Source organism: Eutrigla gurnardus, assembly GCF_963514095.1.
Source record: "Eutrigla gurnardus genome assembly, chromosome: 5".
In the NCBI taxonomy this organism is placed as follows: Eukaryota; Metazoa; Chordata; class Actinopteri; order Perciformes; family Triglidae; genus Eutrigla; species Eutrigla gurnardus.
Genome location: NC_139919.1, coordinates 29,297,809 through 29,369,897, shown reverse-complemented (window position 1 = coordinate 29,369,897; position 72,089 = coordinate 29,297,809). Strand labels below are relative to the sequence as shown.

General features: G+C 42.6%; 3 protein-coding genes across 3 annotated transcripts; 2 read left to right on the top strand and 1 right to left on the bottom strand.

The window, feature by feature from the left end:
* Positions 1-23,485: 23,485 nt before the first annotated feature.
* hdac3 (histone deacetylase 3) lies at positions 23,486-28,628 on the bottom strand. Its single transcript, XM_084009449.1, is given in 16 exon segments — positions 23,486-23,602; positions 24,149-24,306; positions 24,396-24,475; positions 24,561-24,619; positions 24,702-24,791; positions 25,311-25,375; positions 25,630-25,703; positions 25,854-25,934; positions 26,342-26,462; positions 26,465-26,477; positions 26,554-26,609; positions 26,693-26,749; positions 26,894-26,975; positions 27,252-27,394; positions 27,487-27,569; positions 28,450-28,628. Coding segments are annotated over 16 exon segments (1,287 nt in total). The 5' UTR covers positions 28,505-28,628; the 3' UTR covers positions 23,486-23,532.
* Positions 28,629-38,289: 9,661 nt separating this feature from the next.
* LOC311013096 (matrix-remodeling-associated protein 5) lies at positions 38,290-61,258 on the top strand. Its single transcript, XM_084009009.1, has 17 exons — positions 38,290-38,490; positions 44,957-45,077; positions 45,419-45,555; positions 49,109-49,238; positions 49,960-50,198; positions 50,578-50,729; positions 51,531-54,695; positions 54,934-55,205; positions 55,517-55,775; positions 55,861-56,061; positions 56,150-56,668; positions 56,778-56,949; positions 57,087-57,353; positions 57,467-57,593; positions 57,871-57,951; positions 58,216-59,362; positions 59,959-61,258. The coding sequence occupies exons 2-17, from the start codon at positions 44,991-44,993 to the stop codon at positions 60,510-60,512; spliced, it is 7,509 nt and encodes a 2,502-aa protein (XP_083865135.1). The 5' UTR covers positions 38,290-38,490; positions 44,957-44,990; the 3' UTR covers positions 60,513-61,258.
* A 948-nt stretch (positions 61,259-62,206) lies between these two features.
* On the top strand, positions 62,207-71,123 carry rab33a (RAB33A, member RAS oncogene family). The gene is made up of 5 exons (XM_084009452.1): positions 62,207-62,365; positions 64,231-64,831; positions 67,291-67,431; positions 68,511-68,591; positions 69,138-71,123. The coding sequence occupies exons 2-5, from the start codon at positions 64,406-64,408 to the stop codon at positions 69,360-69,362; spliced, it is 873 nt and encodes a 290-aa protein (XP_083865578.1). The 5' UTR covers positions 62,207-62,365; positions 64,231-64,405; the 3' UTR covers positions 69,363-71,123.
* Positions 71,124-72,089: the final 966 nt, after the last annotated feature.

Here is a 72,089-nt window from a genome sequence, read left to right as displayed (position 1 = left end):
TCAGTATTCGGGTCAGGTGTTCCAGCCAATGCCAAGCCTGTTCCCAGTTCTCTGTCTGCGGTCCGGCCGACTGGACTTTGTACTTTTAATTTTGTATAACTCAACCTAAGGCTGAAAAGTTAGGCCGACGTCGCCGCCCACTTTGAGCTTCACAACAGCCTACGGGTGATGTCACAGAGATGAACGTCCATATTTTAAACAGTCTATGATCTTATTCATGATGCCATGAAATTAATATACGCGCATACAGCTCAGAAGATGAATACAGACTTAATTAAATATATATATGGAATACATATCAGAGAAATCAGATTGGAACCACGCACACACGCACACGTGTACTTACACTTGAAAGTCATGCTGCAGAATGAAAAATATATACCAAGACCCGCAGCTATCAGAGAGCCAAATCAAATCAGCATCGACTGAACACAGGTGGTGGCGGTGGAATAGCATCAGGTGAACGTGTGTGTGTGTGTGTGTGTGTGTGTGTGTGTGTGTGTGTGTGTGTGTTTGTGTGTGTGGCCTTGAAAGGCAAAGATGAGCACTGAACCAACAAATGTTTAATTGGATGCACCTCGGCTCGCAGTGCCGGCCCGGATCCTTTTCAGAAATGTATAAGCATCAGTAAGAATCGATACCCAGGGGCGCCCGCTCGTTGGGATGCAGACAGATATGCTCGCCGTGCATGCAGAAGCACCCATCGGTGGCTCTCTAGATGTTAACAATGGTAGTCCTCAATCAGACACATAACCCTGCAGCGCTACGACAGCTGGCACCTTTTTTTTACTGACTAATGATGCCAGTTAAAAAGACGTGGACGGCATAACGTGAGCGTTCAGTGCTAAAACTATCCTCCGTGGTAATAATAGAAGCTGCAGTATGTCTCACCCAGCACACACGGTGTCTAATGTAACACATTCATTGTTACTGGCTGTGAAAACGTCTTTCTATTGCAACGTATTGCATGTGAAGTTGTGAGAATCACAGGACTCTTAAAGCAGCGGATTGGTAGGAGCAGCTTGTTCTGATACCCAACGCTATTGATTTAAGCATTTTCAAGCGATATTGAATCTCCACCTCACACCTGAGCTGACTTGGAAATATTCAACACGATTCCTCGACTCATTACACGCAGCGGTTCTGTGGCTCCCAGTGATGTTTTTTAATCCTCCGGTGTAAAAAAAGTGCACATCTCAGACGTTGCGTCTCCGAAGGTTTGATAAATGGAATGAGCAACCTTGTGATGTGAAGTTGACCCGCTCGCTCCTGAAACAGTGGCGGCGCCGGGTAATTGGATGGAACGCTGTCAGCAGGAAAAGATTCTTTGAGATATATATCGCTGTAACGCAGCTATTAGGAGACGTGTTGGCTTTACAAAGCTACACCTAACAGCTCCACTGTTGCTTTTCAGCTCATTATTCTTTTCTTTTCTTTTTATCAGAAATGTATAAAACTTCTAATCGCCCAAAATAAGAGAGAATACTGAGAATGTTGTGACTGTTCCCCAACAAGGGAGGATGGATTTCCTAATGGTGGATATTAATAGAAGGGGCTAGAAGTAGATTATTTGTTGGCCAGTGACTTTCTGGTATCAGGGCATTTTTCAAAAAATGATTCCAGATCCACCTGTCGCTCCTCTGCAGTCCAAATATGGTCTTATACAGTCTATGAGGCATCTATTCATTTCAGAGAAACATTCTCAATAAACACTAAAGTTCAAGAATCAAATACAAATTAAATTCTACAGATGAGACTTGCTTGTTTTGCAGTCGCCTCCCTTCACAGGTTCAGTTATTGTTGAAGTCTCAGCTCGTTAAATCAGACAGAGATCTCACCATGTCAGCAGCTTTTTACAAGCCACCCGTTGCCTGTAATTGCAGGATAAAAACGCTCAGACCCAACTTTTGCAACAACAACCAATGTGTTGGTGTTGGACTCACAGACCGAAGGAAACTCGCTTTCTAACGGAGCTTCACTAATTTCCTCGGGCGATTGCTTCCTGCAGTCTGACTCGCAATGAAGGCCTGATTATGTTTGTTTGTGTGCAGGACACTCAGGAGGACACCGCCCGAGGAGAAATACTGGGTTTCTGGGAGGAAGTGCTGCAGGCAACGAGGAGATCCGATCAAAAACATCAGCATGACGGGTATTGTTAATACATCAAGGCTCTGTTCCTCCTCTTAGAACTAAAAACATCTCAAGTCGTGGATATTTGCTTCCACCTCAGTCTGGAACAAACTTTCTATGCGATTACGTCAGAAATACACTCTTTTAGACTTTTTCACTTTTAATTGGTATTCCTATAATTTGCATAGAATTATAATAATCCATGGACAGTATTGACCCAGACATTACAAATCTGTGAGGCAACATTTAATTTTACAAACCTAAAAAGGGACGACGTTGAAGTGTTTTTCTACCCACAAAACATGTTTTATTAAAGAACATGGTGGTATTAGAATGATTTAACCAGTTACCAGCTCCTCCCCTTTTGGGGCTCTGGTTGTCATCGTCTCATTTACTCAGATGAGTCCAGTCAGCCTGATTGAGGGAAGGCTACAAAGAGAAGAAACCAGCAGCTTTTCACAGCTGAGCGAGTTCAGGCACTGAGGACTGAGCGTGACCGTGTTCAGTATGGTGTCATTTTGTTTTACTCTCTCTCTAAACTGGATTGAGACGTTGGCAGCCGTCTGAATAAACACACTTCTCTCTCTTCACGTTTGCACAAATTTGAAATTCACACCTTTTCCTCCGTCAGCACACATCGACTGCCAAGAGATCGTCCAATCAGCTGAACTGCCAACTCTCCTCTTCCCTCTTCCTCTTCCCATCCCGTGGTTTCAGATTCTCTCTTTAAATGGGATTTTCTTCTTTTTAGCTTCTCTGCTATTTTGCTGCATCTTTCCCTCCTTTCATCCGTCTGTTTATCCCTCCGTCGTTCCTCTGCTCCTTTACAGCCTCACCTGCAAATCCCTTTTGTCCTCCTCTGCTTTCCATCCATTATCCTCCGACCGGACCGGTCTACCGACCCCAGCTGGATCCTTGTGTGTGTGTGTGTGTGTGTGTGTGTGTGTGTGTGTGTGTGTGTGTGTGTGTGTGTGTGTGTGTGTGTGTTCTAACCTCTACCTGTTGGGCAGTGATGCGAGGTAACAACAAGAGGACACAGCAGAGCTTTTCTCCATTACACTCTGTCACCACAAGTCTCCTCAGAGAGAGGGGGGGGGGGCACAGAGCTTAGTTCTGGTTTTTGGGAGGTGTGCCATTGCCCCCTACGGAGGGAACACAAGATGCATGAAAATAAAATCTTCTAAAAGTAAGCATTTATAATGTTTCAAATTATAAAAATAGCAGATAAAATGTTCTCAAAAATGCAAGATATTAAATCATCCCAACATTCAATACGAGGCGTTTACAGATGAGAGCCTCTTAATTCTGCCTAAATGTATTTATGTGGTCCCACTTATAAAGTATTTAACTTTTCAATAACTCGTGCATGAAACAAACTTCTGATTTATCAAACACGTGTTTCTAAATGGCCGGTTTACCCATTCAAAGATAAGACGATGTGAAGCAGAGATGCAGTAAAAAAGGCTCAGGAACAATGAATTTATGCACAAATTGGCTCTTCTGAGGATTTATAGAGGCCTGCTGTGAGTCGGGTCGGGCGGTTTGTCATTTTTAAGTGACAAACGGGGATTTAAGTGGGTCCACAGAAAAAACACACATCCGGGAGACACTGAGTGAACGAGGGTTTTTATGCTTTTTGAGTTCCTTTAAAACGTTGCAATGTGCACATTTCAGAACAAAGTGACGTTTATTGTCTTTTTTATTGCGGTGGCCATGTTGTCTTCGTCTCACGATATTCCTGCAGACCCGGATAGACACACGGATTCAGATTTTTAGGAGAGTTTAATTTATTGCTTGAGATGGAGGGATGATGACAGAGGTTGGAGGAGCACAGCTGGACTGGAGTGAAGCTGAGGAGGAGGAGGAGGAGGAGGAGGAGGAGGAGGAGGAGGAGGAGGAGGAGACAGTGGCTGAACACTGTTATACATTTGTAAGAAAACCATCTGACAGCGAGGTGAGATGCTGCCGGGGTGATGAGATGATGGACGGCAGGTGTGGAGGCTCAGCAGAGGGAGGCAAGCAGTTCAGTGTAATGGCTTTATCAAGCCTTTAGAGCAGGAACATGAATTATACCTGCAGTACACCTTTGAGCCACACGAGGGAGCCTGAGAATATATATAACTGATAACATTGAATCTAATATGAAAAGTTCGGCGTACATTAGGCTTCTTTGAACTGAATGCATCGATGTGGTTATTTTCTTAAGTATTTAACGTCTGAATATGTTTTCAATAACACACAAAGTTGTGATTTATCAAACATATATGTCCTTCCAACGGCTGTTTTTACCTGTTCAAGATTATAGAAGGCGATACAGGTCTGGACTACTACACACAGGTACTACTACACACAGGTACAACTACACACAGGTCTTGACTACTACACACAGGTACTTATACACACAGGTACTACTACACACAGGTACAACTACACACAGGTCTTGACTACTACACACAGGTCTGGACTACTACACGCAGGTACTACTACACACAAGTCTGGACTACTACACACAGGTACTACTACACACAAGTCTGGACTACTACACGCAGGTACTACTACACACAAGTCTGGACTACTACACACAGGTACTACTACACACAAGTCTGGACTACTACACGCAGGTACTACTACACACAAGTCTGGACTACTACACGCAGGTACTACTACACACAAGTCTGGACTACTACACACAGGTACTACTACACACAAGTCTGGACTACTACACGCAGGTACTACTACACACAAGTCTGGACTACTACACGCAGGTACTACTACACACAAGTCTGGACTACTACACACAGGTACTACTACACACAAGTCTGGACTACTACACGCAGGTACTACTACACACAAGTCTGGACTACTACACACAGGTACTACTACACACAAGTCTGGACTACTACACGCAGGTACTACTACACACAAGTCTGGACTACTACACACAGGTACTACTACACACAAGTCTGGACTACTACACACAGGTACTACTACACACAAGTCTGGACTACTACACGCAGGTACTACTACACACAAGTCTGGACTACTACACACAGGTACTACTACACACAAGTCTGGACTACTACACACAGGTACTACTACACACAAGTCTGGACTACTACACGCAGGTACTACTACACACAAGTCTGGACTACTACACGCAGGTACTACTACACACAAGTCTGGACTACTACACACAGGTACTACTACACACAAGTCTGGACTACTACACGCAGGTACTACTACACACAAGTCTGGACTACTACACACAGGTACTACTACACACAAGTCTGGACTACTACACGCAGGTACTACTACACACAAGTCTGGACTACTACACGCAGGTACTACTACACACAAGTCTGGACTACTACACACAGGTACTACTACACACAAGTCTGGACTACTACACGCAGGTACTACTACACACAAGTCTGGACTACTACACACAGGTACTACTACACACAGGTCTTGACTACTACACACAGGTACTAATACACACAGGTCTGGACTACTACACACAGGTACAACTACACACAGGTCTTGACTACTACACACAGGTACTAATACACACAGGTCTGGACTACTACACACAAGTCTGGACTACTACACACAGGTACAACTACACACAGGTCTTGACTACTACACACAGGTACAACTACACACAGGTACTACTACACACAGGTACTAATACACACAGGTCTGGACTACTACACACAAGTCTGGACTACTACACACAGCTACAACTACACACAGGTCTTGACTACTACACACAGGTACTAATACACACAAGTCTGGACTACTACACACAAGTCTGGACTACTACACACAGGTACAACTACACACAGGTCTTGACTACTACACACAGGTACTACTACACACAGGTCTGGACTACTACACACAGGTACTACTACACACAGGTCTTGACTACTACACACAGGTACTACTACACACAGGTACTACTACACACAGGTCTGGACTACTACACACAGGTACAACTACACACAGGTCTTGACTACTACACACAGGTACTAATACACACAGGTCTGGACTACTACACACAAGTCTGGACTACTACACACAGGTACAACTACACACAGGTCTTGACTACTACACACAGGTACTACTACACACAGGTACTAATACACACAGGTCTGGACTACTACACACAAGTCTGGACTACTACACACAGCTACAACTACACACAGGTCTTGACTACTACACACAGGTACTAATACACACAAGTCTGGACTACTACACACAAGTCTGGACTACTACACACAGGTACAACTACACACAGGTCTTGACTACTACACACAGGTACTACTACACACAGGTCTGGACTACTACACACAGGTACTACTACACACAGGTCTTGACTACTACACACAGGTACTACTACACACAGGTACTACTACACACAGGTCTTGACTACTACACACAGGTACTACTACACACAGGTCTTGACTACTACACACAGGTACTAATACACACAAGTCTGGACTACTACACACAGGTACTACTACACACAGGTCTGGACTACTACACACAGGTACAACTACACACACGTGTAGCTCCATCAGCAGTGGGAGTAAAGAAACACGGCGCCATGGCGACAACTTAGCGAGCCATTTAAGGCGTCCGGCTCGTGTCTGTTCATTTACAGGGAAGGAACAGAACCAATCAGGTGCACAGTGATTGACTTGTGCACGAATGTGTGTTTGTGTTGTTGATCCTCTGGCGCCGCGGCACTCTGGGGACTGTAGGCTACGACAGGGGGGGGCAAGGCAATCAAGGAGGGGAGATAAATGATTAATAGCTTTGACTCTGGTTGTGGAGACAGTTATGCAGAGAGCCAGATAGAAATGGTAAATAGCTGTTGTTGGTCTCCCCCGGAGGGAAACACGGAGGAAACGCAGAAACATCAAGTAGCCGGCGGTAATGGAGCTTCCATTTCTACTGTCATTAATTCATGCCCCCTTGTTTGTGACTCACCACTTCGCTCTCGTCGGCCTATTTTAGTGGCTTTGGTCTCGGTTCCCTGTGATAAAAAAAAAACGTTTAAAAAAAGACAGGAAATAAGTTTTTTTCTTTTAAATCCAGCAGCATGATGACGAAGGGGAACACTTGTATCAACAAATTGTTTATGAGAGCGACAGCGAGTCGTCTGCCACTCATCTCCGCTCTCAAGCAAGAAATAGGTTTCCATTTCTGCAGCAGCCAATTAAAACGTGCCTTCAGGCCAAAGTGGTGAGTTTGTGTGTACGTGGAGTACTTCCACCTTTCCTTTTTTTGTCTTGTCCTTCAACTGTGCATCGAAAAACCAGATAACCATGTTTCAGTTTTATCTGATGAAACACTTTTAAGAAAGTGAGTGATCAAAAACGTCATTCTTATTTTCCTTCCTTTCCTCAAGCTTAAAAACACAAGACACATTTTACAAACTAATGCATTTATGTGAAAAACCGCCAGAATTACTTTGCTCCTTATGTTATTATTAGGGGTGAGTATTGGCAAGAACCTCACGATACGATACACATCACGATACTTTGGTCACGATACGATACATATCATGATATCACGATATTGTGATATAAATAAAGATGAAAACACAAGTACCTGTATATGTACATCAGATGATATTGATCAGAGGACAAATTGAGTCAAAACTATTTCATTCAAAACAGCCTCTCCATTTTATTAATTCCCATGAAATTCACTGGAATAAATATTTAAAATAAAATTAAAAAGGATTACCTGAGTGTACCCTGAGTGACGATGCACTAAATAATAAATAATAAAACAATAATAATAAATAATGTTTTTCCTTTTGTGCCACTGTTTGAACACTGAAGTGAAGAATCAAAATAATGTAAAGGTATATGTGTAAACATGAATCTTTTTTTTTAAATGTATCTTTGGAGTTGAAAAAGCGATATTGTATTGGGCGGCAAAGTATCACAATATATTGCCGTATCGATATTTTTACCCACCCCTAGTTTGTCCATGATTCTATCTTTATATTAAGTTTTTTATTTTTGTACAGACTTCTGTCTCTGTGGCGCAATTGGTTAGCGCGTTCGGCTGTTAACCGAAAGGATGGTGCTTCAAGCCCACCCAGGGACGATTTCTCAGCCCTGTGATAGACTGGCGTCCTGTCCAAGGTGAACCCTGCCTTCGCCCAATGACAGCTGGGATCGGCTCCAGCCCCCCCGCGACCCTGAATACAGGATAAGCGGTAGACAATGGATGGATGGATGGATGGATGGATTTTTGTACAGTTATTTTATTAATTGTTTTCTTATTTATTTATATTTGTTCTGTCCTGTTCAGGCACTTAACTGCTGTAATACTGTAAATATCTCTTCCGTGGGACTAATAAAGGTTTAACTAAATACAGACAGATTAAAGTCTCGTAGTTAAAAGCACTTCAAAAGTCCTGAATCAAGAGAGGTCCTCGCTCCAAAGCCACTACCCCAAAATGATCATAATGAAAATTTGACTTATTGAATGCTTTAATTAGAATTTTATTAAATATAACAAAAAAAAACTCAGTTGAAGAAGCTTAGAGCCCCAGCTATAATAGAAGCATGATTTCAGGGTTTTTTTCAGCAACTAAAATTGTCTTAATGTGATTTCTGGGTTTCTGTCGGATCGCCAGCTAACAAAGACAGGTGGTGTTATTGTCATATTATTAATATTTAATCTGTTTGCACACTTTTCACCCATTCCACACATCCAACTGTTGGGCTGGCACAAAGTTTGTCCTCACTAATGAGTTTTTGTAAAAGAGCTGAAAATGATTAATAATGTTTGCTGAATCCATCGCTGAACATTACGGCCGTTATTGAGCGACCGGGATTAAGAGCTGTGCAAATAAAGATTTGACTTATGTCGCCCGCTAGTCTGCTACGGAGACCGTTGTTAAAGTTATATGAGGAGGGAAGAAGGAATGAAAATGCATTACCGAGGGGAGAAACACGAGCTCACAAGCAGCAAAACAATCTGATAAAATCCAATAAAAGCTCTGGAAAGATGTTACGTCAATAGAGCTCAATACTTCAGCCAACAGCCATAAGAACAACACTGATTGTAGAACCAGACCTGCGATACTTTCCCTCCTTGGAGTTCTGGTGGGATTTCATTTATTTACCATTGAATTGTTCTTCACTAACTAGTGTTACTAGTTTTATGGTTAAGAGACAGAAATGCTCTTCATCCATCCATTTCCCCCCAACTAGCAGCCTAGGAGGGCGTTCCAGACTTCCCAAGGCGTATATATCCATGATATGGGGTATATATATATATAATCCCTCCAGGGTCTGTGGGTCTACCCCGGAGCCTCTTTCCAGTTGGACCTGCCCAGGAAAAACCTCTAAAGAGAGGTATCCTGATCATACCCGAACCACCTCGACAGCAGCTCTGGACCTCTGAGTCCAGCCTCCCCATGAAGGGAACTCATTAGCCCCTCCAACACATAACGAGGTGGAGGGGGCTCATCTGACCCTGGGAGCTGTGTTGTGGGGGGCTATCGCTCCTGGTTGGTTCTCCCCTTATGAATTGGCAAAAAAAAATGCTATCAGAACAAATCCAGCTGCTATGAATGAAACGTCAATCACAAACTGCAGGATGAGTCATCAAACCTCTTTGTGTGAGAGGGGGGAGGAGCCTGAGACACTGAGTCGTGAGGAGAATTGAGTTTTAATGGGAAGACATAAAAGAAAAGTGGGAGATGGAGAGAAGTGCATGGTGGAAACGAGTCCATGTATCCCTGTTAATGTGATCAGAGTCAGAGTGGAGGTTTAGTCATGGTGGGTGAGACTGTGGGGAAGCATCGGTGCAGCAACAAGCCGTGGTCTGGGTCTTGTTCCTGTTCGGCTGTAACCACAAACACGCCGTCGTGGTTAACCGGCCCGGAGATAATTAATGTATGATTTAAACGGGACTATACAGCAGGAGACGACCTGTTGACTCCAGGAAAAGTTGCTGATCAGATACGAGATTTTATTGTAAAAGTCTGCTGAAATTTACGACAGTGGTGGGCAATATCCCGAGAAAAATTTGGACCCTTTAAAAATATCTATAGCCGATATAAACAAGTTGCTTGGTTCCGTCTCACCGGATGTTTGCCGTTGCTATGACAACAAGTGAAAACTACCGCTAGAATCTTAGCCCAACCACCACGATCGATCGCCCATAAAATGACGGTTTGGCCTCAAATAAAATAATAATAAAAGCAACAATAAGCATCAACATCATCACCCTAAGGACCTTAATGAGGTGTTGTCACACGTTGGGATGATTCATTACAAACATAAATACGTACATTCATGGGACGATAGCTAGCATAAATGCTGGTGGTTAGCATCATAATAAACTTGCCAATTTGCCACTTTTTTTCTTGGAATATTAAACTTTTTTACATTGGCTTAAAAACGGCATCATAGAAAAAAGCAGAAGCAGTCTTTTAATGAGACGCATGTTCAAACCAACAGGATCCTTAAAGGCTGTCGGTGGTGTTGAATAGGAAGCGGTGGGATCTGTGTACGTGTCCTCTGCAGCCTCCAGGTCTGAGTAATAAAGCAATAAGGGATCCGACCAGAACCGGTCTCACCTTTTACAGCACCCTGAGGTGTGAGACTCCTGCAGAGCGTGACCTCAGCTGGCCGTGATGGAGACGGGAATATCAACCATTAGTGCTGGTGACGTCTCCCAGAGGTGAGGCTCCCTGGGGACCAACCGTCTGCTTTATTGCTTTATTTATCTGCTTTATTTATTTTTATTATTCCTATTATCTTAAATATGTGCTAATGGAGTGAATGGATGCATACCATTTTAGTTCTACAACTAAACGTTACTGTTGGAACACGTCCCGATGCCTCTGCACTAAACACAACTAGAAAGAGTAAAACCGTCATCGGGAAACTGTCTCCAAACTTTTCTAATCCGACCAGCGAGCTTTAAACCAGTGAAGTCTTCACACATTCACTGGGCTGATGAAGTCGGGGATCTGGGAACAGAATAAAAGAAAACTTTGGAGGGTTGAGTGTCTGAGCTGCAGCACTTTCTGGGGAACGTCGAGCACACAACAGCCTTTGGTCCATTCGGAGACAGTAAACTGTTCAAGCTGAGCATCTTAAACCAGCGCGGATGCCTTCAAGAAGAGAGCTGCACTCTTTTAAAGAGTTTGTCATCACTGTTTCCATCAGAGACCAGAGCCAGCGGGGTCGACTGCAGCAACCGAGGCCAGAAGTAAATGTTTATGTAGAGGCGATAACAAAGAGAAAGATGATCCCTGAGAGTATCGGACGTTCATTCACAGATTAATTTCTCTGTCTGAGACACCGTGACCTGATCAAAGTTTGAGTTATTTCTGCAAAGATTTTTGGTTGTGATTGATCTGGTCGTTTTGTGGCTTCTCATAACAGGTAAGCCCCGTCTAGAGTTACTTATCGGCAGAGAAAAGTCCTTTCCTGCATGAGGACGGTGGATAAAAGGTCAGCATGTGTCTCACTGTCATTTCTGTCCAGTTCTGACCAATTTTCTTGGTCCCCTGATTGATATTTATCGTCTTTCCTTTTCTTTCATGATTATTACCCACCCAGACATCAACCGTTCTCCAGAGATCTAGTTAAGTATATGCATATGTGAAAGACCTTTATGTATCAACATCCAGAGACGATGCAGGATCACCTCACAGCTATAACTCAAGCTGCGTCTCCGTGGCCGGCGGGTCGAAGCTGCTTCTAATGGATGGTTTGCTGTTCTGTGGAAAGGCTTTCTAAATATAAATGGTGCTCGCTGCTCGTATGTAAGTATAAAACAGAATGTTGTATGTTTAATGAGGGTTGCATCGGCGATGAGTCATGGGAGAGACTCAGCATCGTATCGTCTCTGTGTGAAGGTGTTGATGATGTCTGGGGCCACTGCTCCATGGAAACCGCCTTTTGTTTAACTGTTAACCATAAAAAAAACTGTCTTTTTATGGTGATATTGATACACAACATTATATCACACGACTTTAGGCTATAGCACAACTTTTAAAGTCAAACAATGAATACAGAAAGTGTCTTACAGAAAATAAAATATTACTGGAAAGCGTAGAGATGTATGAATAACATTTTGTTGACACACTTAAAAATCAGATGAGATATTGACACATTATGCACTGATTTAACAATAAATGCCACATTTTTATATCAAAATCTAATATCCTTTTCTTCCTGGAAAACAAAATATGAAGTTCACTGTTGCAGTCGTTCATCAAGAAAACCTCACAACAAATAACTTACAAAAGAGAAAAGGAAAGACAAAGACGGAGATGAATATGCAGAGAGAGGGAACGAGGAAGGGAGTGGAAAAGTGACAACAAAAGTAAATGACAAAAGGACAATGTGAGTGAAAGATAAAAGAAGAAATTGGAAAGCAATTTAAAAAAAGAAAGTAAGGACACGGGAGAAAGAGGCTGAAACAAAGAGGAAATAAAAGCAAAGGTGAATAGACAAACTGTAAGCGAGGTAATACAATACGAAGAAGAGGAGCAGGACAAAGAGGAGGACACGAGGGGAGAAGGTCGAGACAGGAAATGAGAAGGGACAGGTGGGGAAAGGGAAAACAGGTAAGTGTGACAGAAGAAGACAGGAAAGAGAGGGAACGAGAAGACGGAGGTGAAGTCAGATTAGTGGATGCAAAGTGGAAAACAAGCGTCAATCCAAACCCCGAAACGCTCCCGAAGGCCATCCAACCAGCAGGGGGCGCTTCGCATGGCGGCCTCCACCATCACTTACATCATTCTTGGATTCTGACCAATCATATCACCATCTCCAGGTTCCTGAGCTTTATTATTAAAAAAATAGATATTATAATAATATTGCCCGACCCGTAACTAAACCTGTGAAAGTATTTGTGGTCGTGATCTATAACAAGTCATTCAAACAGCTGATGAGGTAGGATACTTATATATAATTATAATTCATAATTATATCATAATATTTATATTAATAATCTGACCTGAAAGCTTTCCCTCTACTATAAGTGATTATTAACGGGAAAAACAAAGTGTCGTGTCATGAATCACTTCCTTAAGAGATCAGTGTTGCGTTTGTTTGACCCATCCGTCGACCCCGACCTCGCCGCCGCCATGGCAACGGAGCCGTTTACGTTTTATGTGCCGGTATCAGATCCTGATTGACAAAAACGTTGGTCTCTGATGAGCGGAGACTGAGACCAGGTCTGTGTTCCACAGGAAAGAGAAGAGAAGATACAGCTGATTGTGTGTTTGGTTTGAATTCCTTTCAAATGAAATGACAGGGGGGCATCTGAGGCAGCCAATCAGATTGTCTGGATTCCACCCTTTAAAACTTGCATGCTTTGCAGGTCCTGTGTCCTGTGTCCTGTCTCCTGTGTTGGCTTTACTTCCTGTTGCAGTTTTCCCTCCTTTTTTTCCTGCGTATCACCTGTTTGGTGTCGGTCTCGTCAGCCTTGCCCCGCTCCTCTTGTGTCTTGCTCCAATCAGGGTTCAGCCTGCTCACCTGTGTCTTGTTACCCAATTAGTCCCTTTGTGTATTTAGTCAGTTCGTCCAGCATGTGTTCTTCTTCTGGTCTTTTTCTTGTTTTATGGACATCCTTCAGTCGTCGGTATATCAGTGTTCTGCTCTTTGTCTGTATCTGTATTTGGGTTCCAACCTGTATTCTGAAGTTGCGACAGCACAAACTGACCATTATGGCCCAGCAGACTTTAAAGAACTGTAGATTTACCCTCCTGTGTGTTTATGGAGAGAATAAAGGAGCTCCTAGTCTGAAGGTTGGCGTGGAGGGAGGGGTCTTCCATGTCACGGCTGAGGAGTTTTTTCCTGTAAAACGATTTCCTCACTCCCCCCTGATTCCCATCCACCTCCCTGATCATAAAATCACAGGAGATTAACAACAGCCCGCTACTTATTATAAGCTCTATTAACATTATATGTTTTGAGTTGATGTTTAAAACTTTCCACTGAGTCAGCAACTCTGATGTTTAAAAGCAGAGTGTTTCATATTTTGGGGGCGTAGTGGCTTCCTGTAGTGTTTTATACTGAGCTCGGGGACAGTTAATAGGGAAGCAGGAGCATCTTCGGGTTCGTGGTGGATCATAAACTGCAGGACGTTTTCACAAGCAGCTCTGAGTGGAGGGTGACTCTGGAGCGGTTACAGCTCTCCAGCACACTTTAACTGCAGCGGTGTCGCATTTCAGAGCAGAGTTTTATATATATATATATACCTCCAAATATACCTCCAAATCAAACTGCATGTCGCAGGTTTTAAGGACAGCCCATCATGCATCTGGGTAAAAATGTATCTGGACATGGAGGAATTATCAAAAGGCACATTTCACTCCCCACATGTACAATAGGAGATGCCTGTTTGTTTAAATGTTATGCAAGTTACTCTCACTTTCAGAAAAAGTGTGTGTTCTCTCTGCTGGCCACCAGGGGGCGACTCCTCTCTGGTTGTATAGAAGTCTATGAGAAAATGGTCCTACTTCTCTCTGCTGGCCACCAGGAGGCGACTCCTCTCTGGTTGTATAGAAGTCTATGAGAAAATGGTCCTACTTCTCTCTGCTGGCCACCAGGGGGCGACTCCTCTCTGGTTGTATAGAAGTCTATGAGAAAATGGTCCTACTTCTCTCTGCTGGCCACCAGGGGGCGACTCCTCTCTGGTTGTATAGAAGTCTATGAGAAAATGGTCCTACTTCTCTCTGCTGGCCACCAGGGGGCGACTCCTCTCTGCTTGTATAGAAGTCTATGAGAAAATGGTCCTACTTCTCCCTGCTGGCCACCAGGGGGCGACTCCTCTCTGGTTGTATAGAAGTCTATGAGAAAATGGTCCTACTTCTCTCTGCTGGCCACCAGGGGGCGACTCCTCTCTGGTCGTATAGAAGTCTATGAGAAAATGGTCCTACTTCTCTCTTGATGTATTATCTCAGTAAACATTGTAAACATGAGTTTATGGTCTCAATCTCTAGTTTCAAGTCTTCTTCAATCCAGCATGATGTTCATTTAGTACATTATGGTCCATTTAGAGTCCACCAGACCAGAAAGCAGGGGATGCTTTAGGGGGCGGGGCTTACCTGCTGATTGACAGGTCGCTAACAATGCTAGTTAGCTACTAAGACAGAGAGATTCCTTCTGTTTTCCTTCAGACCGCTCAGAGATACAAAGTCTACAGAGCTTTTCCAAACTCATCAGGTTTAACGTTCCTCTGCTGAGAATGGGAGGAAACGTTGACAGAAGTGGAGACGGATCGAGGCGACCGGGGTCACAGATCTCCGTCAGGTACTCAATAATGAGACAAGCGCTTATTTGAAACTTTCCTCTCCCTCCTTTATCGTCATGGAGACGGGCCACGTAGGAATTATTCTGGAACGCAGGCGGAGAAAAGATACGAATCCCGGGGACTCCCCTCCTAAAACATGCAGCACCCGACAACACGCTTCCCACGGGACTCCACTTCCCAGACTGCCTTTGTTCAAGACTTTCAGAACGTCGTCAAAGAGGAAACTTTCTTGTTTTCGGATGTCTCAGTCGGCTCCACATTTATTTTGCCTCAATCCCAATTCAAGTCCTTAAATAATGATCTGCTCGTTGAGTCCAAATCCCATATTTATGATTTATTAAATAAAACAGTTGTGCAGTGCATGTTTTGAACTTTTTTACATTTATCCATCCATTTTATTTGTACATGTACGGTGTCCTTGAGTATCCCGATAGATGCCCATAAATAAAATGTATTATTATTATTATTATTATTATTATATTGGGCTTTCAGACACACATACAACGTTTAATTAGCAGGATACATTCGTAGTCTGCTTTAATTGCTTTTTTAATAACATAATTGGATACTTATGGAACTGTGTGCTCATGTGATTCTGCATTCGTTCATTTAACACGATCAATCTTGAAATTCTTCCACAATAACGGCTTTTATTTGGCATCCGTCCCGCCTCCAAAGCTCCCCTTTCATTACTGACACCAGTTAAACACTTAAACGTTGCAACTTTCCCTTCCTGCTTCCTCTCACTGAACGCCCTCCCTAAGTGTGTTGTTATTGTCCATTTCAATTAAACCTCATTCAAACTAAATAAGCAGTTGGACTTGACTCATTAAACAGAGCCGTATTTTTTACCGCGCCCAAAACAGAGGAAATTGTTCAAAAGCTCTGATTGGATTTCAAAAAATGTAATTTAATCCAGATTTTGAATTACTTTATTTTGTAAGCATTCTCTGCTGTTATTATTCGCCGGGAGGGAAAAAAGGAATTTGTTTGAATCTCTAATTGAGGCGTCCGTTTGCAAATTTAATTAGTGTAGAAACTGACTTGCTCTCTCAAGAGCTAATCAACACCAAATGCCTTAAAAGGAGATCCTTCTGAAATGTACAACAACATATTAAAAAAAAAAAACGGAGCTGAGAAAGGTGGGCAATTCTGAGAAAAGGTTTATCGCAAATTTGCGACTTTTTTCTTGGAATTGGATTTTCACTTGTCATAGCTGATATAAACAAGTTGCTTGGTTCCGTTAAGACCGGATGTTTGCCGTTGCTATGAAAACTCCCGCTAGCATCTTAGCCCAACTGCCTCTGATCAATAAACACCCATTAGAGGACAATTTGTTGTCAAATAAATAAAACAATTAACATCAACATCATCACCCTAAGAACCTTAACGAGGTGTTGTCACACGTTGGGATGATTCATTACAAACATCACATTCATGGGAAGTTAGCTAGCATAGATGCCGGTCATTGTAATAAACTCTCGTAATAAAAAATAGACTTCTCTCGGCTCAGGTTTTTTTTGTCTTTTCCCCTACAGTGGTCGGAATACGCCGTCGTAGAATTTAATTTCATTGTGATGTTTGTTAAAAACAGAAGGAGGAAGCAGCAGTTCAGTGTGGATTATAGACATAAACCCCCATTTCAACAACAATAACGTAGAATCAATGCAACGGCAAAGGGGGTATAAAGCCCCTCTACGATGCGATCCAGTGAAGCCCGAGGTACTAAAGCTCTTCTCTCTTAGGAAGCACGTTAACGCGGTGATTGATTCCTACAGAATCACCTGCTCCCGCGTCGCCTCACATCTGGCGGCGAGCCGGGCAGCCATCCATCCGGAGCGTGGAGCGCCGCCAACACGCTCTCCTCACGCAAAATGTCAAAAGGCTTCGGAGGCGTTTGAATTATTCGGGAGCTTCCCAGCGGTGTGTATCTTAAACCTGAACACATGTTTTAGTGTCAACACGCTATTTTACTGAAGCCTTTGTGAAATGTTTCCCTCCATAATACTTTTTTTTAAATGTGGGTCTAAAGGTTGCCTTTGGGTTTCCGTTTGGCGCCCAGTAAAGCCAACAGGTTTTGATTGGAGGACCTAAGTGGACATTGTGTTGTGTAATAGAGCGTTACCTCGGAGATGTAGGCAGGAAGGAGGCCATGAAGGACCTTATAAGGGAATAAAAGAGAGGCTACGAGATTCTACAGTTCGCCAGTCTGGGAGTTGTTTTTGTCTTGGAGCTTAAATTAAAGTTAATTTTCGACTAAAACATGTCCTCCACCGCCGACCTGGAGGCTTCAAAACAGTAACTGTGATACGTCCACTTCTATATATATAAATATATATGTATATATACAGTATATATATATATATATACACACACACATACACACAGAAAGGAGGCACATATGGGTCGCTCATACAACATGCATTAGGATCACAGCGGGAATCCTGGAAATCACTAAACTTGTCTGCTGCTACAGAGAGAGAGAGACAGTAAACAGAAAACATGACCACGGGCGGTCGATGGAGTCATCGGCATCATCCAACGGCCGAAATAATGATCCTCGTCGTCTCGGGGGCTTAAAGTCAACGTCGGGCTTCTCTCGACCACCTCATCCATTTCTTTACGTTTTGGCCTTTCATCATATGTGACCCTGTTAGCAGGAAGGCTTAGCAGGACGTTTGACAGTTATATTCTTCTGCCCTGCACACACACACACACACACAAACAAACACACACACACACACACACACACGAGTGCTGGCACCAGCCTCCATAACAGATGGCCAGGCTAATTGGCTGCTCTCTCAGCTTGGTCGCCCCGATGCCTGTGTGCTGCTTTGTTTGGCGTGTGTTGCTTTGGTTAGCATGTCCATAAAGAGTGTGTGTGTGTGTGTGTGTGTGTGTGTGTGTGTGTGTGTGTGTGTGTGTGTGTGTGTGTGTGTGTGTGTATGTGTATGTGTGTGTGTAACGATGGTAAGAAACATTGGACTCTGTTCCACTTGATGTCTGTTAAAGTGTCAGGAGAACAGCATGTGTGTGTGTGTGTGTGTGTGTGTGTGTGTGTGTGTGTGATACAGAGGGATCAACTAGAGGGTGGTTGTTGTCACCAGGTGCATGAGAGACAGGTGCTGTGTTGATACGACATTAACAATATGCACACACACACACACACACACACACACAGACACACACACACACACACACACACACACACACACAGACACACACACACTGGTGGAAATGTCCCTTAACGGGCTAACCCCAGTCTGTATATTAGAATTTATGGTCGTCATGGTGACGTCACCTGTTGGTTGGTGGAATACGGTTTCGAAGCCTCAAGTTCAGCATTTTAGCCACCTAAGTATTAAAGTCATCTTAGTAGCTAACTAGCATTGGTAGCGACCTGTCAATCAGCAGGTAAGCCCCGCCCCCTAAAGCATCCCCTGCTTTCTGGTCTGGTGGACTCTAAATGGACCATAATGTACTAAATGAACATCATGCTGGATTGAAGAAGACTTGAAACTAGAGATTGAGACATAAACTCATGTTTACAATGTTAACTGAGATAATACATCAAGAGAGAAGGAGGACCATTTTCTCATAGACTTCTATACAACCAGAGAGGAGTCGCCCCCTGGTGGCCAGCAGAGAGAAGTAGGACCATTTTCTCATAGACTTCTATACAACCAGAGAGGAGTCGCCCCCTGGTGGCCAGCAGAGAGAAGTAGGACCATTTTCTCATAGACTTCTATACAACCAGAGAGGAGTCGCCCCCTGGTGGCCAGCAGAGAGACTTCCAGATCTCTTCCTGTCTGTCAAAGAATTGATTTCAAAGTACTCCTGCTGGTTTACAAATCACTGAATGGTTTCAGGCCAAAACACATTTCTGATCTTCTGTTTAGCTACGGACCATCCAGACCTCTCAGATGGTCTGGGTCAGGTCTGCTCGGTGTCCCCAGAGTCAGAACCAAACATGGAGGCAGCCTTCAGTTTTTATGCACCACATAAAAAGGTCTGCTGCAAATCTCAGCTCTTTTACATCAAGTCTGAAGACTTTCCTGTTTTTCCGCTGCCTTTCAGTAAACAATACTATCTATGAACTTCTTATACTGCACTGTCATTTCTATCCCTTTGATATTCTTGTTTATTTATTTATTTGTTTATTCATTTTTTGAATGTTTTTATTTAATTGGCTTGTTTTGATGCTTTTTCTCCAATACGTTTAAGGTTTTATTTATGTTGAAAAATGCTAAAATTGCCTCACCTTCTATACTATCAGAGAGGAGTCGCCCCCTGGTGGCCAGCAGAGGTTTCTGCCTCGGGCCACACACACAAGTTTTTTCATTGTTGAGATATTATTTTAATGCGGCATTAAAAATGCAGTCAAATAAATTAAGTTATTAAAAAGTAATTATTGTCATTTGATTCAGTAAATTAATAAGTAATTAACAAATAATGTGAATGATTTGATTTTGACCTTCCACACAGACTGCAGAGGGAGACGTGAACACAGAGGGGGGGTTAATAAATGAAATAATAAAGTGTACTTCACATGCATCTTGTAAAGAAGGACTTTTGATTGAAACGAGCAATCTTTGACTCGTATGTCTTTGTTTCCTGGGAAGCATCGGCAGCCGAGAACCTTATCTTTAGAGAAAGCCCTCGAAAAACTACAACAATCAATCACAACCAGGGAGGGAGGGGGGGGAGAGGGCAGGGGGGAGATTATTTTAAGGAGGGAGAGTGTGCCAGAAAGCAGAAGATGAAAGCTGCAGACATTAAATGAGAGAGAGAGAGGGAGAGAGGGAGAGAGGGAGGGAGAGAGAGAGAGGGAGAGAGGGAGAGAGGGAGGGAGAGAGAGAGAGAGAGAGAGAGAGAGAGAGAGAGAGAGAGAGAGAGAAGGTGGCAGACAACACGGCTTACTGGACTCATACTTACTGGAGCTGTGACATCCATTCATCAGCCATCCATCCATCCATCATCCATCCATTCATCATCCATCCATTCATCATCCATCCATCCATCCATCCATCATCCATGCATCCATCCATCATCCATGCATCCATCTATCATCCATGCATCCATTCATCATCCATCCATCATCCATCCATCATCCATCCATCCATCATCCATTAATTCATCCATCCATCCATACATTCATCCATCCATCCATCTATCATCCATGCATCCATTCATCATCCATCCATCATCCATCCATTCATCATCCATCCATCCATTCATTCATCATTCCATCCATCCATCCATTCATCATCCATCCATCCATCCATCCATCATTCCATTCATCCATTCACTCATTCATCCATCCATCATCCATCCATCCATTCATCATCCATCCATCCATTCATTCATCATCGATCCATCATCCATCCATTCATCATCCATCCATCCATTCATTCATCATCCATCCATCATCCATCCATTCATCATCCATTCATCATCCATCCATCCATTCATTCATTCATCATTCATCATCCATCCATCCATCCATCCATCCATCCATCCATCCATTCATTCATCATCGATCCATCATCCATCCATTCATCATCCATCCATCCATTCATTCATTCATCATTCATCATCCATCCATCCATCCATCCATCATTCCATCCATCCATCCATTCATCATCCATCCATCCATCCATCCATCCATCATTCCATTCATTCATCATCGATCCATCATCCATCCATTCATCATCCATCCATCCATTCATTCATCATCCATCCATCATCCATCCATTCATCATCCATTCATCATCCATCCATCCATTCATTCATTCATCATCCATCCATCATCCATCCATTCATCATCCATTCATCATCCATCCATCCATTCATTCATTCATCATTCATCATCCATCCATCCATCCATCCATCCACTCATCATTCCATCCATCATCCATCCGTCCATCATCCATCCATCCATTCATCCATCATCTCTGCCTGAAACTTTTCCATCTACACTTTGACATTAATGCACTCTATTCTCCACCCTCGCTGTCATCTACCCCCCCCCCCCCCCCCCTCGAATCCCCTCAAGTCCTGCCAGAACCCCCCCCCCCCCCCCCCCCCGAGAGAAACCGTGTGGAGGAAAAAGGTGAAGCAGAGTTCCTCCTATCAGCTCCTGCAATCTCCTTATTCCCGTGAGGAAATCCTGTTTGCCATGTGAGTCATAGTCGTATGTATGTATTCCTTGTGTGTGTGTGTGTGTGGGTGTGTGTCTGTGTGTCTGTGTGTGTCTGTGTGTGTGTGTGTGTGTGTCTGTGTGTGTGTGTGTGTGTGTGTGTCTGTGTGTGTGTCTGTGTGTGTGTGTGTGTGTGTGTGTGTGTGTGTGTGTGTGTGTGTGTGTGTGTGTCTGTGTGTGTGTGTGTGTGTGTGTGTGTCTGTGTGTGTGTGTGTGTCTGTGTGTGTGTGTGTGTGTGTGTGTCTGTGTGTGTGTGTGTGTCTGTGTGTGTGTGTGTGTGTGTGTGTGTGTGGGTGTGTGTGAGGGAAAAGGTCAGGTGATGCGGTTTTGGAGAAGGTAGTGAAGTGAAGTAGGATTCCTGATGGACAAGATGGGGGGGGGGGGGTCACATCTTCTTCAGTGTTGGTGCAGTGTGTTTTAACATTTTGACCGCGGGGAAACACTGCCACCATGTGTCTGAAAGGGGATTTGCATGAGATTTATTTTTTCAGATGGGGAAAAAGGTATTCCTGCTCTGTGCTGCATGGAAGTGAAGGATGTATTGATCCTGTGGAGATTATGTATTAAAGTGGGAAATAAAATAATAAAATAAATATATAAAATACCCAGAGTGTGATTTGATCAAAAAATGCATCAGATCAGCAACCAGGAAAAAGAAGGCAACTGTGGCTGATCAATATTCCCTGGATTGCACACAAAAACTATTCTATGAAAATGCATAAAATTAGTTTTTGCAAATAAATCCTTCAAAATGTTTCAGTCGCTGCTGAATTTTGCTTCTTAACATCATGTTTTTCCTCATGTTGCCCTCTGGTGGCGGCTTTCACCACCTGCTGATGAAGATCCGACTTTTAAATCCTTTTTCATATTACAAGCATTGATTTTTTTTTTATTAAAAAGTAGACAACAATATAAAAAAAAAAAACATCACATAAAAGCTGTTTGTGGCTGAAAAAGAAGGCCGGATGGCAGAACTGCAATGAGATCACTGAACCAAACTACCCGCTTCAGTACAACACGTTTCACAACCTCATCGCCACGGTTACCCTCGTCTACATCACGACCACACTCACAGTTCATACATTTAGACGAGTGTATGTGTGTGTTTATATACACAGTAATAAGCAGAGAATCCAGGAGGAGAAAAAAAAGGAGAAAGGAATGAAAACCCGGGAGAATAATTCCTGTTTCTCTTGAATAATTGACATTTTAAACACATGATCGGCTTCTCGTGTGTCTTGTAAGAGGAAATAACTCCTTGTCTTGTCACCTGATAGTTAAGTGTTTTTGTTTTCCTTCACTGCATCCTGTCACCGAGCTCCAAGCTAACTCTTTAAATCTCAAAAAACATTGTTTTTAGACCATTTTACAGTTTCACTTCATTAAAAACGGTTTAATTTACTGTTTTAACTCGTTAAAATGGTTGCTGATGACGTTCTCCTCCTTTCAAAAGTCAGATATATTTAATAACTAAGATAACATGAACAAGTTTAAGTGGAAAAAGAACATAGAAATGTGAAACATCTTCATACAACGTTTGAGTCCTGATAACAGTTGTAAAAAAAGGAACATAATATCATAATAACATTACAACGTATGTTTGTTTCAGTGTCCAGCATTATTGTGTGTGTGTGTGTGTGTGTGTGACCTCTGACATTATATACAAGGCGCTGGTGCAGACATGATGAGTTCCTACGAGTTCAGGAGTCTTTTCAGTCAGAAACGTTCGACTTTCTCTTCAATCTGCAGCGTTGTCGTGATGTCTGGAGACGATGAAAGAACGCTGCGGGGAAAAGCTCCGCTCCTCCTCCTCCTCCTCCTCCTCCTCCTCCTCCTCCTCCTCCTCCTCCTCCTCCTCCTCCTCCTCCTCCTCCTCCTCCTCCTCACGGGGGTCAAATCTCCACGTCGCTCTCTTTGTCGTTGTCGTGGTCGCCGTCGTAGAACTCGTTGGCGGCCTCCGGCCTGAGGAGGAGACGGCAACGGGTTATACACAGGGTTCCTACACACCTTCTCCAAAGTCACATTCAAGCACTTTTCAAGCACTTCAAAGTGCATTTCCATGCTTTTCCAGCCCCTTCCAGCTGTGGTAAACTCCATATTTGTATCAATCCAATGGTCAGTATTCAGTCTACTTATGATGTCACTTGTTCATCACATTAAATGAGATGTTATTGTCCTCTAAACAACCAACATGATGTTTGGAGACAGCTTTTTACAGAAGGACCACAAATGAAAGGAAAACTAATTCCACTAACAGATCCACAGAAATATAATCACCAACTATTTTCATCATCTGTTCATCATCAAAAGTCATTTTTCATAAAGAAATGTCAGAAAATGCTGTTTTCAGTCCCTCAGATATGGAGATCTTCTTTCCTCTGTTCTATCATAGATGTCATCACATACAACACACATTTCAAGACCTTTAGTCTAAATCCAAGCACTTTCCAGCACCGTACCAACCCTGCATACATATATGATTAAACCGGCTGCCCTCGTCTGACTGACCGGGTGTAGTTTTCCTCGCCGCCCCTCTCGTCGGGGTCGGGCTCGTCGGTGCGTTCGTAGCTCAGCATGTCGGAGGGGACGTCGTGGATCTGGACGCTGGGCGCGTGGTTCAGCATCTTCAGGTTCTCGAAGACCGTCTGACGGATCTGCTCCAGGTACTGAAACCACATGAGAGAGGGTGCAGAGTTATGATCCTCCACAGACTGACTGGTTAAAGTCCCAACATGAGAGCGGGATGAGGGCTCACCTGTCTGGAGTTCTGGTTCTCGATCCTGGTGCTGACATCCGGGTGCAGCGTGAAGTCCGGAGCAAAGTACTCGAAATACTCTGCAGACATGGGAGGGAAGGAGGAGACGTCACACCGCTGCTCCTCCAACAGGGGGCGCTGGATAATTCACGCATTTAAACTCACCGCTGTACGGCAGCTCATCGCTGATGGACTCATCCAGTAACAGAGACGTCTCAAAGGTCCTGCAACAGAACAAAACACACGTTATTAATTATTATTATTTAAACGAGGAATCATCACCTCTGTAACGCCTCCATCACATACCAGCAGCGAGCCACGTTCCTCACGGTGTAGCCGCCTCCTCCCAGCACCAGCAGAGGGATCTTAAAGCTCTTCACAAACTCCACACAGTCCCTGAAAAACACGTGAGACGACGTTAAACTCCAAACGTGACCCGACTGTAGCATGTTGGTGATGTGTGCGTGAACGAAAGAGTCGGAAGATGAGGTTTGTAATAAATATGCTGTCGATCAGAGAGAAGAGAGACTATAAAACAGGCGATGTTGTCAAAGTAAAAGGCAGATCATCTTTATGCCCATGGAGGTGTCAATAAATTAATACAAAATAATCAGTTTTTTCATTTCAAAATTCTGATCTGATTTACGGACTGCGTGGTCTGTCGTCTTTCTGAACCCATTAAAACATGCAGTGATTAGGATCTGTGTATGTGATGGTTTGGTGGCATTAGAGGAACCACATTTGGGATTTAATGGACTCCAGATCCTCATGGGAACCTCTCGTATACAGTGCTGCTATATTTCAACACTTTCTGCTGTTGCTTAATCTAATTATTGATACAACCTATGATCAAATCCAGCTGAAATGTTCTAATACTAGACATTTTTACTTTCCCCAGGTTTGTTTCAGTCTCACCCGTGTCCACGTATACTGAGGTTGAAGCAGCCGAGTCTGTCGCAGCCCAGAGAATCTGCTCCACACTGGAAGGAGACACACGGACACATGCAGCCTGATCATCTGATAATACATGTTTTTACACAGAACGAACCCCCATCATTAAGCTGCAATCACACCGTTTATACCGACAGGAAAAAGGAGATGATTCCACAACCAAAAGGCAGCGTGAAAGTGAAACGTTTGCTTCATCTGGTCCTCTGACCCACAAACTAAACACCACCATCCGTTCACTGACGAGTGTTAATGAAACTCATCAGAGATTCAGCCACAGACTGACCTGGAGAACGATGCAGGTCGGCTGGTAGAAATCCACCACCTGTTTGATAACCGGCTGGAACAGCTGCCTGTAGCCTGACACACACACACACACACACACACACACACACACACACACACACACACACACACACACACACACACACACACACACACACACAGATGTTTTAAACAGAAGGTGTTACAAGTGGTCAATAATGAAGAGTGAACAGGAAGTGAACTCACTCTGGTCATCGATGCCGTCTCGGAGAGGAACGTTGAGGCAGTAGTACCGGCCGCTCTCCGCTCCCACCTCGTACATGTCACCTACACACACACGCACGCGCACGCACACACACACACACACACACACACACACACACACACACACACACACACACACACACACACACACACACACACACCATTATTATTAAAGTTATTAAAGAGTTATTAAACATCAGGATTCCTGCATAGAGAAGCAGAGCAGGTTAGGTGTGCAGCATCCGTTACCATGGTGATCTACCTGGTAAGAAGTGAACCCAGAGTTAAACCTGAAGTTACCTCACGACCCCAAATCCTGCTTCCTAGTTCGGGCCTCAGTTTGGAGTCAAGAGCAAAACGTGCACAGCAAATACTTCCCTATTGTATTATTTTCTATTAATTTTCATATTTGTCTTAATAACGATTATGCAGATAAATGTGTAGAAAACTCTATTCGAAGCAGCTCGTACCGGTTCCTGGGAAGAAGTAGTTCCCGTATTTGTGGAAGGACACGGTCATGACGCGGTCCGTCAGGTAGAAGGCTTCCTGCACGCCGTCGCCATGGTGAATGTCTATGTCGATGTACAGCACCCCCGAGGGTGGTACCTGGAACACACGGGCCGGTGTGAACAAAGAGAAACAGATACAGCAGAACACGTGATTCAGAGGAGCGACCTCTTACTTCAGCAGCTCCAGGATACTGATGACGATGTCGTTGACGTAACAGAACCCAGACGCCTGCAGAGACACAAACATCGTTTTTAACGTTTCTACTTATTCACAGCTAAATGTAACAAACATGCAGCACTTCTTATTCTGACCTCAAATTTCTTGGCGTGATGCAAACCTCCGGCCCAGTTGATGGCGATGTCACAGATCTGGAAAACGAGGACACAACTCTGTTTAAAAACTACAAACTCACCAGGACTCTGTAGTCCTGACGTCAAGTGTGTGTGTGTGTGTGTGTGTGTGTGTGTGTGTGTGTGTGTGTGTGTGTGTGTGTGTCTGTGTGTGTGTGTTACCTTGTGGTTGAGCTGCGTTGCTCCCTGTAAGGAGGCTCCCGTGTATCTTGAGCAAAACTCGAAAAGGCCCGGAAACACAGGACTGAAAGAAAAACACCAGGAACAGTTAAATTCAGTCAGTCCTCTAATAAACGGGAGAGTCCATCCGGCAATCAGGGGGAGAATTGGGTATTTAAGCTGTGAGCTAATGTTTCAGAAGAGGAAGATACCATTGTTTTAAAATGTTGAGATATTAAAATGTTCTTGTTATGAAGGAAACCAGACAAAAAACTATGAAATTGTTGGGATTTCGAAATCTTTAACAATTCATTTTCTTTTTAAAGAACAAACCATTTGAAGGAAAAAGAGTCAAACTCACCAGTCGTCTCCGACGTTGAAGGTGTTGAGGCTCTTGGTGAAGCCCTGCATGTTATTGGGGCTGACCTTCTGCAGGAAGTCGATGTAGTCTTCAGAGTGGAACCGACACATGTCGTGCTGAGATGCTTTGTATGGCTTGAACACCTATTTAATAAAACATTATTTATCGAGTTTTCCTCCTGATTTTAGAGTTTGAAACATGCAGATGTTATTTCAGCGAGAGAAAAGTAGCTCACCATCATTTTCTTGTAGAGTCCATAGTGCAACACCAGACTGTGAGTCAGAGACAGACGGTGAGGCTTCATGGGATGGCCGGCACCTGACGGAGATACATTCATAATAATAAGTACGCATATATCTCACTTCCATGACGGCGAAACTATAAATAATCTGGATGTCAGAACAACAGACAGGAGGTTGGAAAACACAGATCACTACTGACAGATTGTTTTTGTTAAAACGAATGAATGAATGCTTTATTTTATATACAATAAACATCACATAAGAGAAGAGAATAAATAAAAAATATCTTCAAATCAATAAATATATAATATCACAAGGCATCATGTGGTGCATTTTTAAAGTGCCAATAAAAATGTTAAAAAGAAAAAAGATTGTATTAGAGCTTATTAAGCAGCTGGATTATATAATATATGGATATTAAACTTCCAACAAATACTATAATGAAAAAAACCTCGAATGCACAAGATCAACAATTTTTTCAGTTACACAAGATTATCTCATTGATTTTCTCTTTAAAAATAATAAATATCAATTAAACTTGTAATAACACCACAAGCTGCATCGTGCATCTGTTTCCGTGCTGTAAATATGATGTTTTTATAGTTTAATGTCTATAAATAATGTGGCTACTGCAGGAAAATTACAATATTATTAAACTTACATTGCCAGCAAATCTGCAATGACAATACATCGACCAATGAAATACGTTACAGTGACTGTAGGAGCCTTTTAATACATAACAACACAGATGTATGTGACGTTAACGCGAAGAAGAAAACTATATCCTGTTTGTATAAAACGTCGGGATGAATATGAACTCGTGCTCGAATGAAAACCTGCAGAAACGACCCGAGTTCAGGGGAAACCCTGATTTAAAGGTAGTTATTAGCATGTAGCTAGCTGCATTAGCGCCATTTCCCCTTTGTAGGCCCGTTCAGTGCGATAACCAAACTCACCATAGTGAAAGTTGCCCACGTCCGGGTCGTAAAAGTAAGACGTTCTGTTGTTCATTGTGAAAGGAATGTCTCCCGGCTTCTTTAATCGCGAAACTATCAACTGTCTTTCAGCTATAAAACCCACATTCTCTTTCAATTACGAGACAGCCGCCATGGTAAACAGCGACGGGGGCTACGTCATCAGAGGGGGACAGCAACGACGGAGAGGGGAGGGGGAGCAGGAGGAAGAGGAAACGACGGGGATAACAAAATAAAAGTCCCGTTTTCTGAAAACCTATTTTGGCATTTTAAAGTAACATTTAAACAATGCTATAATGTTGTTTTATGAAGAGAGTGTCTACCGTGTTATCATTGATTAATGGTCAACACATGTGTTTTATTGATTTATTGATTCAATTAATGAATTCATGACATTATTATATTAGCATATATGATTTAACAGATGAATGTATTAAGCTCTAATATGTTCATAATTTTCATCCGAGTAGCATGTTTTATTTATTTATTTTTTTATAGGCCAATAATATAATATATATAGATACAAAATGTATCATGAATGGAATGACCAACTTTAAGAATTTGTAGGAATTTATTAATTACTAGAAATAATTTTAACCAGGTTGCATTCATACAGTCAAAGTCAATGGCCTGTAAACCAACATCTTCGTAATATTTTTACCATGATTTCTTTATTTATATAATGAGCTTTTCTTTTCCACATATTGTCAAAGTTTAACTTGCTGATGTTTCTTATATTTCCAGGTGTTTTTTAAACACCTTCAGAATCAAATGTGCTGACACACCCCGACACAAAATACACAAAGATGGCTTAATTCTTTAAGAATGTTTTATTCGGATTTAAGGATATTTGTCTTAATCACTTGATTTAACTCATCGGGCACAATAACACGTCTCTGCAGGTTTAGTTCAAAAAGAAAACGTGCACATGAATTCAATAATAAGAGTGATGACCTCGCCGTGTTTAATTTGAACACCTGTTAAAAATAAACTTGTGAACGGGAGATTGATGGAGGTTTTCACCGGTGGCAGAAAGGAGTTATAACACAAAGCAGATGTGTTACCTTACATCCACAGGATTTATACGTTAAAACACCAGGCAGCAACCTCAGGTTCTAAGAAGTGAAGCCAAGGCTGTAGTGCCTTAAAGCTGATTCTCTCTGCTGGCCACCAGGGGGCGACTCCTCTCTGCTTGTATAGAAGTCTATGAGAAAATGCTCCTACTTCTCACTGCTGGCCACCAGGGGGCGACTCCTCTCTGGTTGTATAGAAGTCTATGAGAAAATGGTCCTACTTCTCTCTGCTGACCACCAGGGGGCGACTCCTCTCTGGTTGTATAGAAGTCTATGAGAAAATGGTCCTACTTCTCTCTGCTGGCCACCAGGGGGCAACTGCTCTCTGGTTGTATAGAAGTCTATGAGAAAATGGTCCTACTTCTCTCTGCTGGCCACCAGGGGGCGACTCCTCTCTGGTTGTATAGAAGTCTATGAGAAAATGGTCTTACTTCTCTCTGCTGGCCACCAGGGGGCGACTCCTCTCTAGATGTATAGAAGTCTATGAGAAAATGGTCCTACTTCTCTCTTGATGTATTATCTCAGTAAACATTGTAAACATGAGTTTATGGTCTCAATCTCTAGTTTCAAGTCTTCTTCAATCCAGCATGATGTTCATTTAGTACATTATGGTCCATTTAGAGTCCACCAGACCAGAAAGCAGGGGATGCTTTAGGGGGCGGGGCTTACCTGCTGATTGACAGGTCGCTACCAATGCAGTTAGCTACTAAATCTAAGACTAAGACTTCATTAACACCAGAATCCAGATGGATCCAGATCCAGTAAGGGTGCCGCTTCGCCGCTTGCTGTTCATCAGATCCTACCATCGCTCCTTCACAGTCCAAATATGGTCACTTCCTTCACTGGTTACAAAAAATCCCAAAATGGTGGCGCCAAAAATGGCAAACTCAAAGCTTCACCACCGTAGTCCACAAACCAAGGGGTGACGTTACCATGACAACGTCTACTTCTTATACACAATCTTCGAGTAATGATGGTTCAATCGATGGGCGTCATATCGGGATTAAAGGAACAAACCATAAACTTTCCCTCCTGGTGATGGTGGCTGCACCTGCCTGCACACACCCACCCAACGTCTTCCAAGCCTCCGTTTGGAATGTGACTGAGTACTTTTAGTAATATTTGAGGTACTTGTTGATGTTTCCCTTCACCCTTTACTCGTTCATCATTCAGGACTTCATGTCATCCCCCCTGAACTTCAGGGTTTAATGGGCTGGAAAGAGACTGGGAGCCTTTAATTGGATCCTCTGCTGTGTGACAGAGCGGCAGGCAGAAGTCATCGCTACCAGAGCAGCACGCCGCCTCGCCTTCAGGATGTGTGTCGGCTTGTGTTGGAATGTGTCTTATGTACATTTAGACTCTCTCTCTCTCTCTCTCTCTCTCTCTCTCTCTCTCTCTCTCTCTCTCTGCCTGCAGCTAAATGGCAGAGCTCACCATTGAATGGTTAATGTTTTGCTGATGTTACAGGTTACTGTAAGGTTCAGCAGGTGAGGATTGTATCAGTGTGTGTGTGTGTGTGTGTGTGTGTGTGTGTGTGTGTGTGTGTGTGTGTGTGTGTGTGTGTGTGTGTGTTTGTGTGTGTGTGTGTGTGTGTGTGAGAGAGAGAGAGAGAGAGAGAGAGAGAGAGAGAGAGAGAGAGAACAGATCTGAACCTGGAAACCCCCTCTTTTATCTTTGCTAATGTTGCAAGTTCAGGATGTGGGATATTTATTGATTTCATACAGGATATGATGATAGATCATCGGAGGAGAACATGTTTAAAGTGCTGTTGGCAATGGGACTGTTGTAGAGGGCACAGACACCACATAGAGAGAGAGAGAGAGAGTGTGTGTGTGTGTGTGTGTGTGTGTGTGTGTGTGTGTGTGTGTGTGTGTGTGTGTGTGTGTGTGTGTGTGTGTGTGTGTGTGTGTGTGTGTGGGCCTCATCCTCAGTTGGCTTGTTTGGGCCCCGGGGTCCAAATCTGTTCCATCAGGCATCTGCCTGTTTATTGACTCCCTTTCTCTCTCACACACACACACACACACACACACAAACGCACACACACACACACACACACACACACACACACACACACAGTTCCTCACTAACTCATTCCTGTTTGTCATTACAGTGGAAACAACATACAGAGGTGCAGGTATTACCAATGACACACACACACACATCAACGCAAACTCCACACAGACGGCTGACCCAGAACCAGGACCCGGTCCTAACTGCACCACCACGATCAGGTCCACATAAGTCAGTCCTGGATCACCAACATGAACGTGGTTCCAGTCGATGGAGGATCCCTTTTGATTTATGATTGTATTAAATGTGAATGTTTCCGCTTCCTGTCACATTCAACAGACCAAAACTCTCTCAGTCCTCTCTTTGTCCCGAGGCAGCAGTTGGACTGTCTCACTTCTTCTGGTGGTTTTCCTGTTCTGGTTTTCAGTTGATTGGGAAAGTTTGGTTTTTCTGTTGATTTCTGCTGAGCTCAGCTCATTATACTTGTAATTGAGGCATATAAATAATAATAAAAGTTGAAACAGTCGTGCTAGACTCTCTGCAGGTAGACAGGTACCCGTCTCCCAGCAGTCCTAGCGGTGTTGTGTTGTTGGTTTGGCTGCAGCGGAGCAGCGTTTCCCCCCGGGAGGTCTTCATCATCCGTGATCTCACCTGCTGCTCCACAGATGTGGAGCATCCAACACATGTGGCCACAGATGACATCAATTTATTTAGGATTTACTGCACTGTAAAAAAAAAAACTTAAAAAAAAAAAAGGATAATAAAGAGGAAAATGTACTTAAAGTATTAAAAGTAAAAGTAGTCAATGCAGAAAAATACCTGTAATTTTTCTAAATTATTAATTCTTCTAGCTTTCACATTGTCGTTTCCAACCAAGAATCCAAACCTGAATATGATTACAAATAAATCAAAAATAATTCTAAATGGACCTGTCAATCAGCAGGTAAGCCCCGCCCCCTAAAGCATCCCCTGCTTTCTGGTCTGGTGGACTCTAAATGGACCATAATGTTCTAAATGAACATCATGCTGGATTGAAGAAGACTTGAAACTAGAGATTGAGACCATAAACTCATGTTTACAATGTTTACTGAGATAATACATCAAGAGAGAAGTAGGACCATTTTCTCATAGACTTCTATACAACCAGAGTGGCCGCCCCCTGGTGGCCAGCAGAGAATGACATTTAAGGCACCTCAGCATTTGGCTTCACTGCTCAGAACCGGAGGTTGCCCCCTGGTACCACATTATAGTGGTCTTTATGACAACAAGAAGTGTTGCCTATCGGTTTACATCCGGAGATCCGTTCATCAGATCACAGTCGTGCTAACGGACACATCTGTCTGGTCATGAATCATAAATCAGGCGTTGGTTTTCCTAAATAAATAGGTGTGTTGAAGCAAATATTTGGACGTCTTGGAACAGGCCCGCCCTCCCAACGAACCTTTCAAGGGTCAATCACAAGTTCTGGCAACCAGGAAGCTTTATGTAAGTTCAGTTTATGGGGTTTAATAAAGAGTCATACAACTAAAGCTTCACTACACAGCTGTGGTGTCGACCAGTGTCTAAACGTGGGGCCTGTTTTACGAGGATCAGTTTCTGGATCAGATTCTGGATCAGATTGCGGATCAGATTCTGGATCAGCCTTTTTCTCACCATAAGGAAAGCAACTTCCAGAGACAGTAAAATAGCGGAGAGCAGATCACCTTTTTGCCTTCAGGGTTTATAAAGACACAACAAGGAATATGATTCACGACTATCATATGAGCCGTAGATCATCTCTTATTGTCTTTTTTCCCTCTCACACAAAGTCCACGTTGGGTCCGGTCCTGATGTTAAGCGGTTCCACAGGGCCGTCCTGTCAACACGCCAAGCTGCTCGTAGGCCGGGTCGTTGCTGTTGCTCTTCCTTTTTAATGCTTAGCAACTGAACTGTACGACCAAAAACAGGACTTATATTAGAACTAGAAAACTCCAGTTCTACAATGTGCAGTGATTCTACACCATTTCCAAAATGTACCTACATAAAGTATAATATATACATACTAAATGATTTATATATAATAAAATACTATATGTAAATTAAAAGTTGGTTAGTTTTGCAGTTAGTTGTTGTTGTTGAATACCCATTATTCTTAAATATTCTAAGGAATACTTTTACTTAAAATAATCATCTATAATATTGCTAATGTGCACTTAAACAACACAAATATTTAATCCATTCATTTGTTGATCTAAAACAAAGGTTTATGTATATTTATCCTCTATACATACGTTATATATATTTGTATATATTTAGCTGAGAGTTTATTGTTTACTTTCTATATTTATTTGACTAAGTTTACAATTTCCTTGCGGGAGTGATCCCAAAGGGATCAATAAAGATAAGTCTAAGTCTAATTTAACGTGTCTGTTTTTAATGTGTATAAAGAAGCATGGTAACATTTACCAATCAGCACTAATGGCAAAGTACAGCCGAGGATTTGATTGCTTTTTCAGGCATTTAGTCGATATAAACAAAGAGTTGGAGGAGTAGAAGCTGTGACCTGATGATGGTGCACCAATTAGCACAGCGATCCATCGTGTAATTGAACCAGAGTGGTGCACCAAACCCCAAAGAGAGTCCTGACCCAGTATAAAGACCTCTAGTCCCGGTTTTAAACCCCCGCGTGTACCCAGGCTCTTAAATCCTGCAGCAGTCCGTCAACACGCAGACTCATGTCCGCTGACAAATGAGCTGTGAAATCCTGACAACAGAACAGCAAACAAGCGCCAGAAAACATCAGGTTACAGATGTGCACGGTGAAGGAATCTGGTTCAGCTCCAGAAGTAGAGTGAGACGGGTGATTTAGAGCTTTTTAATGAAGTGGACGGAGCGTTGATCGGCTGGCAAATACAGACGGTTTCTGCTAAATGAGGATTTGAACAGCAGATCTGTGAGAAGACGTATTTGCTCAGTTTTATCGTCAGGATCATTATTCGGTGTAATAATCTTGATTCTGTCTTTGAAGATATGCAAATGTTTGTTTTATATGTATTTGAACCATGAAATACAATAACAGTTAGAACAGATTGCCTCAGATTAAAGCTTTGCTCTCTAAGAAATAATCTGAAGTCGTGACTCTGGATTCGTCCAGTTTTCAAAGATCGCAGACTGGATGAAAAAATCGACCAACGTTTGGCAAAAACCAAACTTCAATATGAAGAGATTGTGAGCACCGACGTTACAAACAGCAGCGAGCACCTTGTGGGTTGTGAACACTTAAACAGGCTTTTACACGATGAGGAGGAATTAAAGGGATGAAGAGAATCTGCTCACTAATACTGCTGAATAGCATGAGCTTCACGGAACAAAGAGAAACCTGTCGGAGCAGGCGAACCTGGCATGAAACCAAACATTGCCTCTGTGTTTGTGAACTGATATAATTATCAGCACATTAGTGGTGATATGAGGTCTGTTAAAGCCAAATAATAGATCTTTTAATGGTGATGGATGGAAGCAATGAAGACAACCAGACTGGATTTAGAGGATAAAGGTTCATCAGGACAGAGTTATCTGATCCAAGGTCCACTTACTGGCTTCTTTCAGTCGTATCTATTTGACTGACATCAATCGGAGTCATTGGACAGAAATATAGAGACATTTACATACAATGGTTACTGTAAATAAACAAATGTCTATTATAGAGGGTCATATTCACAATCTTCAGATGTCAGTGAGGTTTCCTGCAGCATCAATGCCAAAAGGAGATTTTTGGCAGTTGTTTTCAACGTGTGTCATCATCAGTGTTATTTTGTTTTGCCTGAAAAGAAGCAGAAACATGAGCTTATGGGAAGATAAAATAGTGCAACGTTTAATGGTCGTCAGGCGATGGATTCCTGGCTCGGTGGAGGAGCGAGTGGACGGCAGAAGGCAGCGAATGCGTGACCAGAGCTGGAGACGCGTAGCTGAGAAGCAGACAGGTGCTTCTTCAGGTTCCTCCTGTCTCACTGCCCACCCGTCAACACAGCTGGGCTGCATCACCCGCTGGAAGTCCTGGGAAGAGCGTGGAGACGGGAGGGAGGCTCCATGATGATCTTACAGAGGGGGAAGAGGAGGTCTTCTCAGGAGATGTTAGAAACCCAGGACTAGATATGTTGGATTTATGGCAGCAGATGTAGCATCTTTTAATAATAATATCATAAGTACCGTACACATAGTGTTTTGTTATTTCATTATGATATTCAGCAATATGAAATATCCTCAGATGCACTTTTGGAGGTATTGATTCCATGCATGTACTAAACATGGAGTGTCTATAAGTGTCCTTAACTTACAAACATCAAATTACACAAAAACACAGCAAAACAACTACAAATAGATGCAAAATCAGCTGCAGACACAAATAAACTACAAAAAGACAAATAATGACGATAAAAGAGCGAAAAAACTATGAAGAGACACAAAAAGACTACAAATATCACAAAAACAACTACTAAGAGATGCAAAATCAGCTGCAGACACAAATAAACTACAAAAAGACAAATAATGACGATAAAAGAGCGAAAAAACTATGAAGAGACACAAAAAGACTACAACTATACAAAAAACAACTACAAAGCGATGCAACATTACTACAAATATCACAAAGAAACTACAAAGAGATGCTAAACGACAACAAAAAGGTCAAGACAATTACAAAGAGACACAAAGTGACTACAAAGGTTCAAGGTTCAACCTTTGATATTAGCCGCTATTGGTCATTATAAAATGCTGCAAATCCATTTTATGAAATATGTTACCATTTTAAATTTCTTCAGCAACTGAATATCGGTCTACAGACTAGTTTTGTCGTCACCGTTCCCATCCGCCAATCAACCACAGACACCTTTAATTACATATATTTAATATATGGTTGTGGATATTATTGTGTCAGATGTTTGGGTTCCCAGTTTGCTCTGTTTCTTCTTCCCCCCAGCGGTCCATACACATGATGTTTCACTCTGCAGGGTCTTTTTCAGGGTCTCATGAGTGAACAAGCGCAGGTTTAACTCTGTTACACCAGAGCAGCTGAGTCAAGAAGTCAGTTGAGCTCCAGTCAACAGCAGAGTCTAATCCAGGCTAATATTTGGAATTGAGCCTCTCCTGCTAAAGCTACTGTCTGTAATCTAGAGAGTTCCTTTCAAGGGGGGTCGCTTTGAAATGAGCTTTTCTGTCGACAGGACTGGAATCAAGGTAACGAAACAAAGAGAAGAGAGAGCAGGCAGATCGTAGAGGTATGGGAGAAACGTCACCATAAAGACCCTCAGAGCTCCTGAGATTAAGAGAAGAAGAGCGGTGAGAGATTTAGAAGACGACTGGAAGCCGAGGAGACGGATGACGTCACAGACGGGTTCAGACACAATAATGTAACTAATATACCTTCAACCTTCAGCTGAGGGTCACGGGTTTAACATGTATGTGTGGGAACCTGTTTGGACGGATACCTTTAATACAAAACTTCAAAATAAAACAGAATGTTATTTATTTTATTCATGTTTTGGTGGTGGTGAATTTCTTTCATTTCAGTTTTTCATTTTCTAAAAATAAAACTGCTGTTTCACTACTTATAAAAAATTGATTATTTTTATATGCTGATTTTTAAATATTCTTCTATATTCTGTTTGGTTGTGTTTATGCAAATGTTACCGGTTGCTTTATAAGCTGAAAGGTTGTTAAAAACACACAATAAACACACAATGATGTGATGGGATTGGCAGTAGGATGGAGATAAACTGTTGGAACACTTAGGTGGAGGCTTTCTCCTCTTTTCTTCATTATTCTTTTACTTTCTTAGGCTTAATTAGATTGAATTATAATAAAGATAGTTGGGAACGGTAGTGGAAAACGCTAACAACAGGCTTTCGTTAAATGTTTTACGAGCGTTGGCTTGAACGTGAACATGAACTTCTCTAACTGGAGAAAATTAAATGAAAGTGTTACAAAAGAGCTATTCACGTAGATTTGTTTAGAGTTTCAGTCCAAATGAGCTGTTAAGTGTTTCCAAATGTCAGATCCAACCCATCATGCAGCAGGTCTCAGACCACCCGTCGTATTTTCTATTATAAACCCAGACTTTAACTTTCTACTCGACAAAAAACTGTCATCAACCCGTCAACCGTCGACACAGACGAGGTTTTTGTTTTCAACGCTGAAGGTTTGAAGTTTAACCGTGAATGTGAACGACGGCAGCTCACATGAAGGATCCGGACCGGCTGCCAACTTTCCTGCTTTTTTTGCAAAGCATGTGTCAGTGTGTGTGTGTGTGTGTGTGTGTAGCTGCCGACTTCATATCGATGGGCGGATTATTATGAAGTGGCTAATCTGTATTCAGCTGTAATGCACGTCCACAGGGAGGAAGAGGGAGGTGGAGGGAGGTGGAGAGTTGGAAAGGTGAAAGCGGGTGAAGAGAAAAACAGGCAAGGGTGGAGAGAGGGAGAACAGAAAGAAAGACACGGTGAGGAAAACGGTGATGTTTGATTCAGGTCTGGCCGTGGGAGACTCAGAGACTCGGAGAGTCAGAGAGTCAGAGACTCGGAGACTCAAAGACTCGAAGACTCGGAGACTCAGAGATGAATGAGAGGAGGTGAAGTGAAGCAGCGTAGGTGAAGGAGGGGATGGAGAGGCAGCATTCCTGACTACACGGCTGCAGGACGGGTGGAGGAAGAGGGAAGCTAATCTGAAATCCAGATGACCAACAGAGGGTCAACCTAACACACACACACACACACACACACATAGAAAACACTCCATCCCTCTCTCTCTCTCATTCAGAGCTCGGCGACTTTACAAGTCAGCAAACATCCACGGGACTAAAAACACCAACTGGATACTTTTTCTTGTAAAAGTCTGCTGCAGTGAAAAGTAAAGGACTTGTTTTTGGGGTCTACTTTTTCATTCTTTACCCCTTCTGGGGGATTTCCAGGTGAGTCTCTCGTGGTTTAGATAATGAGAAGCTGTTACATGAGTCACTTTAAAAAGAGACTTTTTTTGTTTTATTCGTTTTCTGGTTTTGAATGCGGAGATTTCAAGTTAAACTTTTGCATTTTTGATTTAAAAGTGTCGCTCTAAATAACTCCTGGATGTCTAATTGGTTCCTAACGTGACAGTCTTTCCTTTTAGAAGCTGTCTCACTTGTGAAATCTGATTTCACGCTGACCGCCGTGTCGTGACGGATGTGGTCGTTGTCACAGTAAATCGTCTGCTGATTGGTTTGTGTTAATTAGCGGGAGTTTAAACTATTCTGTGCTCGGTCCACAGCTACTGGGACAAAAACTCTTGACTTAAATGTGACCTATTTTTACTTCATATACTGTGTGGAAGACGCAGAAAAAGTTGTTTTTATGAGAACCTCTGGTGAAGTGCATTTCCATCATATTGGATCCAACAAGCACTACAAAACGGTATTTATCCCGTATTTAAAAGCTACACGTCTCTTTGTTCTACTGGCTAAAAGAGCGTCTAGCTTTCAAGTAATTAATAAGCAACAGATTAAAAAAAGAGAAGCTTTCCTCCACTTTGCCTCGACGCTACAAAGTATTCTAGATTTTGCTTCACAGCCACCTAAGCTGCTTCTCTCCGTGCCAACGCGGCGCTGAGAGATTTACAGTCGACACTTGGAAAGGAATTTTCAAAAGGAATCTGGCCGTTAAATGGTTCAACGATTAATTATCATGCAGTCGCAGGATTGTTGTATCTCATCCAATGTATTCAACGGAAGTGGAAAAACTTTGTGACAAAAAAAAAGGAAAAATGTGTTCCATATTCAAAAACCCTTATAGTTTTATAATGCCCATAAATAAAAAAGACTTCTGAAGCCAAAGACGTCTCTAAAGACCATTAAAATGTTACTATGTTATATATGAAAAGGACTCGAATGTCGCTCACCATGAACATTTGAAATGAACACATGTTTGTTGAATCCTAAAACATGGACGTTCAGCTAGTTGACGTCCTGGAGATGAGGACGGTAACCGACGGCGACACAACGAGCAGGTCGCGTTGAAAGAAAATGAATATCACAGCCTAGAGACAACATGTGGGAATGATATTGTAAGTCTTCTTCTTGACATGTGTTATCTTGAAGTGGGCGGCTGTGACTTGGCTGCTCGTCAGCGCAATGCTTCTGTCATAAAGACGTATTGGCCTCGCTCAGGCATTCTTTAAGGAATACACCATGTCGTCAGGGCAACGGCTTTTCATCTGGCTTTAAAAGGGTTTAGTGTCGACCAGAAGGCAAAACTCCTTAAAGTGGCTTAAACTTGCATTCTCTCTCATTGCCATCAGGGGGCGACTCCTCTGGCTGCAAAAAGAAGTTCTGATTGCATGGAAGTCTGTGAGAAAATCACTAGTTTCAAGTCTTCTTCAATACAGCATGATGCTCATTTAGTGTTTAGTCAAACTGTTGGGAAATAAGTGCCCAAAGTGCATTATTATTAAGAGCATAAAAAAATCAGACATAACAGACGCCGCTAAATACAAGCCGTAGCTAGGCGTGAGCTTGCAATAAACATGTCACGCTCCACAGAAGTCCCAGACTTCTTTCCTCCGGTGGTCTCCTAAACTCGTCCACCACATTTAATATAGTTTGGTTTTGTTGTGTGTGTGTTGTTTTAAAAGGTAAAGAGCATTTTGTGCACAACCCTGCTGTATAATGACAATGAATTAACCATTTATGTTTAGCATTGGAGGTACCCCGGACCCTGACCCCAACAAACAGGGCGCTCCACATGCTAACGGTGTATAGGTAGGCTAGCAGGCTAGCAGGCTAGTAGGCTAGCAGGCTGGTAGGCTAGCTAGTGTGTATATCCAGGTAAGGCAGCTTTTGGTTGAAATTATGTCACATGCTAGCGTACATGAGAAAGTAGAATCTTCACTTTGTATTGATACCAGGCAGCAACATATCTGCTTTTTGTTTGAAATTAGACTTAATTTTAGATCAAATAATGAAGTCCTATTCAAAATAATAGTCCTCCTTTTGTTCTTGCAGCACATACTCCTGCGATACCGTAACCTAAAGTACAGCTGGGAGGGTCTCTATGATCTGTTCTTCATATTCTGCCCATCCTTCATTCATAAAATGTATTTTTTTCCTTTCTCGGCATGACGTTGTCTCCACGTTTTCTGATCGTGTTTAAATTACAACGCAGGAGAAGTGGTACGGCTGTAAAATGGAAAGAAATAGAAAGAGAAATAAAAAGGAATGAAGGATGTCCGTTGGCAGGACTTATGAGTAGAAGCGCTAGTAAGCATGTGATTTTGATAAGCGGGAGGTTGGGTATCGTGGTGCTCTGGCTCTTTCTCTGGAAGTACTTCATCTCTGTCTACGCAAGTCATTTCATTTTACCGGACACACTTTATTCATCTGCTCCAACTCTTCTTGTCTGTTTTTTCTTTTCCCCTCCAGTCAGCTCAAACCTCGCTTCCTTTCCTCCTCCTCCTCTCCCCGTCGTCTCCAAAGTGCTAACACAGGAGAGCTGGTAAAGCCGTTAGAAGGAGAGCGGACGAAGCAGCTGGCCGACAGATTTCACCTGCGTTCCTCCCGAGCCTCCGAGCTGCAGGACGGACACCTTTATTGCTCAGTAAAGTCGAGGTGAAGCTGTGGCCTGAAGCGTGGTGTTAGTGAGGGTCACCGAACCGCTGCGTGCAACACCTAGTAAAAGGCATCCAACATCCTTTTCAACATGTCGTCTGCATCATAGAACTGAAGTCCACGTTTAAACAGACGATATGGGACACGCATCGCCAGCCACGAGTATAGCAGCATGTTCATATGAGACCGATGTCTTTTTTTATGTCTTTTAACGTGAGTTTTTATGATTGTGGACACAAGGTGGCAAAGTCATCAGAGACCTGAGGGCCCACGTTCAAGCTCACAAAGTAGCCCTCCCACTGGAGGATCCACCTCAACAAAGAGCTTCTGTGCTGTAGTTGACCCTGACCTCTGACCTCCCTGTGGAGGATGCAAGGAGAGGCTTCTTCTCAGTCATACATATGGGACTATTGTCACAGAGGTAAACAGCAAGTTCTTGACCTTGTAGTGTGGAGAAATTATCTTGATTTAAAGAACGTTTTTCTTTTTGATAGTAACGATGGTTCAACTGACTACCTGTTAGTGAGGGTTGCTGTTGTGGTTGGCAGCTATTTTCCCTGAAAAGCCTCCTTTTACGGCCTGAGCATCGCTGAGCGGTAGAGGGACTTGGAAGTTGTAAACCCACAGTTTAGCTGTGATGTAAAATTGGCCTGGTGGTCTTCCTGGGGGCTTGTTTTGAACGTGGTGGTGACTTTTATACCATTAATGACATGTTTGCGAGTCATTGTTGCCTCATAGCTGCTAGCGTGGCTGTGGCTCTTTGTCCTGCAGAAATATCAACACAACCCTGTCAAACACATTGACATTCCCATTGCAAAGAAAACAGATCTTTGGCTTCCACCTTGTTGACCCAAGTGCTAAAGTAAAAGCGAGAATGTTGCATTCGTTATTTCTTCTCACCACAACCTGAAGATCATATTTCAGGAAACAACTCATTTGTTCTAAACTGTCGAAGCCTGACTGAAGTAGTTTTAATGTGTTCATCAGACCTGGAAGGACCTTGAATATCAATAAGATCCAGGTCAAACTTTAGGGACTTTTCCTGCTGTCACACACACACACACACACACACACACACACACACACACACAGCTGTTAGGTGAATTAGCCTCCCCGGGAGGAGAGAACCCAGAAATAGTGGAAACCAGAAACCCCCAAACTGGCCTCTAATGACTTCAAAATATGTATGTTGTTTTGGTTCTACCTGTGTGTGTGTGTGTGTGTGTGTGTGTGTGTGTGTGTGTGTGTGTGTGTGTGTGTGTGTGTGTGTGTGTGTGTGTGTGTGTGTGCGTGTGTGTGTGTGTAATTGGTATGTAATGCCCTAAAAGGAGCATGTTAACATTTAGACTAGCATACTAAGTGCCAAACCACCTGGCACTGTAGCAAACCACAACTGCAGCGTTAAGTGGTCATTTTCCACTCAGCCGTCTGTTGTGTTGTGTTGTGTTGTGTTGTGTTGTGATGTGTTGTGTTGTGTTGTGATGTGATGTGTTGTGATGTGTTGTGATGTGTTGTGTTGTGTTGTATTGTGTTGTGTTGTGATGTGTTGTGTTGTGTTGTGTTGTGATGTGTTGTGTTGTGTTGTGATGTGTTGTTTTGTGTTGTGTTGTGTTGTGTTGTGTTGTGTTGTGATGTGTTGTGTTGTGATGTGTTGTGTTGTGTTGTGTTGTGATGTGTTGTAATGTGTTGTGTTGTGATGTGTTGTGTTGTGTTGTGATGTGTTGTGTTGTGTTGTGATGTGATGTGATGTGTTGTGATGTGATGTGTTGTGTTGTGATGTGTTGTGTTGTGTTGTGATGTGTTGTTTTGTGTTGTGTTGTGTTGTGTTGTGTTGTGATGTGTTGTTTTGTGTTGTGTTGTGTTGTGTTGTGTTGTGATGTGTTGTGTTGTGATGTGTTGTGTTGTTGTTGTGTTGTGATGTGTTGTGATGTGTTGTGTTGTGATGTGTTGTGTTGTGATGTGTTGTGTTGTGATGTGTTGTGTTGTTGTTGTGTTGTGATGTGTTGTGATGTGTTGTGTTGTGATGTGTTGTGTTGTGATGTGTTGTGATGTGTTGTGTTGTGTTGTGTTGTGTTGTGTTGTGATGTGTTGTGTTGTGTTGTGTTGTGATGTGTTGTGTTGTGATGTGTTGTGATGTGTTGTGTTGTGTTGTGTTGTGTTGTGTTGTGTTGTGATGTGTTGTGATGTGTTGTGTTGTGTTGTGATGTGTTGTGTTGTGTTGTTTTGTGTTGTGTTGTGGTATGTTGTGTTGTGGTGTGTTGTGTTGTATTGTGTTGTGTTGTGGTGTGTTGTGTTGTGTTGTGATGTGTTGTGTTGTGATGTGTTGTGTTGTGATGTGTTGTGTTGTGATGTGTTGTGTTGTGGTGTGTTGTGTTGTGTTGTGATGTGTTGTGTTGTGATGTGTTGTGATGTGTTGTGTTGTGATGTGTTGTGATGTGTTGTGTTGTGATGTGTTGTGATGTGTTGTGTTGTGTTGTGTTGTGATGTGTTGTGATGTGTTGTGTTGTGTTGTATTGTTTTGTGTTGTGTTGTGTTGTGTTGTGTTGTGTTGTGATGTGTTGTGATGTGTTGTGTTGTGTTGTGATGTGTTGTGTTGTGTTGTGTTGTTTTGTGTTGTGTTGTGTTGTGATGTGTTGTGATGTGTTGTGTTGTGTTGTGATGTGTTGTGTTGTGTTGTGATGTGTTGTGTTGTGTTGTGATGTGTTGTGTTGTGATGTTTTGTGATGTGTTGTGTTGTGTTGTGTTGTGTTGTGATGTGTTGTGATGTGTTGTGTTGTGTTGTGTTGTGGTGTGTTGTGTTGTGTTGTGGTGTGTTGTGGTGTGTTGTGTTGTATTGTGTTAGGTTGTGTTTTGTTGTGTTCTGTTTCACAGTGTTTACTCGAGTTAGACAGGGAGAGTCATTAATCTCCAAATTCCATCAAATGATGCGTCTGTTGTGTGTCTTCAAATATACAGTAGACACAGGAAATGTGTTGTGAAGGATCTAATCGAGTGTTAAAACCTTTCAGACGTGTTTAATCAACCTCCAGGGCGAATACTTTGGTTTAAGGAGAGCTGCTACAGTTGTGAACCTACTCAGCCGTGGAGATTTATTTTCTCTCTCAGTCAATTCATGTCTCTTTCTCTGGTCCAACAGTTGCGGGTGTACAAGTGTGGGCATGTAAAGTGATTAAAAGTCTACATTCTGCGAGTCATTATGTTAATTTTCTTTTTGCGAGCCGGAGCTAAAAACCTTCATCAGAAAGTCGGTTCCTGTTGTTTCAAGAACTCATCATTATTGTTATGTGCTTGTGAAAGTGGCTTTATGTTGTGTAATATACCAACAATTCATATTTTATGACCTGAACAGAGAAATTATAATAGATCATGATTAAGTGAAAGTGAAATTCATAGAGATGAACCCAATCGAGATTGAGGGACTAAAGTCTATGATGATTTATTTTCCCTCTTTTTGCTCATTTTTTGTTTTTTATAATGGAACATTTAGCAGTTTTTCGCGTAAATAATACACACAATTTAATTTTACTCCGAATCTGCTCATTGACTTGGAGACGAGGGAACTAGAACTACAAAAATGGCAACATATTTCTAGGCTCTTTTAAGCCAAAGCTGAAGTGCCTTAAACCTGCATTCTCTCTCCTGGCCACCAGGGGGCGTCTCCTCTCTGATTGTATAGAAGTCTGACAAATGAGCCTCAGTAAACATTGTAAACATGAGTTTATGGTCTCAATCTCTAGTTTCAAGTGATCTTCGATAATGTTTGATCATTAAATCTGTGCATCATCATTCCCTCCTGCAGGTGTATTGATGACGTGAGCGGTCAGACAGCCGTCATGGCGCTGTGGTGGTGCGCCAACATCTTCTGCAGGTTGGCTGCAGCCTGGTTCCCCCTGCTCTGCTCATCACTGCTGTGGCAGACGGTAAGTCTTCAGCCCAGACGCGCTGCGATTTAATTGATCTAAAATTAGCCAAGATATGTTAAGTATGTATAAGTTCAAGGACACATTGGGGGGTTGGCACAATCTCGATGCATCTGGGCTGTTTTATCTAATAATATGAGCATCAAGTTGACTTCCTCTGCTTTTGATCGGTGCCTCCGCAGGTCTGAACTCATCTCGTCTCTTATCTGAACCTCTCTGAATTTGCTTTCTCATACCTCCTTCCCCCTCGTTTATCTTCTCTGCTTTCTCTGTTTTTGTATTTTATCCCTCACCCCTCTCCATCTGATTATTCCTGCTGTTAACCTTTCTTATCGCCGTAGATCTCCCCCGTTCACGCCGCCCCGTCCTGCCCGCAGAGCTGCAGCTGTCCGGCCGTTAAAGAGGTCCACTGTACGTTCAGGCACCTCGTCGCCGTGCCGAAGAGCTTCCCTAAAGACACGGAGAGGCTCAACCTCGGGTAAGACCCAAACAGGAACACGCGTGCACACGGAAGCGCCAACACATCGTTTTGAACGACAGCCCGCAGGGGAAGAAAGCTAAACACTCGACAGGAAGTGCTCTGGAATGTGGAGTCGGTGATTAGTCAGAGAAGTGTTTTCTTTAGCGCACAGATCAACGTGGCTCCTAATTAACTCGCAAACCAAAACTGCCGAAGCGCCCTTTGGTTGGTCATACGTCACCCTTCCCTTCGGATCGGAAAAGGCCAGTTTTACACCGAAGAGACGAGACAATCAGCTAGTAGCACCCGTGGTGCATTTTATTTCACAACATCTGCTTTAAACCCTAAACCGATAAGGGCTCAGCAGCATGTGGTTCTTGAACCGACTCCGGAGGGGGACAAACCTCCTAATCGCTTCCATGTGGACGGAGGGTTCGCTTGTCCTCCAGCCACTTGTTTTCTGTGTTGTAACAAACTGCCTCACCTAATAATTGGCTTCCAAACAATCCATATTTACACGGTGAACGACTTGGCGAGCAGCAGCCGGAGCACCGCTGCTGAGGCTTTTTTCGATTTGCATGTTCGTAGGAACACCTAACACAGCGTTTAATTGAATTTAAAAGAAGGAACTCTACAGCTGGATAAAAACGCTGTGATTTGATAAAAACATTTCAGCGGGTCACAAAAAGCTATGATGCGGTTGCCAGACTTCAGTCCTCAGGAGGTAAACCGTCTCCATATGCCCTCCTGAGAACAGGAACTATCAGTGAATTCCAAATCCTCTTGGTCTTGAACCAATACAGAATGCATACTGTGTTTTTGCTCGACATGAGGAAGAGTTTGGCAACAACAAATGTGACATTAATATTAAATTACACCACCCCCTCCAGGTCAAATGGAATAAAGTAATAGATTCCCACAACTACAGAGAATTCCTGCCTTTGTCTTATGGTTGTGATCTAACCATTATAAAGACACGCTGCAGGGTGGAAACACCCAAAAACACACACATGGTACACGTTAACAGACACATGGTATATAATACATCACTGCACCGCATAACAATCAAAAAGATGCGAGGATTGACACGATATTTCCACATGGCAGCAACGATCAGCGGGAGGCTGTCGTCATGTTTCTGACTTCCTCTGTTCAACAACTGCAAGACTCTTCTTCAAATAACACATATTCACATCAGTACAGTCAATTCCTGATCCATAGGACTGCTGTGCCTGTATCAGACTCTTGTGTACTTGGTGTACTTTCTGTCCTGTCTCTACCTGCAAGTCCTTCAGAACATATGGTCGATACATAGGCCTATACACAGAAGCAGAAGCATTAAAATCCTGTGGGTTCGGAACTAATCGGAACTAAAATGCACCAAATCGAGAAGTCAAAGATAGCGTTTTGAACCAAATTATGGAACTGACATTATCTTAGCTAGCTAGGTAGCTCCAGCTGCAAGTGACAGAAACAAGAAGGTTGCATTTCTCTTTCTTTGTCCGAAATGAAGGAGCCATTGTTTCAGAAATAACAGGAAAACCGTTTGAGTCATCATCATCACTGTCGACAGCATCTGTGCCATGTGAGAACAAACGGCTTGGCAGGCATAGCAACGGTAACTAGGGGGTAACTAAAAGGGGGTCGGGACTTTGGATCGGTCAAACTGCTGTCAGTTTGCCACTTATGCTTGTAGAGTGTTTGATGTTGCACTTTTGCATGTCCTTTATTCAGATTCCCGACTGGTTCCTGATGGTCGCTCTTTGTTTGGGGTAAAATACAGCGTTTGTTTTATTGGGAATGAAGGGAAATTTTTCTCAAGGGCACTTCAGCAGAGCAGACATTTGGAGGGGGACCAAACCTTTAGGGAGCTAACAGGCTCTAACTTTGTAAACACCAGGACCACCCTGCTAACCGGGCTGAAGACCAGGGGGATTTGGTCTCTAATGCAAAACTGTTGGTATATGTTCCCACCAGGCATGTTTGGAGTGTTTTATTTACACTCCAGGCCTGTTTGCCTTTAGTTCGAAACAATGCCCTTTCAGAAATCAAAAGCTAATTGCTCAAATAAATGCAGGCGTCCCATCCGTTTTCAAAGGGACTGCTTTGCTGATTGTTCAGTGAGTGGTGTGGAGGATGGCGTGGACCACCTAAGCATCTGGCATGGTGACAACAGGGCTTAGGTTTCAGCATGTTTTCTGCCAGGTTGCAGTTATCATGCATTATGGAAAACATGCTGTTCAAAGATGCAATTCATCACTTAGCATGCTAAATATCTGAACTGTCGGCAAGCTTAAGCCAATGAGAGCCCAAGACACATGTTGAGGGGAAATTTGGGGGAGGGGTCAACCTGAGAAAATTGGACACATTCAAATTCAGGCACTATATTTTACAAAAAAGATGGAATATTTTGATTTATAACTGTATTGAAGGTTGTGTTAGATTAAATTAATTAATACTCATTCCATTTAAAAAATATATTTTCTTAGGAATTGTTGAAATTCTATTCCTCTACCACGTGATTCAACATTTTTTCTGATGACAAAATGTGCTTAAATTGTCAACACAGAAATCTGAAAAATGGAAAATGGAAAACATGGAAAACTGATTAGTATAACAAACTATCTAATGTATAGAACTATAAGACCAGTTTCAGTGTCATAAATGTACTCAGAGAATGCTTGTAATTCTTGATTACAGAAGGAATGCAACAGTTTCTGTTATGGTATAAGAGCAGAGCCCTAACAATGCCAGGTTCGAAGTTCAGCTCCCAGTGGGGAAACCTATAGTAAGAAAATATGTGCCTCATGGTGCTGAAAGACCCTCTGGATGAAAGTGACCACTAGATGATATACTGTGAGCAGGATGCTTTATTGATGGCAGTGGAAAAATCTCCCATATGTGTCCAATTGGGTCGGGATTACTGTACTCAGGGAATGCTGTGTCTTACAGGTCAGGAACTCACTACAGGAGTGTACAGTCTGTAAAACAATACGATAGACAGCGTTGTCATGTTGCGCTCCTTCGATGAATCATGTCTTTGGCTCTGGGTTCTACTGTTCTATACTGCACTTGGCAATCACTTTTATTCTTCAGGTGTAATATGTTTAAACCTGCACGCCAAGGAAGGTCTTCCATTAGTTCATTGCATTTCGATTGCAGATATAATCTTGGACTGGTGGCCCTATGCACAAAACTTCCAACCGACATCTTCACTCATTTCTAACGCAGTGTTATTGCAAACATATAAATCAGGCAATTTCATGACATCCCTGCAGTCGTGGTCTTGACCAGTCTTGAAATGAAATCCAACGTTGTTTTTGCCGAACTCTGAAATGAGGTTGTGTCAAAATTACAGAGACCTTCAAAACCTGGTCGATCTTGAGTACAACAAAACTTGTGTAGTTGATTGTGAGATGAAAAAACATGAGGTCAAAGGTTGATTGTTCTGTGGCTTCCATCCATTCTTTCCAGCTATTTTCCCTTAATTCATTTGAAAGGTCACATTGCCATTGCTCATATTTCTCTTTCATCCCAGTAACTGGTCCTGTTTATTTTCTCTCTCTAACAGCTACAACAGCCTGACGGAGGTGGAGGGGTCAGAATTCAGGTCACTAAGGCAACTGGAAATGCTCATGTTGCATGGCAACGACATCAACACAGTACACCCTGGGGCATTTTATAGCCTGAGATCACTACAGGTAGAGTTTGTGCGCCTGGGTCTGTATTTTAGAAATCTCAAATATAGCCTCTGAATTCATCACTCCAAATTAACCTGGAAGCAAGTGAACCCTCACGGGACAAAAATATTGATTCTTAATAATGGCTCATCATTATGAATGAAGTCCCATAATTTATTTGGATGTAATTCTGCAAAAACCATTGCTTGCTCCTACATTCTGATTAGGTCCAATGGTTCCAAAAGACCCAAGTCAAGCAAAAGTGCTTAAATACCTTTGCTTGCTGAAGTGGTGTCTTCCATATATATCAAACCCCCTTTGAGTGTATGCATCTGTGACCTTGTTTCTATCTGGCTCTAAATCATAGCTGGAGCAAAAGCATATGCAAAAGTAGTGAACCATGCTGGGGCTAAAGAGCACACCAGTGTCCAAACAGACAAAAACATGCAGTCTTGTTGGTCCACATGGGTCCAATCAGCAGCTACATTTCTAGCCTAAACAGACTGGATACATCAGAGTTGGACATTAAGCAGTCACACCTTGGGTTGGGTTGAGTCATTGAGTTATTGGAGGAACAAATGTCCCCAAAACAACAAGTCTAGCTTTAAAAAGTCAGGTGGACCCTGAATGAAATTTGAAACATATGAAACATTAGTCCATCCTGCTCAATCATAACTCTAGTCAGCTAATTATTTTATATAGTTTTAAATAAATGTCAGTATAACGCAAACTTTTTTTCCAGATCTTGAAGTTGAGTTACAACAAGCTAACATCAGTGAGTCCTAGTCTGTTTGAGGGCCTCGTTGGTTTGATCCGTCTCCATCTGGACCACAACCTCATTGACTTCATAGAGCCATACTCCTTCTCCGGCTTGAGCTCCTTAAAACTCCTGCAGCTGGAGGGGAACCTTCTCAAAGAGATCCATCCTCATACCTTCATAACGGTGTCACTGCTAGGAAGCTTTTGGACCTCTGGACTCAAGTAAGAAATAAAAAGACAGTGGATATTTATCATTTTTAGAACTTTCAAGCAACTGCATAGGCCATTGATTTGTACATTAATTATACTACTTTTAAAGCATATTTCATATTTGGTTAATGGTAGGTAAACACATATCTTGGCAGTAATGGTATATTTGAATTAAATAAGACATGCTTAAGAGGAGGTGTCCCTGCTTAGAGGAATCGCATCAAAAGTTTCTGAACAAGAGTTCCTTCAAGTTAAAAGTCACATATATTCCCCAAATTGCTCGTAGGTTAAAGTTGCTATACCTGCAACTCAAACCTAATGGAAACTACGTCTATTTGTTTAACTGCAGGATCCTGCAGACCAATAAGTGAAGGAAATATGTTTGTTTCAGACACTTACACCTGTCAGACAATCTGTTGGAGCAGCTTCCTGCTGCAGCACTGAAGACAGCTCCCAGGCTTGAGATCCTCTCTTTACATGGTAATCCCTGGACCTGCGACTGCCAGCTCCACTGGTTAATAGAATGGAGCTCCACACATGAAGGTAAGAATGCCTTCTCAGATTAGTTAAATCTAAAGCGGATGACAAACAACTATTTAATAGGGGGGGACACAAATGTAAAGCTACATTAATACATCTCTTAATTATGAATATATGCACACAAAGTATAATGTTTCTTGACTTTGCATGCATGTTTTTTTTTCACCCGAGGCAGTATAGTTCTGGCAGATAATATGTTGCATGTCTGCCATGACATAAAACACAGCTAATCTCAGTATATCAATTTATTGAATTTGATCCACATGCAGCCTACAAAATCACTTAAATTGTTTACTTTTTCCTTCATCCGTCTTTTTCATTCAATATCTTTCACCGCGCATGTGCTTTGTCTCATTTCTCATTGCTTTGTTACGTTTTCGTGATTCCCCAGTAACCAGTCCCACATGCCAGCTGTTTCTTTCAGCAGAACAGTTGATAATATATCATTGTGTTTGTGGCCTGTTTCATCAGAAAGTAAAGGCTCTGTGACCACCAGAACGTTATCAGTGCATGCTTGAACCTTCACTGAAATCAAAACTCATTAAAAGATCAAATTGTATCTGCATTTTTTTCAAATACCCCATAATCCCAGATTCATGTTTTGTTTTTCATTTATTTTCCCCCTTCTTTTCTCATCTCCCATCTTAATGTATTCCTTACTTTTTCCATTGCCATTTCTTTACCTACAACTGCCCCTTCTCACTTAACCTTTCCCCTCCTTCACCTTTACCTCAAATTCCTTGGATTGTTTCCATCGTTGCTTATCGTCCATTTTCTTCTCTCCCCCCTCCCTCTTTTTACCAGGCATTATAAAGTGCAAGAAGGAACGTGGCTCAAGTGAAACTTGCCCTCAGTGCTCCTCACCTCAACCTCTGAATGAGACCCTTTTGCTCGGACTGACTCCAGACAAGCTTACCTGTCAACGGCCAGCTCTTCACTCAGCCCTCAAACAGAGGGATAATCCTGTGTGGGCTGAAACTGAAGCAGAGCCTGACCTCCCATACACCCGTGACTTCGAAAAGCCTTTAGGCCACCTCACTGTCGTTCTCTCCGACAGCCAAGGAAACAGTGCTCATGTGGCATGTGATGTGCGACACCCTGGAGACAGTTTACCCATGAACTGGACAGTAAATCCACATTCACCCGAGGAGTTGTCTGTGAATGTATCTCTGGTGACTGTCCTTGAATGCGAAATTGATCGGGAGAAGTTGCAAAATCTATGGCAATTGGTTGCATATTACTATGAAAGCCCTGCTATCTTGGAGAGAGCTCAGCAGAGAGGAAATGCAAGCAGAGTAACATATCAATATGTCCAAGCCGTGAATGAAAATTCCCCATATTTCACAGAATTAAAAGGGTATTTGGTGGCAGAACCCTCGTGGCTGCTTCAGCCCAGAGTCACTTTGAGGCTCAACAGACAGCAGACGACAACCAAGAAACTGGTGATGGATTTCACTACTGTAATTATCAAGAATATCAACAGTCATAGAGGGTCAGAAGTTGACAATGACCTTGCAATGTCCTGGGCTTTAATTCGCAGAGGGACAGCAGGCCGGGTTCAGACTGCTCTTGAGGGTTCAAAGGTTAACTTGGGGTGCAGTGTTGTCACGTCAGACACAGAAGTGAAACTGGAGTGGATGCTTCCAGATTTGTCCATTGTGGAAGACACAAATGATAAAGTTGAAATGTCTGAAAGTGGAGAACTTGTGATTATAAATGCCACAGTGTCTGACTCAGGCCTTTACCACTGTATGGTCAGGACTAAAGCCGGTGTGGACTTGATGCCCCTGAGGCTCACCATCAAAGAACTTTCACTCAGTCCCACCGCTTTCAATGGTGAGAAAATTGTAGTTCAAAAGGGACACTCTTTTCGTCTTCCTTGTGAGGTGACCTCAGTACAGCCCAGTCAAACTATATGGTACCTACCCAAAAACCAAATTCTTCTTCCCACGCAACGGACAAAACGAACAGAAGTTATGGAAAATGGGACTTTGGTGGTAAGGAGGTTGACACAAGATGATGCAGGGGAATACACCTGCTTGACCTCAAATCTGTATGGTGTTGACATGATATCACACCTGGTGGAAGTCACCGGAGAAAAGGCCTCGGATACGTCCAATATACCGACAGTGAAAGAGCAGCAGATCTTGCCAGTTGTAGAGGAAGGAGAGGGTTCTGGAGGAGAATACCAGGAAATTATACGTCCTTTTGCTACACAGTTCCCAAAGAAAGTAGAAATACAAAGGAATACTAATGGCTTTTCAAAAAGGATAAGAATTAAAGATTCAAAGAGAAAACCCAACAAATCTGTTAAGGAATTAGATCCAAATCGTTGGGCAGAGATATTGGCTAAAGCTAATGCTAAACCAAGTGATGTTCCACCCACAGAGCAGTCAGGACCAGAGCCCAGCACTGTAAAGATCCAAACAAGAACGTCCAAACCTACTACGACAACTGTTACAATTGTTACTACTGCTAACAACTTCCCCCTGACTACTACCCCTTTTGATATTAGGATAGAGACAACACATCTCCCTATCAACACAAAAGCTAAGACTGAAACTTATTCCACAGAGAAAAAAAGGGATAACTCTGAAACATCGGAAAGTTTGCAAGAGGTTTTACAACCTCTGCCTCCCAGAACTACTGAACCAAACCTTAGCTATGAAAAAGCAGAAGTTGTCAGAGACCCCCCTACTGTTGGAACTCCTAAGCAAGTTGATCAGTCAGAAAGTAAGCACTCTGGAGAGAGGAGAAGGAACAACCTCGTTCCTGGTCAGCCAAACAGGAGAAGGCCTTATGGGCGCAGAAAACCTCCGATGAGAAGAATACGTCCACATGGACGACCCTTCTACCCTTCAGCAAACAAGCCCCAAACAACTGCTTCCCCAGCAACAACCACCACACCAACAACTACAATATCCACAACTACTACAACTACTACAACTCCTCCTACTACTACTACTTCTACTACTACTACTACTACTACTACTACTACAACCACTACCATAACAACACCTCTTTCAACCACAGTGGAAAACCATGAAATCTTATCTGCTGAGTATCAGACCGAGGAAGATGAAAGCGAATACTATGAAGAATTGAATTACAAGGAGAGTGATATTTTTGATGCCAATGAAGATTTAAACAGTGTAACCCCTCATACAATTCATGACCGTGACAGTAGCCTTTTCACATTACAATCAGCTAGTGAAAACGATGTAAGTCATTCGCCATCTAATCCAAAGACGATTGTCACTTCAAGACTCAATGGTACCCTGCAACCAATTGAAAGGACTGCTGAAGAAAAGGAGACAGATGGTATAAACCTAAAGGCATCAGAGAGACAGAGGGTGGAGATAAGAACGCAAACTGAAGAAAAGGGAAGAGACCATGAAGATCTTGCAGGAGAGGGTGAGAGTGAGGTAATAACACCAATGGAAAGGCAAGAATCACATAAAATAGACACAGAAGATGGTGAGAAACACACTGAAAAATCAGAAAATACCCAGGATAGCATCCGGTTAACCACACAAAACAGACCAAGACCTAACACTCGACTTTCACCGGATCAAAATACCAAGCCAACACAAGCAAAAACTTCATCTTCCAAGGTCATTACCTCACATCCTACAAGAGACAGAGAAAAAGAATGTACACAGAAAGAGGATGAAGACGTAAACAAGCCACTAGTGAAGCCTGAGAGCCACAATTTCCCAATAATGGAGCCAGTTCACCCCTGGCTCCATCAGAACAAACAGGGAGGAGGGCAAACTACTGCTTCCAGGATGGCACGTCCAAATCAAGACAGAAATACAGGCAGGCAAGGTCAAGTGAATCCAGGCCGGCATTCCCAGCCTCCTAGAGTCCACCCGACCCCCCGCCGGCCTTCACACCATCGTCACCATCTAAACTACCCACTCCACCCTTCTTGGCCAAGTCAAAGGTCATTTCCTCATCCATGGCAAGGTAAATACAGCTGCTGTGTAGTGATTTCTTTTTTAAACCGTGTCTTGAATATATGAGTGTTGACCAAATGTACTGGACACAAAAACTGATAAAGAATATAAAGAATACAGAACAAGATGAATATAGCTATATTACTCAGAAAAGGCCAATCATATGTTCGCTTGGTGTAATGTAATGACGGGTCACAATCCTGGTTGGAATGCATGGATATACATTTGATTAATATGTTGTTCTTAAGGTCCTGGCTCCCTCCCTGTGCCTACATACCAACCCTGGCCTCTTCCCCACCCCTGGGCTCAAAACCCGGCTGTCACCAACCGACCACAGATCATTGCTGAAACAGTGAAGCCCACACCTACAGTTTCTGAAACAGCAAGAATTTCCAGAGTTACGCTCTCTAATCCTCATCTGTCATATCATCATCACCAACATCAAAATCATCATGTGGATGGCAGGACCCAAACCAGAGACCAGCTATTTCTATCCAGGTTGAGGAACAGATACAGACAGGTATGATAATGGGTGGTTGTGTGATCAGTCTAATTGTGCATCTAAATGTTTATAAAGTGCTTTAAAAAAGAGTGAGCAACATTTAGGCATTGTTAGCAGCACAATTGAACATTTGCTATATCCCGCCCTTAGTTAGTGACAGTGTGGGTTCCATACTAGCTTTGACAGCTTGACAGAGTAGCAGTGGGGGGGCGGGGCTTAGCCAAGGATCCATTGCTAATGATGGTGATGATGATGGACCAGCTCTCAGAGATGGGATTTAATTCCACTAAATGGATTGATACTATAACTGATCATTTTTATTTTTCCAGGCGCAGCTCGACCGCATCGCTCAATTAGGGAGGATGGTGACACTCAAACCTCACATTAGCTACCACAATTCTCCATCCACTATCACATCTAAACCCAACCCTCTAGCTCCAAACAGACCCTACACCCCCAAACCACCAGCACCCACTGCTTCTTACACTTACAATCAGCAACCTCAGAACCCTGGTTTCTTTCCCACCCCTCGTCCTGACCAACCCACCACCCCCGGTGTGCCGTATGGTAGTCGGTTGCCTGTTGGAGGTAGGTGCTCTATTGGAAATATATAGGCAATGTATTTATTACGTAAAAACAAATAGGATATATATGTTTAAATGTGTCTTTGTAGCAGGGCGAATCAGCTCTTGGCGGCCCACAGCTGCACCTCCTTTCCCATGGATGTTGGGACCTGGAAGTAATGGGCTGAAGCCCCGTATCACCACGGTGACTGCAGCTAGTGTGTCAGTACTGGCGGAGAGTGATGTGCTCCTGCCCTGCAAGGCAACAGGGAATCCTGAACCTACCATTGCATGGACCAAAGTCTCTACAGGTACGGGAGAGCACAGGGAAGGGTCAAAAAGCAAAAATCCATTCCTCCTCATTATTATATCTTAACCCTTTATCTGTTCCCATCTCAGGTGCCACCATTCCAGCCAACACCAAGCACGGTCCCCGTTTTGAAGTCTTCAAAAATGGAAGCTTTGTAATTAAAAACATCCAGCTTCAGGATAGAGGCCAGTACCTCTGCACGGCCCAGAACAGCTTAGGATCAGATCGCATGGTCATCACCTTAGCTGTCCAGACTGAGGCACCCAAGATCCAGCCGCCCAAGTCCACAGAGATAGCAGTCTACTTGGGGAAAAGTGTGACCCTTGACTGCCTTGCTTCAGGAAAACCACCGGCCCAAATTTCCTGGATTCTTCCGGACAGGACATTTGTACGTGAAGTTGGGACTGTTCACACTCCGCTTTCTCCGATGTCTCTGCTTCATAATGGAACCCTGCAAATACACTCTCTCAATTTCACAAGCAAAGGCGACTACAAATGTATTGCAAGCAACGCAGCAGGAGCTGATACGATTACTTATCATCTCCACGTTGCAGCTCTGCCTCCAAGCATAAGTGAAGGAGCGATGGATACTGTGATCATCCAGCCAGGTATAGTACAGAACTTTTACATCCTTAAACTTCCCATTACAGAAAGTTCTCTGGCTGGTAAACAAATGAAATGTTCATCATGTATACTAATAAAATCACATTTAACCAGGCAGGAGTGTGTATGTTCACTGCTCTGTGAAGGGCGAACCAGTCCCTACTCTGAAATGGACGCTCCCAGCTGGTGTCCATGTTAAACCGTCACAGTTTCTGGGACGCCGGTTGTTTGTCTTCCCCAACGGGACGCTGTATGTGAAGAGTGTTTCACCAGCTGATGCTGGAAGGTATGAGATTTAGTCTATCTATGATTCAGTCTTTCTGTCTCAATGCAATGCAATAAATAAAAAAAATATTCTCATCTGTTAATCTGAGCCCTGAAGCTGTGCATATTTAGAAAGTCTGGCTGTCGATCATCCCACAGGTACGAGTGTTTGGCCACTAATACTGTGGGCTTTGCCAAACGAACGGTCCAGCTGGAGGTGAGGGCAGACTCCCCCTCGTTCTCCCGGCAGCCTCCTCCTCCTCTTCCCATCCCTCCAAACCAAAACCACGGAGTTCCATCCAGACAGCATGGCATCTCAGCTATGTATGGTTCTGCTGTCTACCTCCACTGTCCAGAGTCTACCGGATCCACAAGAGGGACCTTCTGGCAGATACCCTCCAAGACCATCGTGGAACATCGTTACAGGTACCTTTTGTGAATGTATTAATCTCTATAAAAGTAACCGCATTCTAAATACATCAAAATAGTTCGATAACTGCTTTCATTTAACCCAATTCCTCTCCCACATCCGCCTGCAGTCCGGAGAGACCGATTAAAGTTTTCCGTAATGGGACTCTGAGGATACTTCAGCTAACAGAGCTGGATGGTGGAAATTATCTGTGTGTCTTTCAGCGGCCCAATGGGGAGGACATGGAGCTCTTCCAGGTATGAACAGGACAGGTAACGACTTCAGGCACCTTCATTTTGCTGCCAACTCTTTTACATTAGTCTTCATTTCTATTCTGACTGAGAACACCTAAGATTAAGAATTATTTCCTTGTAAGTGAGTGTCAAATTAAAGACATCTAACATGTTGAGAGTCAATGATGTGGTCCAGTTTTAGCAGCAGGTCGGTGATCAATAGTTCACTTCACTTCTTCAGTGTTTTAGGAGCTTTCACTGATGTACTTGCTCATAATTGTTTATTTATTTGCTTCATCAGGTGGAGGTTTTAATGACCCCTCCCAGGATCGAACACGTGAGGACTGCACAAACAAGGGTCACATTTGGAGACATGTTCCAGGTAAATTTGGGGAGGTAGTAGGACAGACATTATCAGGCAATTATCCATGTTTGTTTCTAGTATATTCTATATAGTTTTTGACGTTTTATGATTTTATGTGTACAAATACATTAGATGTAAGAACAAATCAATTTGGATTTTCTATCCACCTGAAATTAAGTTAAATATTCAGTCAATAAGATATTTATTCAAAAATGGGCATAGATTCATACTTACACATATTTTTCGAGTCTTCTACTCATTTCCCTTTTTTTGTTTTTTAAGGTGGACTGTGTTGCAACAGGCCTCCCTGATCCAGAAGTCACTTGGGGTCTCCCAGATGGAACTTTAATAAACAACGCCCTTCAAGCGGACGACAGCGGCATTCGCAACCGCCGTTACGTCATTTTCGGCAACGGAACTTTACTTCTCCAGCAAATGGGAAAAAGAGACGAGGGTGACTACACTTGTTACGCCAAGAACAAACTGGGCAAAGACGAAAGAAAAGTGAGCGTCAAAGTCGGACCGAATGCTCCGAAAATCGCATCAAAATCACATTCGCTGGTTACAGTAAAGTTGGGACAATCGGCTAAGTTAAGTTGTCAGGCAACAGGTGAACCTACGCCAAAAATCATGTGGATTTCACCCCGAAATGATGTGATATCTTTGTCCTCAGACAAATTTCAGATCATGGACGATGGGATGCTAGTGGTGAAAAAGGTAATGCTGGCCGATGAAGGGAAATACGCATGCGTAGCACGAAATTCCGCCGGCGACGATGTTAAAAACATGAAACTTGAAGCTGAACTCCAAGAGCCATTAATCAGTGGCATGAAAGGGAGGCGCACCACAAAGGTTTTGGCTGTTTCTTATCAAACAGCGCTCCTGGATTGCAGAGTGGAAGGGAAACCCGAACCGAGAGTCTGGTGGTTTACTCCGTACGGCCATTCGCTCCAAACACCCTACCTTGGCGGCCGCTTCCAAGTCCACCGGAATGGGAGCTTGGAGCTGAGAGGGGTGAGGAAAACAGATGAAGGGAGATACACCTGTCTGGCCAAAAACAATCTGGGTGAAGCTTCACTTTTGGTTGAATTAGACGTGGCGTCAATAGCCGAGAAACCAAGTTTTGCTGTTCCCAATATCGAAATCTTACCAATAAAGCAAGATGGTGGGACGTTATACTTGGAGTGCCCCGCACGTGGCAAACCCAACCCAGACTTTGCATGGGTTCTACCCAACGGGACGATGTTAACGCCTGGTGCTAGACTCCGACGTTTTACGCATCACCTGGGTAACGGAACTCTACAGATCTCTCAACCGGTCGCAAGTGACAAAGGGGTGTACCGGTGCCTTGCCAAAAACGTGGCAGGACAAGCAGAGAAGCGGTATGCGCTGGACGCGGGCCGAAAGCCAGTGATCAGAGGATCTACAGGTATGTGTTTTTTCATCCACAAATTGAAGCAGGAGTCTCCTTAGTTTGGTCAATAATGTGACACAGCAGAGCAGACATACATACATCATACATCATACACAACGGGTGAGATATATAAAACATTCACCCCCTGGAAAGTCTTGAATGGGGATTTTAGCTAAAGAGCCCAAAACCATTTCCCCCTTACCAGGCTGGTTTATTCTGCTGTAAAGTTGAGCATTTTAACATCTTAGGCCTAAAGTGGCCACTTGAGGAACTGAACTTCTTGGCAACTCCACGCTGGCTTATTTTCTAAGCATTTGTTTTTGCCCCTTGTCGAGAGCTAGAAGGTCCTGGTGAACGATTATCTTCCCAAATTCCCATCACAAACAAACCACTCCCAAATGTACTTGTGACTGAACCAAGACCACTTCCTCTAAAGGGTCTTAGTGTGGTTCCGGACATGGAGGGAAACCAAACCAGAGTCCAATTCAGCCAGACTAAACAATGCAAGTTTGAAAACACCTTAAAGAACAATGAGAAATTTCCTCACCTGTTTTGTTGTATCGATCATTTGTATAGGACATCTACTAACTGTTATAATTGTACTTTTCCAGGTGGGATGAAGATCACTTACGGCCTCAACCTCAACCTGCCCTGCACCGTGGACGGCTGGCCGCAGGCATCAATCACGTGGACCCTCCCTAATGGTCTCGTTTTGGACAAACCTCAGACTTTTGGCCGGGTATTTCTTTTTGCCAACGGGACCCTCCAACTCCGGCAGGTCGCCACCTTCGACAAAGGAACTTACGTCTGCAAAGCCTCCAACTCTTTTGGCTCGTCCACGCTGTCCTACCCGGTCGCCGTGATGGTTTTCCCGCCACGTATCAACAACGCGCTAGCATCGATCACGAGAGTTAACCGGGGATCGCCAGTGAAGTTAAACTGCGTTGCGACCGGTATTCCCAAGCCGGATATTTCGTGGACGTTGCCCGGACGCACGACTCTGGTTCCACACAACCGGTTCACGGTGCAGGGAGGAATCCACATGACGGAGGAGGGCAGTCTGGTCATACAGAACCCGATGCTCATGAACTCCGGCATCTACAAATGTAACGCTAAAAACGCTCTCGGGACAGACTTTAAATCTACTTACCTACAAGTGGTCTGAGTGGCAGTTGTAATTATTCCATTGGGGGAAAATGTCACAGCAGAATTAAGACTGGATGAGGATTCTTTCCATCAGGATTTGAATATTCTGCATAGTAAAGAGACTTAAGGCTGCCTGACTGACAGCTTGGCTCGAGACTTCCTTGCATAGCAGTTTCCGCTGAGCATTAACTTTTTACAAATGTGGACATCACAGAGAATATTCACTTTTTGAGTCAAGTGGAGTTTTTTTTTTTTTTTTTTTGCTGAATGGTATCCACTTTCAACGTGTCATTTGAACTCACTGATCAAAGCTTTGCCTTCCCAGCCTTGTAATGATGTAATTTTTCACATTTTCCGTACGAGATCATTGATTGTAAAGATTTTACCTCACAGTGGAATTTTACTTTGACATGACGAGACTCCTTTTCTTGGGATTGATATATCTAAATGTTACGTGTACCCCTTATATGATTAACATTGTCTATGCGCTGGTACAATGGCACAATTTACAGATATAAAGCTTATAAAGTGTCATATTTCATGAATTTCTAGTGATCCTTTTCTACGACTATACAAAAAACTCTTGCTGCTCTACAATGTGTATCAGCGATGGAATTGCTGTATGTCATTTATTCACGTTCATGATGATGGGGAACTTATAACTCACATTATCTACGTTGGGAGCTTAGTCGAGTGACACTCATACAAATCGAAGGCGCACATAACAAAACATGTGTAATTTATAAGTGAAAAAAATAAAACCTACAAGTGTTTCGTGTTGTCAGCCTTGTTTTTTTACCATGTTAAAACAAGAGGTCTTGACTGGAGTATTCACAAATTATTATATAAATTGAAAATTCCTGATGAAACAACTTCTTACAACTTTCAAATTCTTCAATTCCAATAAAATTGCTGTGACGAGTGGATTTGGGCTAATAACTAATATAAGTTTAATTGATAGTGATATTAACTCTTACTGAAATCTATCAAATATATTTTTATTTCATGTTTATTATTTTTAATGATTGTGTGGCAACTGCTCTCAATTCAACAAAGGAAAAACACACATTACCAATAGGAATTTTAAAAATGACAACGACGATGATTGATTTCAGCTGTGGCCCTCTGCTTGGATGCAGCACACATGCTTGCAGAACCACAACAGCATATGATCGTTTTGGTGTATACGCATGCATCCGTGTGTGTGTGTATATGTGTGTGTGTGTATATGTGTGTGTGTGTGTGTGTGTGTGTGTATGTAAATGCAGACTATATTTCACTCTGTTTGTGTTCACCAGAATGTGAATGTCCCACTGAGCTTGCTTCCAGACAAACAGGTCTTTGACTGAGGAAGAAGGGAGCTTTGTCAGACACAAGCCTTGGAATTGTTCGACACAGCCCGAGGTGTGTGTGTGTGTGTGTGTGTGTGTGTGTGTGTGTGTGTGTGTGTGTGTGTGTGTGTGTGTGTGTGTGTGTGTGTGTGTGTGTGTGCGTGAGAAAGAGATTATGTGTGTCTCTTTGCTTTGGGAGACAGTGTGTATGTCTGTGAGGATGAGATTGTGTCTGTGTGTAAAGGATTGTTCAACATAGTGAGTGGCGTGTCTGTGTGTGTGTGTGTGTGTGTGTGTGTGTGTGTGTGTGTGTGTGGAGGGAAAACAGTAACAACTGTTTTGGTATTTCTGTCTACATTTCAGTGTGATAGCAACAGAGAGGGAGTACATCCTGCATGTGTGCACGTATGTGTGTGTGTGTGTACAAGTGTGTGTGTGTGTTTTGTGTGTGTTTGGTGTTTTGTCGATGTTGCTGTTAACCAAAATGGAAGCAAAGTGGCTCTCACACACGACAGCACATCGCAGAGCGACATTTCACGCGGTGAGACACTCAATTCCTTTCTTTCTTCTTTTCTTCTTTCTTTTTTGCGTTTTTTGTTGAATGAATGGCTGAAAATAGGCTGATTGTAAATTTGGTGTTTAAATCCTCATCACAAGGACAAACATGGTCGTATGGATGTTGTGAAGGAAGCTGAGATGAAGGAAGCTCTCAAATATCACATCATAGGAATATAGATTTTAGTTATGCTAGCAGCGTGGCTCTCGGAAAGAAGATTTCAGTAGGTTGGTCCAAACGATAGATAGAAGAAGTGGACGTTGTCATGGTGATGTCACCCGTTGGTTTTTGGATTGCCGCTGTTTTTTGGATTGCCGTTGGTTTTTGCAACCAGTGAAAGGGAAGTGACCAGATTTGTTTACGGCGTCACACCAGAATCCACATGGATCCAGATCCAGTAAGGTTGCAGCTTTGTCGCTTGTGTTCCTCAGATCCACCCGTCGCTCCTCCTCAGTCCAAATATGGTCACTTCCTTCACTGGTTGCAAACTTGATGGGTGATGTCACCATGACTACGTCCACTTCTTACATACAGTCTGTGGTCCAAACTGAAATACTGGAGTATTGTCTTTGAAATTGTCTCACTCGAATCATTGAATGCATGAATTTGTGTTAATGTTGATTTTTATGTGTATTTCTGCTATTTTTCTTTGCACCTTGATGGATCAACTAAGTTACACTGCAATCCCTCGCATTCACGGCCATGTTGGCTAATGGAATGTGATAATGTGACTGGCTGATCAGATCACATGACATGATAGTGTGAGCAAATCTGCTTCACTAGTCTCTCCCTGTTAAAACCCCCACTACTGGCTACAATCACTGTTTTTTACTAGGGTTTCAGCTGCAGCACATGAAACGTTTTTCAGATATTATCTGGAAGCTGAATCTTACTTATTTTGGTTTGTACGGATATGGAGAAAATGAAACATATTAATACTAGCCTTAATGCACTACAATAAATAACATAATAATCAAAGTGACTTAGTCTGTGACTCATAACAGAATGCTTTCAGGTCTATTGGGGTCTTTGTGGTGTATTTGAATCATCTCGCTTCACTAAAGCCGAATCAAAGGGAGCAGGATTGTGCATGAAAAATAATTCAGATCCTTCACTTCAGTAAAAGTACCAAAGAATGTCAAAAAAGATTCAATTCCAAGTAAAAGTCTTGCTTAAAAAAATCTATTTAAGGAAACATACAGAAGTATCATTAGAGAATAAAACGTATCACTTATAACTATTATTACATATGACGTTATTGTTTATACATGGATTTATATTGATATCGCAGGGTTTTTTTACTTGATGATGTAAATAATTATGGAAATGAAACCTTCCTGCATAAATTAATGTATTTTTGTATTCTGTTTTTGAAAAATATCAGGCTCTATTTTCCACTTTTCTACGATGATAGTGAGCTTTACAGCTATTTTAAATCACTCCAGATGATATTTATGATTATTCTGATAATTAAAATTCAGCACGATTAACTAAATAATGATAAAATCTTACATCTAATAGGAAAACATCTCTGATATCTTCAAAATAAGCAACTCACACCAAAACCATGTAGAATTAGCACAGGTTAGAGGAGAAATGTGTATTTTGGGATTTAGATGTTGACTTTATATGTTATTACATCTGACTATCCCATAATGTAATATCTTGATCATGTGAATAATAATAATAATAATAATAATAATAATAATAATAATAATAATAATAATAATAGGTCGTTTATTGTGAGAGCTTATTTTCCCTTGTGATGTTAAAATGATTGTGAATAATTATTGTTGCATTTCCCCTATAAGTTTTTCAGTATAAACTGTTGTGATGCTTCTCCCTTTAAGGCCACGCTCCGCTGCTGAAGGAGACCATCGTTGCTATTGTTGCATCTCCGGTCTCCTCCTTCCTCCCTCCCTTCCTCCTCCTCTTCCTCCTCCCTCCTCTCATCCATCCATCCGTCCACCTCCTCTCCTCTCCGCACACACGCACACCGATTTCCGCATCGCCTCCTCCGGCACGATGACCAACGATACCCCGGAGGAGGAGACCCGAGCCCCGGGCGGCGGAGGAGGAGGAGGTGGTGGAGGTGGAGGAGGAGGGGGGAAGGGGATCACACGGAGGAACCGAGCAGACGACAATGTCACCATCCTGACGTCCTCCATGGATTTCCAGCGAGCCGGCCGGAGCCGAGCCAGCAGCAGCGGGTACGACTCCGCGGCCGCCGCCGCCCCGAGCATCACGTCCTCGGTGGACCTGAGCAGCTCCTCCCTGGAGCTGAGCATCCAGACGCGGATCTTCAAGATCATCGTGATCGGGGACTCGAACGTGGGGAAGACCTGCCTCACCTTCCGCTTCACGGGAGGCAGCTTCCCCGACAAGACCGAGGCCACCATCGGCGTGGATTTCAGGGAGAAGGCGGTGGAGATCGAGGGGGAGACCATCAAGGTAAACAGGCAACAGAGGGGCTGGTGGTGATCCTCCCCCTCCTCCCTCCTCCCTCCCCTTCCTCCTCTTCCTCCTCCTCCTCCTCCTCCTCATTTCTTTTTGTTGATCAGCTGCAGCTTCCAGTCTGCCAGTACAGGGCATCTTTCATTTCACCCAAACACCACATTTCACATTTTATTTAAATCATTTTAAAACATCACACTTTGCATAGAAAGGTTTGGAACATGTGTGTCTTTGTGTAGGGAGAAAACAGTGAGCGTTATTTCAGTGAGAGAGTCACATTATTTTATAGACAAAAGATGTTTTTCATCTGACGCTGGTTTTATTAATCTGCTGCTTTTGGAAAAACAACAAAGCCAATTAGAAACTAATAGGGTTTCACATGAAGATAAAACATCTGTATATATGTTTGATATTTGCTCATTAGGTCATTTTTAAAGAAAAGATGGTCGTGGTTGCTTTTCTTTGTGTTAACGGTGCTAACCTTGGTTTTAGACAACTTGAAGTTTGGCAGCCGAGTAATCGAGTAGATCTGAAACTGAATCAAGATCAGATTTATTTTCAGGCAGACGTCCAGATCTCTCTCTCGCGTCCCTGATTCATTTATTTTTAGCATTAAAGGTGCAAATAATACAAAGTAACCATATCTTAAATGTTTCTCTTTTAGACTTTTTCAGAATAAAATCTGACGTTAATCACACAGGTGCAACATTAGAAATGTAGGTCACAATGTTACCCTGGTATAATTATTACAATATTATAATGATCTCATACATCCTTATAGTGATGCTTGTCGGCAGATGTGGGAAAATCTATTTCAGAGTAAAAGTATCATCACAGGACTAGTTGACTCAAATAGTCAAGATTAGGTTTTCATTCATTCATATGGATGATATGTGAGTAAATATGACACCCCCCCCCCTCCCCCCCTCCACACTTGGCTGGTATCATGTGTGTTACCCCTCCCCCCCTTTTCCTGTCTCAGTAGACCAGTCCGTCTGCAACCTCCAGATGCCCCCTAATGCTGACTCACAAACGCTCCACACCTGAACCATTAAGTTCTCCTCTGAACATCTAACTCCTTTAAACCACTACGTTTTACTGAGATGTTGCTGACTATCAAACAACCAGACTTTGTTCTCCAGATGAAGCCTGTTCAAGTAATTAACTTAAATATGGTGATTTATCATCTATATTGTGATGAAATCAACAATTGCATCCATTAAATTTCACATGTCGGCTCAAATCTCTCTGAAAATTAGGTTATCTTTGCATTAAACTTTTAATTCGTATTTTTGTAAAGTATATATGTAAATTATGTTTTTATTGAATTATCAGAAAACACCATATCGTGATATATATCGTTATAGATATGAAATGATGGAATATTTTAACCATATCGCCCAACCCCAACTCTTTTTTTGTTATGTTTAACATTCAGCCAAGGAAGGTAATATTTAAAAAAAAATCTGCTTGTCATTTTAATTCAAAACTAAATGATTTTTTCTTATTTCTATTTTCTTGTGGAGATTCATGGTCCTCAGAGGATGACTCCTCAGGTCATGGTGACTGTGTGACCTTTGCTACAATTCCACTTGCACAGAATAATAAAGCAGGACTCACGTTGTTACTCAGCCAAAAGTCCAATTAGCAGAATATTGATTTAGACGGTTTCTTTTAACGAGACATTCACACTGATGAGAGGCGTCTAAAGAATATAAAGAGCTTTATTATCATTTCTACCATCTATTGTGTGCGTTATCACTCATCTCAACTTGCTCTAGTATTACGAGGCTTGAAGTGTTGATTTTATCTTCAAAAACTATGCTCACAATCAGGATAATCGTGAACATCTTGTTTTTATTAAAGCTGTAGTTCATTATCATAGAAAATAGAGCCTGATTTAAGAAAGTATCATGTAATAACAGACTCACACAATGTTGCTATTTTAAAAAAACCTAATAATCGTTTATTTATGCGTTTGAAGGGGGAACTTGTGATTTGTGATATTTACCATTTGTTTTTCACTAAACATAATATCTGTGATGTAATGGAAATATTTGCCTCTTAACTTAATGTAAAGTGAAAGTGATTCCAGTACGTTTTGGTGCTGTTTGTAACATATTTTGATGATTATCAGGATAATATTTTGGTCTGTATGGTGAGAACTGAGCAGTGAAGGAATTACAACCAGGTATTTGACATTTGTTGACCAGGTAGTGAATAACAACGTTTGATGAATCTGGTTTCACATTGTGATCCAAACGTGTTGATTGAATCATCTTTCTGGACGTTTGTAAATGGTTGAGCAGCTGTAAAGAGCTTGAGTCAGGCTGGGAATATCTCATCACTCTGGTGGGCTCTCTGCAGCGTCGCCATGGCGCCTGGAGTCTGTCCGGGTGACGTGACTGTGCTTCTCACTCACCTGGACGTGCTGACTGACTCTCTGGTCTCCACAGGTGCAGGTGTGGGACACGGCGGGCCAGGAGCGCTTCCGTAAGTCCATGGTGGAGCACTACTACCGCAACGTGCACGCCGTGGTCTTCGTGTACGACGTCACCAAGATGGCTTCCTTCCGCAACCTGCAGACCTGGATAGAGGTCGGTGACCGTCGCCATGACAACGGAATAAGATCAATGTCCCAATGACGAGCAAAAGTGCAGGATATTATACAAACAAACACATCGACTCCAGGGTTCTCTCATCTAACGCCGTGACGGTTCAAACAGGGGGATGGTTCTAAACACCATAGTTGGTTCTAAACACCATAATTGGTTCTAAACACGGTGATGGTTCTAAACACGGTGACGGTTCTAAACACGGTGATGGTTCTAAACACCACGAAGGTTCTAACGGCCGGCCGGCGTCGAGGTGAAGCAGGAATCCACTCAGGAAATGAATTATTCAACGTGCGTAGTCGTGTGTGGAGGATAAAAAAGTCTTTCCAGTGTGTGCTGAACTACTTAAGAGTATTATAGATCCAAGACGGGAAAAAATCTGACGGAAGGTTGCGGTTACAAATCTGCGACTTCAGCACCACGGACAGCACCGCGGACTCTCACAGTTAGGATACTGGACACATTAAAGTCCTGGTCGGACCTGCAAACCTCAGATCAATGAGTCAGGCAGGCCAGACCAACATAGTGTGTGTGTGTGTGTGTGTGTGTGTGTGTGGTCACATTAGCAGGAGTAGCATAAGGGCTAACAGCTTTATCGGTTATTATTACAACCTTTCTAACGATTCAGATGGGAAAATCAATTACTAGTGAAATAGTTGCCATTTTAAACACGTGATAAATGAATTGAAACAAAACAACTTGTTTAGATTGTTTTAGGCAACTAGAACTGGTTGTTTTGGGTTCAAATAAGTAACAAGTTGGTGACACTTGGTTTGTTTGACCGATCCATCCACTACAACCAGCTCCCAACACTTAAAAACCATCAGCTCACTTCCTGCTTTGCTCCCGGCATAAATACTAACACATTTATTTTATTCATATCGAGCCGGTGGGAACACTGGTGGTTCTTTTTTTACCTGGTGTGTTTAGTAGTTGCCATAAATCCGATGTAATTACAGCTCAGAGGCCGATGGTGATGTTCTTATTTTCTACTTAGCTGCTCATATTGATGCTCATATATCACACGAGTTTAACAAAGCTTTTACTCCGTTGTGTTGTAGGAGTGTAACGGCCATCGGGTGTCAGCGTCAGTGCCTCGAGTCCTGGTGGGAAACAAGTGCGACCTCGTGGACCAAATCCAGGTGAGTCCACGTAGCACAAGATGACACTTTACTTTGTCTTTGTGGAAGAAAAACTCTTCAGGTCCAATTCTGTGGCTGGTTAAGATGAGGTTTAATCAGTGGAAAAAGGAAGTCACAGTGTTGCCATAAAATCCTTTCTGACAAGAGTGAGGCAAATCAGAGAGTTTTAAACATAGAACAAGGAGGAAGGTGTGATGAGTGGATTTGCATTGATTCAGTACACGTCTCTTCCAAGAGGAAGAGAAAGACAAAGGTGTGGCTGCTCTCGGGGCGGCTGGGTTTCCCTACACAACATCACAACAGGGTCCATTCATCAGGCCTTGATCAATCAATATGAGATTAGTATGGTTTGGAGTCGGTCCAGGAAGGGGGAAGACCAAATGTCTTCTTATCAGAATAACAAAAGTTTACCACAATCAAATAAAAGCAGCAGGACATTTGATGAGAACAAGAGAAAGGAATATTAGTATGAGATAAAAAATAAAAACTGTAAGGTAACTTCCTACTATTGGGGGTTTACAACCAAACACTTGTGCTCTCCCCCAGGTGCCCTCCAACACGGCGCTGAAGTTCGCCGACTCCCACAACATGCTGCTGTTCGAGACGTCGGCCAAGGACCCGCGGGAGAGCCAGAACGTGGACTCCATCTTCATGTCGCTGGCGTGCCGCCTGAAGGCCCAGAAGTCTCTGCTGTACAGGGACGTGGAGCGGGAAGACGGGAGGGTCCGGCTCACGCAAGAGACTGAAACAAAGAGTAACTGTCCTTGTTGAGGAAGAGTGGGAGGCGTGATGGAAGGGGAGTAACTACTGAGGAAGAGGAAGAGAGGGATGATGGGAGAGCGAGGCTTAAACAAGTCTCATTTTAAATTAACTTCTGGGTCGAGGCTGTCGCTTTAAGAGCAACGTGTTTTTTGTGAGGAAGAGGAGGGTTGATTAACGATTGAGAAAATGAGACTTTGTTGCCTTCTAGACTTCAGCGTAGTGTAGCGAATCTTCCATTTATTCAAACATAGACCGAAACGGAGTAAACATACCTTCAGCAAACACAAACACAAGAGATGAGTCGTTTTGGGGGAATCTACAGCAAACCGCCTACTAACAGCAACACATCAGAACACACTCTTATTTTTGCTGCCTTATCTTTATTGATTTCCATCCACATCGAAAAAGCTGAATTTCCTGTTTTCTACTGCCTTAAAAAAATCATTTTTTAAAGAATTCAGGCAGGCAGAAGTAGCAATAGAGGGTTTCAAGTATTTACAGCCTCTTGCATAGAAATCTGGGTCAATCCTTCACAAGCAAGACTTAAAAATCACTGTGAGATCACAAGAAACTGAGGGGGGGGGGGGGGAACACTTCTTAGGGTAGAACTATGCAGGAAGACTTCGGCGAGGAGGTTGTTTCCTGAAGACGGAGCGTCTCGAGGTCGTCCGGCTGCATGTCACGTATTGATTTAGAGGCTGTGAGATCCTCTTACCCTCATGCAGGAGGAAACGCACTCTGCCGCGTAAGAGGAGGCTAATCCGGATGTAAATGTACCCTCTTCTATGCTTCCTGAAGGTCACCGTGGCAAAAAAAAACACAAATTTCTTATTCTGTAATTTCAAAGTAAAAGCCTTCTGATGATGTGCTCTCTCTACGCATCAGCATCACTGCCTCCAGTCTCAGAGGGGGGGCAGGAAACACGATAACCCCCTAGTGGATGTATTTATTATAGCAGTAAGACATCCTGAGCCCGGGTTGTACGCGATGAGTGGACTTTTTAAAGCCAGGAGTGTCCGAGCCACGGCGACACAGAGAAACGCTGTAGAAGCCATATTCATGATTCCCTGTCACACGGAGGTGCAGGTGTGGTTGAGATGAATGGAAGAAAACACTCATAGCTGTCTCCGCCTACTTTTCAGTTATATTCGGCTGCCATTTGTAAAAGAAAATTCAGATCAGTGAGCATTTCAGACGCATGTTCCCTCCGACTGATGACCTCATTTATTCAGCGGTGAAGTCCGTCCAGCTGTTGTATGTTTTTCTTTCTGCAGCAGCAGCTGCATCAAACAGACTTACTTCCTTTAGGAACTATGAATATAGAACTTGTTCCATAATATCTGAATCTGCAGGTGAATAAAGTCACATTACGGTATAATTAAGGTAATTTTTCACTCATTGCAGTTATGAATTCACATCATACGTCTCTGTTTTCTTTCTGAAATCATCTGTATTTTATTCAGGTTATAACAGTCATAAGAACACAAATGTACAGAATGTTTGCTTGCCTTCCCCCCCCCATGTACAGACGATACGTTTCATTTGGTAGATTTTGCTGGTCTTTTTCTTTTTTTTTTAATAACCCATGTTTGCTCTTAAAGGGATGCCTTTACATCTTGAAATTTACTCTGGTATTTTTGTGTATCTGCAAAAAAAAAAATCACAATGTTTAAAAACAAAAAAAAAAAGGTTTCTGTATGTGGCATTAATAAATATCAGTGTGGGGAATCAGGGCACAATCTGTTGATGAGTCATTCAGGGTCCAACGGATCAAATGCTTTTTTTAAATGTGAATTTTTGCTGGTTTTGTCTTATATAACAGTAAATTAATATCTTTGGGTTTGGGACTGTTGCTCTGGTGGAATAAGACGTCCAATAAATCAGCTTGGGCGTTAAAAACATCACTTCTGTCTACTGGTTGCAAAAAATCCAAGACGGCGACGCTCAAAAAGCCGAACTGGAGGCCACAAAACCACAAAAAAGCACTAAGGGTAGTGTTACATGATTTTATGATGTCATCATTAGTTATCGTGTCGGACCGTTTCATTTCGTTGCTCACTGAAGACTTCTGAAGAAGCTTCACTTGAGATCCTCATTCTTTGGAGACCAGGTCAACCTTTCCACAAGGAGGACTGGTTTTAAGATTATACCCCCCCCTCTAGCATGTAACATGTCCGTTTTGGCCATGTGGTCGTGTATGTGAGGTATTTATTGTTAACGCCAGTTCCCTTTCCACACAGGAAATTCAGATTTCATGTCTGTTTTTAAAATTTTCTTAATTTCTGTCTCTATCCTGTATCTTATTTCACCCTTTATTCTATTTCTGTTGTATTATCCCTAAATGTCCTCCTGTGCCTGTCTCTCTCTCTCTCTATATATATATATATATATATATATATATATATATATATATATACTGTGTATATATATATAGATATATAGATATATAGATATATATATCATGCTTTCTGGATCAGTCTGTCTCCACCGTTCTCTCTCTCGGTCTTCATCATGTGGCTTCTGGCTGTTTCCTTGTCGTTGGCTGGAAAATGAAATTCTCCAGCCGACTGTGCGTCCATTAATGGGTGTAGCAGACAAGCTGAATATGTGAGAAGATCAGAGAGGTAAAAACATTTCTGGGTCACAACTGAAAAAATGTACTGAGGCAAACTGCATCTACATCCATGGGCGTCGTGTCAGATCCATTGTATTTTAAAATCATTACTTTGGACCTCC

Bases quoted from the DNA above. Each gene is read 5' to 3' on its own strand.
- LOC311013096 (XM_084009009.1), top strand. From the start codon at position 44,991: ATGGCGCTGTGGTGGTGCGCCAACATCTTCTGCAGGTTGGCTGCAGCC. The intron at 49,239-49,959 runs GTAGAGTTTGTG...CTTTTTTTCCAG, and splicing joins ATAGCCTGAGATCACTACAG to ATCTTGAAGTTGAGTTACAA. The intron at 55,776-55,860 runs GTAGGTGCTCTA...GTGTCTTTGTAG, and splicing joins TAGTCGGTTGCCTGTTGGAG to CAGGGCGAATCAGCTCTTGG.
- rab33a (XM_084009452.1), top strand. From the start codon at position 64,406: ATGACCAACGATACCCCGGAGGAGGAGACCCGAGCCCCGGGCGGCGGA. The intron at 64,832-67,290 runs GTAAACAGGCAA...TGGTCTCCACAG, and splicing joins TCGAGGGGGAGACCATCAAG to GTGCAGGTGTGGGACACGGC. The intron at 68,592-69,137 runs GTGAGTCCACGT...GCTCTCCCCCAG, and splicing joins ACCTCGTGGACCAAATCCAG to GTGCCCTCCAACACGGCGCT.